The sequence below is a fragment of the Pipistrellus hanaki genome, assembly GCF_964339955.1.
Source record: "Pipistrellus hanaki genome assembly, chromosome: 3".
Lineage (NCBI taxonomy): Eukaryota > Metazoa > Chordata > Mammalia > Chiroptera > Vespertilionidae > Pipistrellus > Pipistrellus hanaki.
In genome coordinates, this window is record NC_140505.1 from 72,800,546 (window position 1) to 72,872,634 (window position 72,089).

Genomic DNA, 72,089 nt, shown 5'->3' on the forward strand with positions numbered 1-72,089 from the left:
GCAGTTCCTGACCCTGTTCAGCCCTCCTAAGGCCCACACTCCTTAGGTGGTTCTACCAGAAACACAAACCCCAAGACCCTCAGGGAGAGGGGGCTTGGTGGGGCAAGAAGCCACAGTAGGAACTGGAACATCCAGGTTTGGGGTGTGGCTCTACCTTTGGTTGGGTTAGAGATTGGAATCTGTTCCTGGACCTCTCAGAACCTCAGTTTCATCATCAATTACATGGTGACAGTAATGCTTACCTCAAAAGGTAATTGTGAGATAAGTGTTCTTGCCACAAATAATAATAAACTAATAATACAAGGGATGAAAGAAAACTTCAGGAAGTGATGGCTAATTGATGGTGATGGTTTCATAGATGTATATGTGTCCCTAAGTTTATTAAATATGTACAGCTTTTTATTGTCCGTATGCCTCAATAAAGTGTTGCATTTAAAAAAAAGAAAAACTTGGTAAATATTCACTCAACTTAGGTCTTAATCATTACCTTCCCCTTCTATGTAGTCTTTTCCTAATGAAATTAAGAATTAAAATGATTGATTAACCATCTTTTTTTAAAATACATTTTATTGATTTTTTTTTTTTTTTTTTTTTTTTTTTTAAGAGAGGAAGGGAGAGGGATAGAGTTAGAAACATAGATGAGAGAGAAACATTGATTAGCTGCCTCCTGCACACCTCCTACTAGGGATGTGTCTGCAACCAAGGTACATGCCCTTGACCGGAATAGAATCTAGGACCCTTCAGTCCACAGGCCAACACTCTATCCGCTGAGCCAAACCGGTTAGGGCTGATTAACCATCTTAGCAATAGTGTCCAGCAAAATTCTGGAAAAGCTGAAGCTATTAGTAGAAGAATGAAAGGCTGCCTACAGAGAATTAGAATTCAGCTTACCTAGAGGGGAAATCCACACACGATGAGGGAAGCCTGGGCCCTGAAGTGAGCCTGGGGGTCTTAGGATGCTGTCCACAGCCAGTCTCACTGTTCTCGCCGGCTAGTACTTCTTCTTACACCAGCCCAGGCATGTGTCCTCCACCTTGTGACCAAGCAGAGACTCAGCCACATTTTGGAAGATTACACCAATGGTTAAGGGGTCAAAAACAATACTTTTTAAAAAATAGGCAACCAGATCATGTTTACACATGTAGTTTATTCATATTTAGCACATGACCCATATGGGGAGGCCTCCCTGACTGACTGTCCTGCTACCTCCAAGTGCTGGAGGTCACGTTCAGTCCCTGCCATCCTGGCAGGGTCTTGTGACTCTCTGCACCAGAGATGACCAATTTGTAGCCTACAGGCTGTGTGGTTTCCGGGCTGCTGCTGGCAGATCACCAATCAACCACAGCACTCTTCCTCGTGGAGTGCAGACTTGGACTCAGTTCTCTAGGCAGCAATTACCCGTCAAAGTTAAACCCACTCCTCAAAGTCCTTATCAAAGAGGCCAGAGCCCTGAGAAAACCAGAAAATTCCTTCCCCTGCCCGAATAAGGCCCACCTTCTCAATTCTGGTTTCCTGTCTGAAGACCACCTTGTCTCCAAGTGAATAATCTTCCAGGAATGACTTCACACCAGAGAAGCCCACACCTGCCTGCAAAGAGAGGTACCTCAAAACCACACATTCATGTGGAAGTCACTGAGAGAAGGGTCTTCACAGGAGTCCCCTCTTATACTTTACAGCTAACTCCTAGGTTCAGAATCAAAATACCAGATGCCACGATATTGGCTAATGATGGGTATCTTCATCATGTTGTCATTATTCATCCTGAGGTTATCCTTACTGGGGACAGAGAAAAGTACAAGCCACTCACTGGTTGAAAGGGTTACTTTGCACCCCATATTTCACCTCCTTGGGCCTAATATGACACAAAGGAGCAAGTGGTCTGCTCCATCTGCTGTTCAGAGTAGAGACCACGCTTGAGCTGGGCTTTGATGGTGGGCAGGACTTCCCCTGACAGTAGGTGACAGCAGTGCAGGGAGCATGTGCCAAGGCATCCAGAGGACAAAAAGGGGCTCTAAATGGCTGGGTATGAAGAGTCCAGAGGGGCACAGGTAGAAAATGGGGTTGGGTAGGAAGGCTCAAGCATGGAGCATGGAACTTCCAGGCCAGGCTAAGGAGTTTAAATGTGACCCTGTAGGAGAAGGGTTTTAAGCAGAAGCGTGACCTAACTGTGTATTTTAGAAAGATTATTCTGACAGCAGCCGGGAGGGTGGATTAAGAGGAAAGCACAGTCAGAACAGGGACTGCGGAGAGCAAGCTGTGGTAGAAATCCAGGCACACAGGCTGCCCTAAAGTGTCAGAATTAGAGAAGAGGTGTGAACATTGGGAAAGCACAAGTCCCTACAGCCTAGGAGAGCAGAAAGCTCCAGGCTTGGGTGATGAGTTAATGCCATTTTCCTAAACAGGGCTCAAAGGAGGAGGGGCAGGTTTAGGAAGAAATATACCAAGTTCTTTTTTGAACATGTGAGTCCACTCCCACAGAAGCACCTCAGGGCAGGAAGTGGTGGCCAGCGCTCTTATTTTCCAGTGGCAGGAGCTGGACTCTTCAACCAAGTCACTATATGATCCACGCTTCATCTCCTCTCAGGCTGGAGGAAAGCAAGTTAGGATCGCCTCTTTCCTCGTGGGGGTGTAGTGAGGCTTTGCTTAGTTATTTCAAGAGCTGGGCCACTTCCAGATGAAAGGAACTCTGTGAGTGAGGAGCATAAGGAGACAGAGCACAAAGAAATGTTTAAAAGGCTGCCTGAAGAGTAGGAGGCAGGCTGGCAGGGGTTCGTTCTGGCTTCATAATGAGATTTAAAAATCCAGAGATGAAAAACAAAAGATATGGCTGCAGGAGACATGGATTCATTTTTCTCTCTGGATGGATTAACGCTTGGATTGTTTTTTCCAGATGTAACTGGCCAGGATAAAAAACCCATGCTTCTCCCACGGGCGGACAGGCACGGAGGCAATGGAGACCCGAGGGGCTCCTAAAGAGACAGCTGTCGCTCATCAGCTCACCATGGGGACCTCTCTCTGCAGAGGTGCAGTCAGGCTTCAGGCGTGGATGCAGCCCTTCGCCAGCCCAGAGAGCCATGGGTCCCTCCATACTCACAAAGCCCAAGGGGACAGCACACCAGACACCAGAGCCCAGAAGCCTGGAACAAAATAAAAACAAGTTTGCTTAGTACTAAGCACCAGATGGCTTCCTTTCATGTAAGATTTTTGAAGGGTCCATGGTGTCTTTCTTCTCAGCTCGCCAGAGAGGCAGCCCCTCGGACTGCACCTGCCTTCTGCAAGTCACTCCTCCTCAGGGCCTCTGCTAACATAGATCAGACTTTGTGAGTTCTGGAAAAACAACTTCTTCAGCCTTCTAGTTTCTGGGAGAAATAGCACCTTTTTCTGCCTGCATGACTTGGCTCCTTCACACTCACCGTTTCCCTCCACTCCCTTCACTGCCCCGAGTCTAGCACTTGAGCCTTAGCCATCCTTCAAGGCTGTGACCATCACACTTCTCCCCCCCTCAGAACCTTCCCATTTTCCTGGATTCATTCTCTCTCTCTCTCTCTCTCTCTCTCTCTCTCTCTCTCTCTCTCTCTCTCTCTCTCTTTCTCATCTCTCTCCTCTGTCTCTTTGTTCTCCTATTACCCTGAGCTAAGTCAACTTGCATTACAGTTTGTGGTTCTAAGCTTCTCTCACACTCTTGTTCAGCCACTGCAGAGCAGGGCTGCTAGCCGCCTGGGCCTGCCACATGGAAGCTGTTCAATCAATGTTTGCTGAATTCATTAAAATAGGTGAGTAAAAGCTGCAAGTTATACCGCTGTGGTGTGAAGAGGCAGGTGTTTCCCAAATGAGTCTGTTTCTGCTAAAGCTGCCTGGATTTCATAAGCTGGCATTATTGCAGCGGGATTTGGGGATGTCTGGCAGGAGCCATGGCTATAGGTCTGGGAGCGTCCACGGACCAGGCCTGCCAGCAGCTAGGAGGGGCAGCATCAAGCCCCTGGGAAGAATTCTGGCTCAACATAGTGGGTTGAGTCCTGGTTTCTTCTACCAATTTTTATTCCTAGAATAACAGGAAAGTCTCCTATGATCTTCAATTTGCAGATAATTATAGAAAGGTAATTGTAGGTGCACAGTGTTTGGCACCAAAAAAAAAGGTGTGCAATAAGTTCTCTGAATAATTTGTTCATTAATGGAGAATATCAACTAAGAGAAGGTGCTGCCTGGAGATGGAGAATCCACAGCTTGTGAACAAGAATGGTTCTTGTGATGCAGGTTAGTGAAAATGTCCAGGTGTCAGTGCATCTATCATATGGGTTATCTGAATTCTGAGACTTACCTGGATTCTGTCTTAGCAACTCCAGAGCCCTCAGAATATGCCAAATGACTTTTCTGAGCCTTGTCCACATTGTCTCTGGTCTGTGGTCTTCATTACCTCTGCAGAGTTATCATAAGCAATAAACCACCAAAGGGCTGTTGAGCCTTTTATGAAATGCAAATATATTGCATAGCCCTGCACCCAGCCCCTAGTAAGCAAGCCATAAAAAAAAAGTTAGCTTTTATGATGATCTTTTTTTCCCCTGTAGACTCTAAGCTCCATGAAGTCAGTAACTGTGTCTCTTTTGCTTTTCACTGTATATTCAGATCCTCAAAAAAGAACCTGACAGATAGAGGAGTTCAATGCATATTTATAGAAAAAATTAATTAAGACCCATATGGCATTAAAAAAATCAACTCTAAAGCATGGAGGCCATGATGATCCATAATCTTTATTTCATTCTACAACATTCAGTGTAGTTTCTAGTCAAATAGGGGGACGAGTTTAAGTCAGAAAGTATTCTTGCTATTGAATCTGTGGTTGCATTGTATCATGAGTAAAAATCAAAATTTTTCTTCTCTTTCTCAATCTAGTTATTATCTCAATTAGTGCAATCATTGGGAATTGGGAGAAATTATATGTTCCTCCTTTTAAATGTTGACCAACAAAATCGTAGATTTGAATATATGTTAGTAATAACTATTGATTAATTTCATGTACAAGCTTGGACACAACTTTATGTTGGGGAATCTGCACATTTTCTTGACCACAGCCATGGATAGCCAGAAAAACATATGAATCCGTGACCACTGTGAATTTCTTCTAAACCAAAGACCCACACTTCTGAGTCTGCCCAAACTACACCAGGAGTGGTAAAGAAAATTTTCCATTTTGAATGTGCCAGGCCTTATGCAAAGACTTCGGGTTTGTGTAGTAGTATTTTGTGCTGCCTACCCAATAAATACTTTTGGTTCTTCTTCTGGGCATACTTCTCTTCCCCCTCAAGTTAGGTTAAACCTAGCTTGTTTAGGACAGTGCATGTGAGCAGAAGTGATGTATGTTGCTTCTGAGATAGAGTTTTAGGAGCCAGAATGTTATGTGACACACTTTCCCTCTGCCATGGCAATGTGCCACATCATGAGACCTCCTTCACCCTGGGACCAAGAATGAGCATAACTTAGAACAGAGTTCCCAGCCTGTTTTCCACTAGTGAGTGACATTAGCAAGAAATACTTCTTTGGAAGTTTAGGTTAAAGAAATTTGTTACTGAAGCATAACCTGAATTATCCTAATTAACACAGAATGATAGATCATTTAATCATTTTTTAAAAGATCCACAAGGTTTTTGAGGGACACAATTCTTCATGGGTCTCATGGATTCCTGTATGTCCTACAAGCAAAGCAATAGCTCCCTTTGTTCCAGAATGTCTTCTGGAGGACATTAGCAAACAGCCTGCAAAGATAGGGATAGCATGCTTGCTGCCCTTTATAAATTTAGGACTCTAAGAGTGGAGTTTCTTTCCTATTACACAGCTGGCTATGTGTATAGCCATCCATCTGAGCACGGCCAGGGGAACTTATACAAATATTATGTTCATGTTTTGCTGTTCCATGAGTAATGAAGTCGTGTATCTGACCCAAAAGTCCACGTCCTCTCCCAGCAACTTTGAAACTGTGGCAGGCTAACAAGGAAGCTGAAAGTCAAGTAAAATTTAAGTCATTTCACAGTTCTTGACAACAGGTATTAGCATCACCATTTTACACTTGGCAAAATTGAGCCTCAGAATAAGTTACCCAAAGTCATGCTGCTAATAATTGGAAGATACCATTTTTGCCTATTGCTTGCCATAAAAATAACATTCATTCATTCCTATATTCCTGAATTCATTCATTTACTTATCTAATTAATGCCTATTAAATAGCTATTTTATTTCAAGCATTATGTTAGTATGCTGTTTTCTAGAGTTCTTTAAAAAATAACATTGAATTATGCCAACACACCCAGTTTTGATGCCTAAAGTAAATACATTTGATATTATTTTAATCTTGGCATATACAACACCGTTTTCAACTGCCTTCCCCTGAGCAAGCAGATGACTTGCTCAGGGGAAGAGTGTAGCAAGGAATCGGGTTTCCCAAAATGTAATGTCAAAGAGAATACTTTGCCTCTTGATTCAGTAATAGATCTAGAAGCTCTAGAGAGCTCTGGGAGAAGCCTGAGTATGTATAGAGTCAAAGATCTCACTCAAGAGCAGCACACAGGAGAGGCTTCACCTTTTCCTGTCCTCTCCTAGGCTAGGCGCTGCCACAGGATGAAGAGGAACTAGGGGCTTAGCATAATTAAGCTGCAATAGAAGTATGCACTCCCCCCACTGAAAACCTCAGGGTGTTAGATCTCAGGAAAAGTGAGCCAGAGGCTGACATCCAGCCCATCCTTACGTCATCCTTTTCTGGTAGAACATACTTACTGAAAACAATTTAAACCAATAGATCTTGGTTCAACTCTTGCTCCAACTCTAATCTACTATTAAGATATGATTCACCAAAGTGCTTTGTTCTTTTGGCATTGTATACACATAAGATGCTTCCTGGTGATCACAGGCCTTATGTTATGCTTTGGGTATATTTTTAACCTCTCTGAGCTGCAATTTTCTCATTCACAAAGTAGGATAACAATATCTGGTTTATCAGGTTTTTATGAACATTAATAAGTGAGATCCACAGTGTCTAGCACAGTGAAAAGCACAGTGTCTAGCACGTAGTAGGCTTTTGATAAGTAGCAGCAATTTTCCTTACCATCATTATTTTGCTTTGACTGAGTGGACAGAACATCCCTTTAAACAAAAGAAAATTAAAGACTAGATATAGAGCCACTGGCTGAAAGCCAAAGAGGGAAGATAAAGCATTATAATTGCCTCTCCTGGGAAAAGCAGTAAATCCAGGCAGCTGTGCTGCTCCCACTCCATGGCAGCGTGAGAGGAGGGCTGTATCTGAGAACATCTGTCTCAGAACGAGTGTCCGCCATGTACAAGGCCCACTCATGGTGATGTAAGGGATACAGTGCTAGGAGGCAAGCACTGTCCTGCCTTCCAGGAGTTTATTACCTACAGAGATTGGGACAAAGCGAAGATGAAATAATAAGAGATAATAAAGGTAGGTAATCTTTATTATCTACCACGAACGAGACAAAGGGAAGATTAGAAAATCATTTATGAGGGAAACTGAGAAAAGGGAACTAATGTGCCTTATTTTTATGGTGGGCGAGCTTTCATTCCAGTGAAGAGGCATTAAGACAAGCTTTACATATGGGTATTTGGGATTAGCACTGATAGATGAAATTTCAAGAGAGACATACGGGTAGGGAGACAATTAAGACAGTGGGAAACAATGACTGGCTAGGATTGGGACCATTTAGGAAACAGCAAGTAATATGGTTTCGCTGGAAAGTGACATGGGCCAATCAGGAGACAGTCTACACAATAGGTGGCCTTGAGAGTGTACTTAAACTGGTCATCAGTGAAGAGCGGCAGCCCCAGAACTATGTTTAAGGAGCGTTAATCTGGCATCTAGGACAGGTTGTAGGAGGAAGAGGTTGACAACAAAGAGACCAATTAATAAGTAGGCGGCACTTGAGGCAGAAAGAACAGGAGCCCTGATATTGATATCGGGGAAGGGAGGAGGTGGTGGTGGCAGGGCAATGAGACTAGAAAGGGTGAAGATTCCAGCAAAGGTGAAGATTCTAGATCTAACATAGAGTAGCTTGAGAAGAAGCTTAATATTTGTGCCATGTAGCAAACATTTCCTGTGCTGAACCCAGAGAAATACAGTCAGGGCACCCCTCTGACATTATGGCCCACACAGTGTGGAGAGAAGACATGCCCCTGGAGAGCACTGTTTAACAAGACCAAATTGGCTGAGGATTTGGGGGTTAAACTTAAGCAGTAATTTTGAGCAAATGAGAGGCATTACCCATACAGCAATACACTGAGCAAAGAACCCATGGGCCCAGCTGTTCTGAAAGCTTTTTAAGATGAGTATGATGGAGGGTGCCATTTCACTGGTCAGAAGACTGAATTAGATAAGCTGAGATCATGAGGTCAGGTCAGGTTTGGGTAACTCTCCAAAAGGACTCTCAAATCAGGGACATTCCCAAGGCAGCCTAGGAGTAGAAGCAGAAGGAAATCAACTCTTGATTGAACAAGAATATTAGTTAACTATTTGTCTACCCTTTTTAACACACACACACACACACATACACACACATACAAAAAAACACAAAACAAAACAGACTATTGGGAAATGTTGATGTGTGCAGCTTTGAAGAATGAGCTTTAAAAGTAAGCACTGCATCTTTTTGTAAAGCAGCTTGCCAGTTTGAATCAAGATTCTGTCATGTTTTGACCCAATAATTTTACTTCTAGAAATCTATCCCAAGAAAGTGATGAAAAGTGCAGACAAAGATTTATATGCCAGGATGTTTATAAAAAAAAAAGGGGGGGGGGTGGGAAAGAAAACTAACTTGCAATAATGGGTAGTTAAATAAATTATGGTATGTCTATTTATGAAATATTTTGTAGACATTAAAAATCATGTGTTCAAAAAAGAAGGGAAGATATTCACAAAAGAATGCTAACTGAATAAAAGCAGCCTCCTAAATTATGTACCCATTCTATTATGATGATTCCACAATGGAAAGAGTAGCAAATTCAGAGGAATGAAATTGAGGCAACATTTCTTCATACTTTTACAAACTTTCATATTTTTCCATAAGTCCGTATGAACAACAATAATAACAATTATCAAGGACTTACTATGTGCCATATACACTATTTAGAACTTTGAATGTGGCAATCCACTTATCCCTCATAACAACTCTACAAAATAAAATGTTGCAGCTGAGAAAACAGAGGTTCAGAGGCAGGTTCTTTGCGCAAAGTCCTTCTTCTTAGATAGTGGGGAGGCAAGACTTGAAGTCAGGCCCCTGAAGCTCCAGTCTCCCTACACTTACTTACCAGGTTAACTCCCCACTGCGCTCAGTGAATATATAGGTGTGTGTAATGCTTTCAATCCCAAAACGTCCTTTTCCTTCTATATTTTGCTTTATAAAGGAATGCTGGATGTTTAGTAGAGAAAAGCATGACCTTCCAGAATTGGACTCTGGTTTTCTGCCAAGTAATTTACCTTTTATGCCAATGTCACCAAATCGCTGATGATTGGGACTTCTTTTCTGTGTGGGAGGAACATGGAGTATAAAAGGTCAAAGAAAACTACTTTTCATTATTGGCAATTAGCTAGTTAAGTAAATTATGTCAAGGACTTAATACTAGAACTAGTCATTAGAGTTTACAAATAGATTAAGAACAAATAGGAATGTGTTTTTCACTCTGGAAGAAAATGAAATGGGGACATATGCCCATTTTCCCCCTCAGGAGCCCTAAGTCTGTTTCTTCAATAGGCAAAGCAATGAAACAGAAGCACAGTCATACTCACCTGAGTGAGGACCTTGGGCGAGTCACTTACTTTCTCTGGGTCTCAGTTTCCTTATCTCTGGGATAAAAAATAAAAATAAAAAAGTCAGTTGGGGGATGCTTTGGTTCATTTATTTCCTGCTCTGATGATCAATGCTTCTATGACAAAGTCATATAAAGTATAAACCTGTTTCTGAAAAGTCTGGTAGACCAGCAAGCACAGAAATCCAACATTTTGTGTGACTTTCCTCCTCTAGAAAGGAGGGACCCTCTTCTTCCCTCTAGCCAGGCAGCCCCAAAAGAGATTACGAGGCTTAGTACAAGCTTTTCATGATAAAGCAGCCAAAGTAGGGGTGATGCTAAGGAGAAAAGGTGGGGTCAGGGAGAGGGGAGAATTCAGAGTGCCCTAAGGATTGTCAGATTGTGTTCCTACCCATGCTTGCTCTTTGGAGCTGCTAAGAGAGCTGCATTCTGATTCCTTTGTTGTTGGTGGTTTTACTTGTTCCTTTAAAAGCACTATCTATGGGAATAGGGGCTCATAATCCCAGGGATCCTGAGCTAATTTACAAATGGAGAAAAGGAAGTTATTTTCCGTGCATGTAGCATGACTTCCCCTGATGGTGCGCACACTGCGCTGACAGGACCTGGCTTGCTGCTTCCCCTGACCAATTGATATTCTGCTCACAGCACAGAACACAGGAGAGTCAAGGCCAAACGCGGAGAATGCACAACAGAAACGGGCCAAGAGCAGGCCATTTTCCAGGGGACAGATCTTATTGTCCTCTTATTGTTTGGGGACAGCAGGGAACAGAAAGAGAAGCAGGCCCTCAGCAGCGTCTTTGAGAGACAAACTCTTATGATAAATCTCTACAGGATTTGCCTGCAGGAACCTCAAAGAACCAAAACATCCCTCGGAGCTCCATGGCCCCTGGCAAACGGAGCACTCGCCCTGCTCCCCACCAACGTCACTTCTTCATTCAGCAGCAGTAGCAGTGATTATCCGTATGCCAGTCAGAGGCCAGGCATAGGCTGGGCCCCGATGGCATATATGGAGTGGGGTGAGTCGGGTCAGGCCTGGGTGCTGCCAGTAAGGAATATGAAATCTGTAACTAAATAAAAGGTGGACTGCGGGCATGCTCCCATGGCCGGAAGAGAGTACATTTTCCTCTTCTGGGAGCCTCCTCCTGCTCAACTTAAAGGTTCTTAAAACTAGAGCTGAAGCAAGAATGAGGAAATGTTGGTGACTGCCATTTATGGAATGATCATATGGGTCTCCCCTGAAGCTCAGGACTGGGAGATGTTTTATCAGTTCATCCTCACAATGACCATACTTCATAGTTGAGGAGACTGAGACTCAGAAAGTTTAAGAAATTTGAGGAAACACAGCCAGTAAATCATAGAGCTGGGAGGATTTGAAAACCAAGTTGGATTGCCCCCCAAACCAGATCTGTTTCCATGATGCCACACTAACACCTCCCATCTATATGCCATACGTTGAGTGCCTACTATTTAGTAAATACTGTGGGTGAAAGAGGGTGTGTGTGTGTGTGTGTGTGTGTGTGTATGTGTGCGTGCGTGCGTGTACAGATCTCCAAACAACCTGGGATTGGGACACAGATCAGTCCATCAGAGCAAGCTTCCCAAGCCCATGCTCAGCCCATCCTCCCTAATTCCAAGAAGCCTTCTTCCCAGTGGAGGCAGCCAGGTGGAGTGCCAGCCTTTGCTTTACTGCTGGGCTGGCAGCAAAAGAGACTGTGACCTACCTCAGTGAGTCCCTCTGTCACATGCTGCCCCCACCACATAGCCACATCATTAGCATGCTGTACCCTAAAAGTTCTATTCATACCACCGGGTCATCAAGAGCCCAGCCCCGCACGCCAGCTTCCCAAAGCTTCTCCCCGAGGAGGCAGCGATGGTGCTGAATGGCCAGTGAGCACTGGGGCCTGAGGAGGAACCTGGGAACGATGGCCCACTGCAATCTGCATCTTTGTGCAGCTGGATTTCTTTTAGGCTTGCCTTGATGTTTTTCCCAATCGACTCACGTTTCTCCTTGTCACTGAATTGCTGTGTGAAAGTAGAAGCATGTGTCTTTTTGCTGCTCCCCCAAAACAAGAAAAAACTTAAGAGATTAAACAAAAGAGACAAAACAAATGGCATTTTCCTATGAGGTGCCTACAAATAGGGTGACTACATGAACACAATTCAAAGCAGGGGGCCGGGGCGGGGGGTGCACTATGAATAATTACACCAGGACAGCAAAGCATAACCCAGACTGGCCCAACAAGATGTCACCTTGGGGCAGTATGTAGCATATTAGGACATGGTGGTAGAGGTGGTGGCTGTTTTTAATAATACCTAAGAAGAAGAAGAATTAAAGTGCAAGAGCTTTTTTTAGGGGCAGGAGGTGGAAGTGGGTCAGCAAAGGTAGATAAAGTGTGTCTTCTTGCCATTGTTCCACTTTTCCTGTCCTATAAACTGTCAAAGATGTCCCTCATCTACACTCAGCTCCCCTTCCTCAGAATCTCTAAACTCTCTATTATTCTAACTTCTCAGGCAAGGTGGAAAAAAAAAAAAAAGAAGCAAAAACACCAATGCTGAATAAATACCTTGGCCAAAGATATTTGCATTTTAACTGTAAACAAATCTCTAAGGCAATGGAGTGGCTCTCAGCAACCAACAGGGATCCTCGGATCTTACAAGAGGTTGGCAAGGTTGACAGAGCCAGCTCAGTTCTCTGAACAGGTGAGGCCTCAGAAGGAAAAAGCACCTCCCCTCTACACTTTGCCAGAGGTTTGAAAGGAATAGCCTGGCACGCAAGAATGTTGAATCACTAGGATTAACAGGCTCTAGGTTTTGTTGATTCGGGGTTAATGAGAGCCAGACACTAGAAATGGATGGTATGCCAGACTGGCATTCTCCACCCCACAGGAGAGGGCCAAGGTACATATCAGCTCTGAGAAGTCTCACCTCTGAGATGCCCCACTGGTGCAGGGCCCACTTTAAAACCTCTCTCCAGCTGATAAAATGAACTTTCTCTCTCCCTCAGGCAATGGTGACAGCCATGCAAATGCGCGCTCTGCTGCTGGCCGGATCTGCAGCCAAATGAGAGCAGAGCAGCACTGAGAGAGCTTCCAGGGTACTTAATTGTGTGCACAGAATCCGGAGTCTACTAATGGCCACTTAAATACCAGCACCATTAGCTGCACCACTGAGGAACTGCCTACCAGATGTGTAGCAACCATATTTACTGGTCTGTTTGCAGCTGGTTGTACCTTTTCTGGGCTCATGCCCCATTCACTCAAATGACTGTTTCTCCATCTGCTTAATTGAGAGAGCCTGGTGCAGCCCCAGGACATGATGTCCCACGTGTGCCTATAGGATGCCAGGTACAAGATCAAGAGGGAGAGCAGTGTAGAGGTCAAATGACTGCAATCATCTGATTTTTATTAAACACAACATTTAAAAAGAGCAATCATTCTATTGCCACTGGAGTATTTTATTTTTCTGCTGGGAAAAGAAAAGCTCTCCAAATGTTTTATTCAGCAGGAACTAGAACACTGTTATTATAAAGTTTCTTTCCCAAACTAATTCCCTGAACTGATGCTGCCAGAATTCCTCCTCTCCGGGGCAGTTCTGTCTTCACTCAGTGACTTCTGAGATTTTGCTAGAAAACCTGTCACCAGGACTCCAGCAAGCAGCAGATGGTCTTTGTGGGGCCTTGCGGTGCAGCCCTGCCCAGGATAGTTCTGAGAAAACCAACACACTGTGTGGTGTCATTGGGAAGGAAGCCCACACTCCCATTCTAACCCAGATTTTCCTCAGTAGAAGATCAGAGCTGGTTGACGGCCCTGTGGTGTCTCTCTGCACAATCACCCCTGGGGTTCCGGGTAGAACATCACCTCCCAAACACAGCCTGTCAGCCAGAGGACCTCTAAGACTGCTGGGGGGAAATATCAGCCAATATTTCAGGGATGATGAACAGAGAGAAAAATGAGAGACCTGGCATACTCCAACTTCTGGAAGTTTCTGGATCATTCCACAAATAGAAGAGATTTGTATTCTATCCTCAAAAAGGAATTGAGGAGCCCAGGCCTGTCCTAGTGGATTCCTGTGATGCATTCACCATCGAAATACATTCCAACAACTCTGATGGAGTTGTCAGAGGAACTACAAAACTGCAAAAACCAACTCCCCTTTAGAAGTTTATTCAGAGTGGCCACTGTTAGAGGAGAAATTCTCTCCCCCCACCCTCATCCCCCTCTGGTGGCATCAGGCAAAGCCACCAATCGGTGTGAACATTGAAAAAAAAGAAAAAAGTGACATGTCATGAGGGGATGAAGGAGGTGCTAACAGAAGAGTCACCAGACACACAATGAGCAAGATACAAAGCAGTAGAGATAGTGAGAGCAGTAGCCACCAAATGAGGCTGCTGCCAGACATTGTCTATTGTCACTGGCATCAATTTTCAACCTCTCTCCTTATATTGCAGGGCAGGGAAACATCAAATTACATTTTCCAGTCTCCTGGACAGATCCAGTTTTTTGGCTTATTTTAGGTTTATTCAGTGAGATCCACTTTACAGTATAAACCTTGAAAAGTGGAAGGCTTACCAGGTGTGCTAGTGGGTAAGGGGGCACCAGCAGTGTCCCGGCCTGCGGGACAACAACGGGGGCCCGCAGGAACCACCTAAGAGAATGAGGCAAACAAGGAACGCGAAAGAATGGGAGCAAGACAAGGTTCTGATCAAGCTCCGATTTTATTCTCTGAAATGGCTGTATTTATACAGCAGAGACAAAGGGGGGCAGGGCCGCCCATGCAGAGGGGTCTTTGGTACCTGGCAACACAGGATTGGCTAACTGCCAGGGGGCAGTGTGACATTCCAAGGTGCAACATTCCAAGGCTGGGCCATCTAGGGGGGAGGATCAGGAAGGGGAAGAGGCAGGAAGACAGGAGATGCTAAGCTGCAGGTTATCTTATCTTCTGGCCAAGCCCTCAGGGCACCACATAACTTCTGCTAGAAGGAACTTAATTCTATTTCCTTAAGACTGAGTTGCTTGCCTCAACTCTGCTGGCTCCCAACACAGCAGAGGTGAGTGATGGCAGCAGATGGACTCCGTGTTCCAATGTCTTGGAACCAGTTTGGAGGGTGTGGCGATGATACCAGTGGCAGACGCAGTTTCTTGACTTCTGGGTTGATGGCAGGGGTGTGACCTCAAAGATAAATGTTACATGGCAACCTTTGGCTGCCATTCCTCCAGCCTTTCCATGATTTGTAAGCACTTAATGCTCTGCATTAAATCCTTTCTCCTTACAACCCATTTCTTTTCTTCTGTGTACCCAGCTAACTAAATGTTTCCCAGGTTCTTTTGCAGCTGAGTGTGGACCTATATTAGCGAATAGTGAGTGGGTGTGTCGGACACCCCCTTCAGACCTGTACTAAACAATCTCCACCTAAGACCCTCCATGCTCTTCTCCCTTCTATTTGTCTGATGCAGGCAAGCACAATGACCTTGGGAGTTATGGGTCATAATGGTGGGGCCACAAGATGAAATGAAATGAGCCTGGGTACCTGAGTCGCCATTTAGAAGAGAGTCGTCTTGGAAGAGTAGCTCTCTCCCATCAGAGTGATCCCAGACCAAACCACAGCTGGCATGTGATGGGGAAGAAAGGTGTTGGGGATGAGGCAGATATTATAGAAGCAGCAACCAAGGGCAAAATGGTGAAAGCAGTGGTCACTGAAGTGAAGGGGAAAACCTGCTATTTACAAAGTCACTGGGATAGTGATGTTTCTCTTATGTGGCAGCTAGCAACAGCACCCCAGTTCAAAGCAGGTATTTCTGTTCCTACATTGAATTTTGATGGATGACAGCCACAGGTGAAAGAGTAGGTCACTGGTAATACTGACATAAGCACAATATAGGCCACAACCAAAAGGAGCACATGAGCTGGTAGAAACTAACTAAAAGAGAGGGGATTGGAAAACCTTGGGGTTCGGCATACATTTCCTGTGTGGCGGCTAAAGGACCAAACTCCTTTGATGTCATATAAACCCTGGCCCCTGTTCATCATTCCATCCTCATCCTTCCCATACACAAAACTCCAGAAAAACCACTTAGAAGTCCCCAAACACACCAAAGGTTTTTGTTTGTTAGTTTTCAATATTCCAATGTCTGGTCTAGGAAACCAGGCTCACAGGTTCCAGGATGTCCAGGGGTGGCATCCAAAGAGAAGCCTCCCTTCTGGACAGGCTGGAAGCCATCTTTCTCCTCCACGGACCTTGATTCCAAGGGCTGTTCCCTTTGAATGGATTCCAGGAGCAGATGCAGATCTCAGGGACAAGTGGGCACATCCTGAGGTACAGATGTGAGGCCTGGCAACTGAACTGACAGCTCAAATAGCATCGCTCATCGATGAGCCAGGCCAGCTGGTCTGTTCCACTGGCTGGGAGCATTCCTGAGAAATGTGTCTGCCTTTTATATTTCTGTGTGTCACGATTCACCCTATTGTTGTTCCAGAACATTCTGGGGCGCAGGAGGCTAATCATCCTTAATGGAGCGGCATCTGTTTGAGTTGACTGGGGACTCACACCCAGAACCTCCCTCCATCATCCTGAAGGTGGCCACACAGTCACCCTCTCTCCAAGCATTGTCATTTCCCTTTCAGTAGCTCACAAATCAAGAAGAGAAGGAAAGCACAGTCCTATGGCAGGCAGTGCAAACTAGCTTTATAAGATAAATATATGTTACTAAAAGTAGAGTACAGAAAATATGCCAATGCCTGTTTAGAGAAGATTGATGTTCCATTGACCACAGCAAAGCACGTAGGAGAGCACGTGCACGCGTGTAGTTCCCGGATGAGGCTTAATGAGAGTTGGCCTCTGTTTAGGTTTTCAGTGGCTCAAAGGAAAGGTAAAGCACCTCCGTTTCTGCTGCTCATGTTGCTCTGTCCCTTGGAGTCACAACATGAAAAACATAAGCTCTAAGGATCAATTGTGGAGTTGAAGACAGAGAGAAGGCGTTCCAGCCTTTGGAAGGCTTTCATACCAGAGGGGCACCTGCTTAAAGACTCAGTAATTGCAACAAGTCTTAAAGGGGAGGGGGGTGGAAATGTAAACTCTGATCACAGTTAGCTTTGTATCTTGCCACAGGGATGAGAAACAGGGATAATAACTCCTATTCAGAACAGAGCATGTGCCAAAGACTGTGCTAAACACTTTATATACTTAATTAGGGGCCTAGTGCAAGAATTCAGGCACACTGAAAGGAACTGTGGGCTGTGAGACTGTGGTGGGCACAGAGGCGGGTCTTGGTCCATCCTCCATGCCCCCACCTGGCCCCTGCCACCGAGGCTCCTGGTCCCTGTCTGCTAGCAGCCCCACTCCTGCCCCCACTGCTCCCACACACTGATGGTACAGAGTGATTGGGGTCAGGGTCAGTGCCACGAGTGATGTAAGTGGGGCTAGCACCGTCAGTGAGTGCAAGTTGTGGCTGCTGCCTGAATAGCCCCTCAGAAGCAGGGGGAGGTGAAGGAGCCCTCAGGGGCGATTGGGGCTGGTAGTGGCCACTCGCACCTGCTGACAGCACCGAGCAGGGGGTGCAAGCGGGGCCAACGCTGACAGGAGGTGTGAGCACTGGGTGGGACTAGGTCATGTGGGAGCAAAGAATTTTCAGTAACCACCAGAGGCTCGCCCCGATGACAGTGACTGGCGCCCCTTCTTGGTCTGGCGCCCCCACTCACCTGCTTCACCATCCTGCCACGGCCAACACCCACCATGTTTGGAGCTCTGCTGCCTGCTGCTGTCGTCCACCATGTTCCGTGCACACCCCCTGGTGGTCAGTGCACATTATAGTGACTGTTTGTTTGCATATTAGGGTTTTATATATAAAGATACTATTTAATTTACCCAATAGGACTCTGAGGTAGGTGGTTTTATCCCATTACCCAGAAAACAGAGTACCAGAAAAATTAAAGAACCTGCCCAACACCATGTTGCTTGTAAACAGTTGAACCAAGAGTCAAATCCAATATGGCTTGACTCCAAATCCTAAACTCTTACCTCTTCACATCATTAATTAGTATCAAGACTCACCTAGGCAGAGATGCTTGTGGCACTGAGGTAGAGATTGGAGAAGAAACATTGAACCAGTGGCAGGGAGACTTTCAAGGTTTGGAAAGTCTTGCCAGGTAGGCTTGGCTGATGCCCAGAGCTAGACAACTCCTTCCCCTGGCAATTCCAAGGGAACACTTATAGAGGCAAGCAGGTCACCACAGCTCTTCAAAATTCCCAATGGTTCCCCAAATTATAAAAATGTAGGAAACCCTCACAGCCACTGGTAATGATGCTCAGTGGGTAATTTGAGCCCACAGTTCCCTTTTTCAAGAGGAGATCTGAAGAAGTCATGTTCAAAGGCTACATATTATATGATTCCACAGAGATAGAAAATAGATCAGCGGTTGCTAGGGGCTAGGACATGAGTTAGGAGTTGACCACAAAAAGGCACAAGAAACATTTTGGATGGGAGGGGGGGCAATAATGAAAATGTTTTATAGACTAATTATGGTAGCCTTGAGACAATTGTACACATTTGTCAAATTCATTTGATCACTCACTTAAAATTGGCAGATTTTTACCACTTCTCAATAAAGCTGATTTAACTATGTGTACATGGCTGTTGTTTTTTATTCCCAAAAGAAAGCTAGCTGATGAATCTGAGCTAAATTTGTATTGTATAACTTTTTGTAGGAAACTATGGAACTTGAATCCATTCAGTTGTTCAACCTTCCCAGCAGGGAGGTTTTCTGCAGGTGGCCACTGCAGCTGATGCACTGTGTCCAAGGGGAAGGTCCTGAAGGGAATTTTCAGGCAAATGCTTCTGTGGCCCTTTAAATAAGAAGCTGATTGCTAGTTACCTTGGCTTCCTGCCTCCTTTCCCGAATCTTCAGAGGTCATACTGTGTATTCAGTAGAAACATTCATCTGGAAAATTGCCTAGGGCCAGATTAAATATAACATTCCTGTTTTTAACTTGTATCTCACATGACATACCTGTCTTTATCCTCATATCTTGCTGCATTTTGAAGGCCATACCTGGTCTCTATGTTTAGCTTAGAATGACTGAAAAATCCTGCTAAAAATACTAAATATCACAGCTACCACCTGCCTCAAAAGGTTCAGCATAGATTAAAAATTAGCGTTTCAGTAAAACTAACTACACCAGCCTTGTTGGTCTGTCCTTCCAGCTCTAGGTCACCTGTCCCCTCCACCTTCTCTTTGATAAAGGTACTCTCTCCCTAGTATGGCCAGTAAGTCCCTTTGCTTGCTGTGCAAGACCTCCTGTTTGGGAAAGATCTGGAGGTTCCTGACCCATGTTAATACTCATTTGGAAAAGGAACATAAGCCACACAAAAATAGTCTAACATTGGAAATAATCAGATCAGTCATGCAAATTAATAAGAACATAAGGTCATATCCCAACAGAAAAGAGTGCAGTCTCAGACAACAAAAGCTGCCAGAAAGAATGGATTTTAAAGGGAAATGAAAAGACCAGCCTGACTATGGACTCCTTTAAAAGCTATTAATGTGATTTGCCGTCATGTATGGATCTCCCGGGCTTTGTTGTTTGGGAGGTAGCCATTCTCTGTACCTCACAGCAAAGTATGAGCTTTCCTATTGAGTTTTCTTCTAATTAAATTAGAAGAGTAAATAAAACAAAAGACAGCAATTTTTTTCAAAGCACATGCTAATCATTTATTTAAAAAAGAAGAGTACAGCATTGAAGGAGCCAGTTCTATAGTGCAGAACTCATGAACATTAGGGGCAAATATACCAACACCAGATGATAAAGCCTCCGAAAGCACAGAAGCACATATACCCACAAGGTTTTCAAACTACATTGATTGAAGATGTACTTGCAGCTGGTTTTCTATATTTCTTCTCCCCCCCCCCCAAAAAAAAAAAATACTTTCTTACAAGTTTCAGTCTTGAACAAAGACAAAAATTGCATGAAACAATTGATATGACTTCATACACATCTCACATATGCTCCATGGGCTTTGTTATATTACCAGACATGCTGCCATTTTATCTCTGCCATCTGGTTTTCTTACAGCCTTAGAGTCATGTAAGTAAACATTCATGATGAGGGGGAAAAGGGTAATTTTATCTCATATCTGATATATGAAGAAAAAACTGATTAATTTTTATTTTAAAAATAAGATGTAGAAAGATGGGATGGGGGACAATAATTAGTTGGCAAATCTATTTCCAGTCTTTGGGTTCTACTTCATATAAGTAGACAATGGGGGGAAATAACCCAGAGCCTTTCTGCAGATCCACGCGGGGTTGGTTTTCAGTATATGCTTCAATATGCAAAAAGCCTTTTCTCCAGAAAACTCAGAGGGTTTTATGGATAAAATATAAGCACACTAAACTTACTTATCCTCTACATACAAAACACCCTTTCAGGTTCAAGCAGGAAAACAAAGTTAGAGATTTGGTTCTGCAAGGAGCTTCAGGTATTATTCTGCATAGTTAGGCCCAGGTTTTTGTCAGGTATGGAAGAATTATTTGGGCTACATGGAGGAGACTGGTCACTGAGCCTCTCTGCTGTTCCAAGAACCCCCAAAAACCATGCAGAGTCCTCTTTAAGTTCTATCATTTCCAGATGTCACCTAACTGAAGGCTTTATTGGGTGTCCATACTGTCCCTAGACCCCTGACAACCCCACCCTGGAAGAGCCTTATTTCAGGAGGGAAATGCATCCTATGAGGCAGACAAATCAGGGCAAATATATTAAGTCTCTAGTGTGGTAGAACTATGAGAATACTACTACTAAGCAAATATACTTTTGATCCCCTTGCAGGTATCTAAACAAGTAGAAAATAGCATTTTTTCAACTAATATTTTACTTCTCTCTTGCCCTAATACCTAAATACAATAGTTTAGCGGGGTACCTGGTCAAAGATAAGATCATAATTCAGAAGGTAACCATCATTATAGACAAAAAGTTTCTGTTCGAAAGGGTGATAATTAATGCTCTGCACATTTTCCTGCATCTTGTGCATGACAATGTTCAGGTTGCCCTCCCTGCCTGTGTTTGTGTCAAAGTAGTAGAAAATCTCCTCTGTTTTCGTGTTCAGAGTACGGGTGGCATACAGAACCCCACAAACCATGAAGGCGTTAGAAACAGATGGCTTATACTGCTTGGTCTGCCAAGTTTCTAGCACCGTAAGTGTGGTGTCATTGAGCTTACTAATCACGATGTTACCAGTGCTGGCTTCCGTTGAATAGATCACCCACAACCCATTCTCATCTACAGCCAGATCAATATCTTGCCAACCAACATTAGCATATGAAAAGCGGTTATTAAAAGCAGCATTAGGGAGAGCTTGAGTCACAGCAACCGTGTTGGTGGTCAGGTTAACTTTGGCAATGTTGCGGGTGTTGTACCAGTTGATATACATGTTGTTTTTGTAAACTGCTGTCCCACTACCTTGACCATACAGAATCCGGTACTCTCGGGGGTTTGTATACAATAGCAGATCATCCAGTGTGTTATGGAGTCTGTAATATTCTAAGATTCTCCCATCTGGATTCAAAGGTGCCACCCAATACAGCCCTTTGTCTGGATTCTCAGGAGAATAATCCCGACCCCAGGCACCATACTTGTAAGCAAACCCTCTCCAGTTGAGCTGAACTATAACAGGTTTGCTGATGTTCACCACACCACCGTGATCACATGTCCCTAAACAAACAAGAAAACAAAAGGGCATTCTTAGAGAAAATGAATGACAAGATACAAACAGTTCATTATCCTAAGAACTAAAGGAAGGCGTAAATAGTTGTCTTGTTGGAATTAATGAGAACAGTGGTTCTAATGGAGAAGAGCCAAACCGTTCTCTTGGTTTCAGGCTCAGTGCAAACCTGCTATCAGCTCCACAGAGAACTTACCTTTGTTTCCATGGATTGGCTCTCAATCTGGAAAATAGAAATATTGAAACTGCCCAAGATTAGAGGGGCTGCCCAAAGACAGAAACTGGGGGTTTGGGGAATTTAATATATTTTCTTCTATCAGAGAGTATTTTGTAAGTAGTATTTTATTTCCTTTTTCTTACAGAGAAATCAAGAAAGCAGGATCATCCTAGAATCTTACCCTGTTCTTATAAAGTCAGAAGGTGCCAGGGTCAGGAAGAATATGATGAAGGAGAAGATTGTCCCAGGCAAGTCTCCTTTCCCTTCCCCTTTCTCCCTTTACCTGGGACTCCAAATGCATATCCATACCCAGTACAAGACTGCCCCAAGCTAATCTTAATGGAAGAAGTTTTAAATGTTTTAAATGTGATATTTTAAAGATACAGAAAGATGGTTCTATAACAGTAGGATTTCAGCCTTTAGAAGCCATGGGTATTATTTTAGGGAACATTGCCTGCTCTGTGCCCAAAGCATAGCCCATCACATAGAGCACTTGGTAATTTTCTTGCTGCAGAGTTATCACCTGTGTTCTACTACACCAACGGTCGCCAGCCGGTGGTCTGCAGATCACTGGTGGTCTGTAAGGTCAGAAAGGCTGGTAACCGTTGTACTACACCACGGAATGACAGGCAAGTGCCTCATCATTCCCGTTCTATTCTGTCGTTGTCACAAAGTGTACAATCAAGTGGGACCAGACTCTCTATCCCCTGTAACACTTGGGTGAATGACTCAAGTCAGGCTGGATAAATGGCCCTTTACCTTGCATTTCCTTTAAAATGCCTGTGAGCCCAAACTGTTTTTGAGCTATAAAATCTATATGCAACACTTATGACTTAACCAGAATGACCTGTCTATGGGTCCTATGATGCTCAACGCAGGAGCTGCCCCCTGGTGGTCAGTGTGCTCCCACAGAGGAAGTGCTGCTCATCTGAGCTAGCGGAGTGGTGTGGCTGCTTTGGCACTGCTACATCCCTCAGGGTGATGTCAGACTGCCAGGTTCCGGCCCTATTGGGCCAAAACCTGGCAGTCTGACATCCCCCTGATGGACTTTGGATTGAGAGAAGACGCAGGCCAGGCTGAGGGACCCCACCTGTTCACAAATCCGACCGTATTTTTAAAATAATTATTCAAGAGTTGAACACATATTTTCTGGGCTCTTAATAAATACCCTTAAAAATGGGTGAGATTGTTTCTTGGATAACACAAAAAACACAAACTTCAAGTACATTTTAGGACATTTTGCCTCATCCTGCTGCCTGGAACAGAACAGGTGGGGAGGAGGGAGCAGAACCTGAATTGCTGGCTCTGGCTTTAAATGCTTGGAGGAATGGGGGAGCTTTGGAGAACATATGAAGTGATCTGAGCTCCAAAGAATTGCCTGTGGTTAGCATTGGGGGAAGGGGGGGGAAGATCAGCAAAACTTTGCCTCTGCTTCTGAGTCTCTGCTTCTGACCCATTCTCCTCCTTGTGAAATGTGTCTCACCTCACTCAAGGACAGATCAGAGGTGAAACCATTACTAGAAATCCTGCTTTTGTTTTTCCAATGTGCTGGTGCTTTTTGGTCCCAGAATTAAATATGTGCTCCTTAAATGCTCTCATAAATCTGCAGTTGGTGGGAAAGCCAGCCAACCATACAACAGGTAGAGAAATAAAACCACTCTGTACCCAACCTCAAATAATTTTGCATATCATTAAGCAGAACACAGTCGTTGGTTTATTTTAATAATGCATGCACCATTTCATAAATAAAAAAGCAACATGTGTTCAGCCAAGAGACTGCTCCCACTAAAGAAACAATAAATAAAATTATGAATTATTATTTCTTCTCCTAAAAGTGATCTCTCAGATGAATGCTTGTTTGCTTTTGTTTATGAAACAATGCATAATTATTAAAATAAAGTTAGTGGTGTGTTCAGTTTAATGATAACAAAAGTATTCGAGTTTCCATATGCTACAAACTAGATTTTCTAGTTAAAATACCTTCCTGAGAACGTATTTATTTAACTACCTTTCACTCTAAGGAAATGAAAGAAAGCTGCTTTTTTCTTGCAGGTTAGAAGACTTGGGAATTGTTTGCTTAATTGAATCATGCCTTCCTGGAAAGGAAATATCCCAAACCAATAGCCACAAAATATTTTTTAAAAATTTATGATGCATATAACTAATTCAATCATCACCATGGGGTTAACGATAATAAACTACTCTGTCCTAGATGTGGAAATCCTTATATATGAAGGAACCAAAATAATATTTTCTTTAAAATCACTACCACAACTAGCAATAATAATAGTAATGTCTTATCACTTCATATGTTGGCCAGGAAATTAAAATTATACCTGGTATAAATATTAAAACTGTATGAACTTAAATCTCTTTTTCTCACCTCCTAACCATTCCTAAATAATCTCCTGTTTGTTGTTTTTGTTTTGTTTTGTTTTGTTTTGTTTGCTATCTTTACTTTATCCTCTTCTCCTTTGGGCCATTTTTAGGATGCTAGCTCTGGTGATAAGTGAATGCAGGGGAAAAACTAGGCATTGTTGCCAATACTACAGATGTGATTATAGCCGTGCAAAGTTATGGTGGACTTCCCTGGTTCCTGGCAGCAAACACTCTTGGAAACAATGCTGAAACTGACAGTCAGTACCCACTGCTCATCCAGCCAAGCCAGAGTCCCAACCCTTTCCCTACCTACTCACCTACCCTAAGCTTCTCCTCATCCCTCCTATATTGACACCCCTCCTGGTCTCTTCCTTCATTTCAGGAGTATGTTAGAGATACTCCATTCCCTTCGTTACCCCTCCATCCCAACTTTACCCTGCTACTGGCATAACAACCCATAGCCCAGCCATGTCACAAGAACTATGAAAAAACAATGGATCATTTTTCATTTTCTACTATAAGAGAACACAGCATAGAACTGAGAGCAAAAGTGCCCCTTTAGCTCCTCCACAAGTAGGAAGAGAAGGTAATTTGGTATTAATCTGGTTGATGAGTTGCTGGAACTTTCTTGTCATTCCAGGAGTCACCTCTCTCCTAGAGCATCTGTGGAAGGCAGCCTGGCACAATGAAAATATTACCAGGCAGATTTCAATTCAGTCCTGACCCCAGTACTTACTAGCTGGGTGTCCTTGAGCAAGTTACTTAACCTCTAAGAAAATACTAATACCAACTCTGCAGGACTGTTTGGAGAAATAGAGAAAAGGTAGGTATGTGTAACTCAGTGAATGGTAACTATCACGTTACCAGTGAAGGTCTACATGACTATCTCCCTTTGTATCCCCCTTCTTGGACAGTGGTTTTATACCCATCCTGGTAACCCCAGTATTCAGTACTCAGAATAGGACCAGCCCTACAGTGTTTGTGGAATAAGGGAATAAAACACCAATCAAATCTCTCAAAACCAGTTTATCTACTCTTATTGATAAAATATCAGCTCTCTTTCTTGCTATATATCTGAATTTTTTAAAGACCCTGGTGTTCACTTCCTATCACATCATACAAGGAACCTCTACACAATGGTAGCCTTGACTGGTAATCTCTTCACCATGTAATTCATTAACTATTGCCATGACATTCTGAAAATATCCTGGGAAGCCACATGATGAAACTTTAAATTCTGTAACTTGGCTTTTTTAAAGTATCATGGTTAGCACTTTTATTTAAAGCCAAAGATTATATACCTGCAGAAGAAACTTAATCTTAGTTTCAATGTGCTCTCTCACCTGGACAAGTGAACTCTGAGCCAAAAGGAAGATACAATTGACTTGTGAAAATAAGGCAATTAAAATGGTAATAATTATAACATAATTAAAACTAAATTGACTCTGAATTATTGGGTATATGCTACCCAACACTGCTCTTCCCCTAAGCTTGTGATTTTGGCAGGTCACCCCAAATCTTTCACACCCTAGTCAGTCATCAACCATTAACTGAGCGCCTTCCTGTGTCAGCACAGAGCCTAGCATTTCTGAGCACAATGGTACTCAACCCCTGAACATTTCCATCACATTTTGCCTACACAGTCATTTAGATTCAGGGGGAAACAGAGAGACAGAGTCAGTTCTTTTCAGGAAGAAAAAGTTAATGAGCAGAAGGCCAATTATTTTAGATTAGGAAGTTCTATGAAATGAAGCAGAAAAAGATGCCATTTGCAGCATAAAGCAAATGTAAAGTGCACTTTATTGAACCCTCACTGCATGTCCTGGTTCTAAGACCAAGCTAACCTCGGGGATAGCAAACCCACAGCTGCAAGGGAGGGGCCAAAAGGCACAGAATGACTTCAGAGCTGAGACTTGCATGCATGCTCTTTTGTTCAGTGCAGCTCTGCAGTCCTAACAGCGGAGAGGCCAGATTTTAGAGTCCCATAATAGTGAGGAACTTTAATTAAAGTCTCCACAGGCTCACAACTTGGTGGAGCCTGGGGATTTTTCAATTCGGCATTATCAACCAATCCAAACAGAAAGAGAGCAAGTGAAAGAAATTGATTTAAAAGCATGACAAAAAGTCGGTTTAATATAAACATCATAAATATAATATGAACAGAGCTGAAGGAGGGCCAAGTGGCTTGGCTCGGATCCAGGTTCAGCCAAAGTTGTAGGAAAGTGAGAGGAAATCTGGGTCCAATTTGTTTGAACAACACAGCTGGGCTGGGATGGCTGACAAAAAGTCTAAATGTGAGGACCTAGGGGAAAGTTCTGGGAGAAAATATTCTAACGAAAATAATCCAACAGACTCACTTGTTTCCTCTTAGATACTAGACAGTGTTCTTTCCCCCACAATCATTGCCCTTGAGTTATTGATGCCTGACACTGTCGGTCCTGAGAGGACCAGGAAGGGAAGGGCCTTGCATTTCAGCCTTAGCTCTGTCACTACCTATGTGTCCTCACCATCTAAAGCCCCCTCCTCTGAGAACGGATGGGCCTGGGCTAAGTGGCCTTGAATGCTCATTGCTACTCCCAAATGTCCTCAATCTAAGGGATGCATAGGAGACTGTGCCAGAAAAATCTATCCCTTTGGGAAAATTTGCTGAGGTTAAAAAAAGAAAGAGAAGAAAAAGGAAGAAAGACTTGCTCAGGTATTATCAGGGGGTATCAGTGCTTCGACTCTTGCTCTCAAGGAGCCCTTGGTGGCCTAACACAACGAGCGCTCATTTACAATGTACGTTGACATCACTGCTTCCAGACCCAACTGAGCCTCACTTTGTTACGAAGGCCAGACAAGGCCTTTGTCCTAAACCCCCTCTGTATGTCAGACTGCCACAGATTCCCAACAGCAGAAGGAGCAGGACCAAGAGGCTTAAAACCATGGCAGCATCTAATTAAAGCCTTAAAGAAGCCAGCCACACAGTCAAGGACCCGGAAACTCGGGGCCTAAAAGGAAACAGGCTTGACAATAGGAATTAATGAAAATAGCAAAAGCTGACCGTTTGATGCAAAGATCCAGTCCTCATTCAGACAGAGATGCTCGAGGCCTGTAGCCATTGTTTCCCTGTGACAAGGTGTCTCTAAAGGACAGGGCTGACTGCCGCAGCACAGGCTGGCTTCGGTTCACCCGGAGGGATGTGCTGACGCACACAAGGATGGCACTGCCTTTGTTCGCAGCAAGGTTTTCATTTCGATGATCCTCGTTAGTAATAATAACACCCGCCAGTGTTTAAGTGCCGATCACAGAGCCCTGAGCCCCTCAAGCGTTGTTTCATTAACCCTCACAGCAACCCTGCAAGGCAGGCACTACTATTCTCCCATCTTATAGTGAGGAGATTAAGGATCTTTTCACTGTGGTCACATAACTGGGAAGTTCAGGTCTTTGGAGACCCAAAACCATGCTCCTGCCCCCTACACTCCACTGCTTCCATTCACATTCACGGGGTACTTTCGGAGCACCCATCTCTATGCTATACTTGATCCCAAGTGTGATTCATTAGAGATGCCACCTCTGCTCTCCAGGAACTCAGTCCAGGATGGACAACAGGAGACACGCACAAGTACAGGACTTGTGGGGCCTCTGGTTAAATCCTCACTGAATCCCAAGAGACACTATACAGCAGGTGCTCAATATGCACTTAAGAGCACAGAGAGCCCTCGCCAGATGGCTCGGGTGGTTGGAGAGTCATTCTGTGCACTGAGAGGTCTGAGTTTGATTTCCCATCAGGATACATACCCAGGTTGCAGGTTTGATCCAGCAACGGATGAATGTTGTTCTCTCTCCCTCTCCCTTCCTCTCACTCTAGATTCAACTCATAATCCCAGCTCATCAGCTAAAGGAGCTAATCAGCCTTTACAACCCACAGAGCGAGGAGGCCATGCAGATTCCAGACCCTCTCACAGGCCCCTGATAGCAGCTCTGTCACCGAGGGATGTTTGTCCTATTAGTAAATGCAGAGGGGATATATGTAACATGTGAACTTTGCTTTAAATCAACTCGTTGTTTGTGCTTTTCCTCTATGAGCTCCAGAGTGTGATAGTTTGTAAAGCTACTAGGGAAGGAGATCTAAGACATGGAAGGGTAAACTCAGGATGGCAAATGCCTTCCTTGCTTAGGGTTACAATCCAAATCCCTTCCCCACTCCACTCTAGGCTCCTGGGGGCCTGGCTCAAGGGGTAGAAATGTGGCATGCTTACCTGGAGCGGGAGGAGGGGGGGCAACAGGGATGTGTACATCTTTAGAGTCTTCACATTCCTTCAGCTTGTTCTTCAGCACCGCGATTTCCCGGCGAATGCTAAGGACATTGTTTTTGTCCAGTGTCTCCAGCTTCTCTACCAGGAGAGTCATATTCCTTATCTAAGAAAATAAAAATTCAGAGCGACTTTATATTATTGTGCAATTTCTTTCATAAACATTCCGAGGCTGAATTTGTCATTTAGTGAAACATTGCTAGAGAATACACCCGAGATTCTCCTGAATGGTTTCATTTGGAAGAATACATTTTATGGTTTTGTGTGAATGCCTGTCAGATCTCAGGCAGATGTGTGTGACAAGGAGAAAATGGCAACGATTTTAACAGCTTCAATAATAGAGCACAGGCTCAGTCTAAGCACCCACAAATGTCCATTATTGTTCATTTCTAATAACCTCCTCCTATAAATTTGTGTTTACTTCTGTTGTATCATAATCAAGTTTTTAATGAGTGGTGAGAGCCACAAAGAAAAACAACTTAAATTCTAAAATATGTAACTAGAATTCTCAGTTATAGCCTATGTCATGACTGTGCTAGTAAATTCTCATTGATATAAATTACTCAACCATGGTCTTTATCCAGAGAGTTTAAAAGGCTTCACTAAAACATATTCAGAAGAGCCTCCCTTCAAAAGGGTTGCCAGTATGTAGAAATTCCAAGAGGGATCAAGGACTACATGATCACCTAAAAGGAGAAACAGATCTAGTAAGTCCAAAATCAGGTAAATTGTGGCTTCTAGTCCCATGAGGATAAAACCAGAACAGAGAAGACACTTGGTCTATGTTGTCCATAAAGTTGTTTCATGTCATCTCCTTTCTAGAGACATGTAAATGCCATTGGCTCTGGCGCAGGACCCTGATCATTAGTTGACACCTGCTCCTCAGTTAATATGTCCCCCTTGTGTTTAACTTACCATCTAAGCAGAACACCGTATATCACCTGATCCTGAGAGAGTGCAGAATTAGAAGTCGGGAGAAAGAAATCTGTACATCTACCACTCATAACTGAGAACATTTATTACTAATACACTGAGAGTGAGTTCACCCCTTACCTCTATTGCTAGCTGGTCAACAATTACTGAGCTTCCACCAAAAGTTTCCTTCAGCCGGATGATCAGCTTCTCCATCTCCTTCACTTCTATCTTGATCAGTTCAAAGTCCAATTCAGTGTAAGAAATAGAATCCTTTTCCATGATCTCTACTCGGACAGTTAGGTTTGAGAGTTTCCTTTCATAAATACTGATTAACTGGACATACTCCTTGACCTAAAATGGAATAAAATAAAAAAAATCCCAAGTCAGTTCTCAGAGTGGGATCATACAGTCTTCCTCTACTACCACACCCTTGGGGGCAATTTGGTTGCTGTTAATCATTAAAGAAATGGATCAAAAATATATCTCACAATATATTTTTTCATCTAGCCAAATCAAAACTATAAAAAAAAATATTACTACAATTGGGGAGGTGGATTTTGCACTTTTATAGACTAACAATAATTTTGTTTCAGAATCATCATTTGCAAGTATATTTTCATCTTTGAATTAATATTTGAAGATATCAGCTCTCCAAACCAAACTGTTTGAATCAACTCTCCCTTCAAAGCACATGCTCTAACTCAGGGTTTCCTAACCTCAGCACTATTGACTTTTGGGACTAGATCTTTCTTGTGTGTTACAGGATGTTGAGCAGCACCCCTGGTCTCTAAATGCCAACGGCACCCACCCATCACCCAGGTCTGACAATCAGAAATGTCCCAGAGATTGCTAAGTATTCCCTGGGGGCAAATTCACCTTCACCACCACTACCACCATCTTTCTCCATTTAGACCCACTGCTCTAGAAGAAGAAATGCACTAAGTACAATTCTTTCCTTGGTCACCATATGCAATGAGTTTTGAGCCACTCTGCCTTTTATAAAATGGCATAAAGACTTAACTTACTACATAGAATATGAATGTACATGCACATTTCATTAAGTGTATCCATATTTATTCCAAGAACTTATAATTGCAATCAGACCTTAAAATTACACATTTGTTGCATATGTTTAAATGTCTGATCATTAAAATACTTTCAAAAATTCCCTTGGTATTTTAATGTATAATAGGAATCGCCAAATGGATATTTCAATAAACACAGTTGGTTTTTTCTGTTTGATCTCTAAAAGAAATGCCATGGTTTGGGGTTTTTTTTTAATTTGTTTTTTTTTTTTTCTCAAGAATCTGCTCATTATAAGTTTCTGGTTTTACATTCTTTTTAAAAATTTGAACGTAAGTGATACTTTTCCCCAAACCATGCTAATGTCAAGTAGCTGATCCACAGTGCCTGGATAAATTCAGGGCCAGCTGTTGGCCTCTAATCCTTGTAATGCTAAAGGCAGCCCTAATTTCTGTCATTTTAGCCCTTCCACTTAACCCCGCTGTGCAAATTAGTATAGACTCATAGGCCGCAGACCTAAAGAGCCAGGGCTTCAGGCGGAGAGGATTTTAATGAAAGTTGAAAATGCAGCCGTTGGCACTGCTCATGTATCTCCTCGGGCAACTGATGCTCACGGCCATCAGATGTGCCATCACCCAGAGGATGATCAGGCTGGTGATATTTTGGCAGATAAGGAGGTTAAATATATACACATATATATGTATGAAACCTAATAAGCGAGCCTCCAAAGTGCAAACGCAGATATACGGTAACCAGGTTTCAATTTCTAAAATAAAATAAAATAAAATAAAATAAAATAAATTCTACATAAAACCTTGCCTATAATAAAATAATAATAATAATAATAATAATAATAATAATAAAGTGCCAATCCATTGCAGAAATGAAAGTTTGTGAAATGAGTAGTCCTGCTGGCATTTGGCCTTGCCAACTCTTAGAACAAATGAAACACCCTCTGCTTTCCTGGAACATTTTGGTGGCACGTCGCAGCTGTTGTTCCACAAAAAATGAATGACTCAACTGTCATCTGTGCTGAATAAAATGCGGCTCTCTCTGAAAATCAAGGCATAACTTGGAGTTTGTTTGCTATGAGAATGTGTGGTGTGCCGGCACTTGTTCGGCCGCTAAATGAAAGGTCTCTGGAGATCTGTTTGGGGAAAGTTTAAGTTCTTTCAGCAGAGACTGTGTTCAGGAAAACTGAAATCACCCATGGAGCTCTGGAAGACAGGGCAGAATTTGAAGATGAGCCAGAAAAACTTCACAGTCTGAACTTTACTAGTCCAAGTGGGTTGTTAGTATAAACCTCTCACACATACAAATCCTTAATACTGAGATGGCATGGAAAATTCTGAGAATATCCAAGCTCTCTGGAAGCTACAGTCTTAGCTGAGGCAGCCCAACTTGCCCTAGGATGTGCAGAAAAATATGGGTCTAGCCTTAAGGAGATATATCCCTATGTCAATATCTCTACCCAAGGCTCCTCCTCATCACTGCAAGTTTGAAGATTCATCTATGCTGGCCTTCAATTCAGAGCGTCCATTCTTATATTTATTGTACACATATTATGTCATTGATGGATTCTAAGAATCAAAGTTGATGTTCTTGCACTGTCATGGAGGCGGTAGAGGCTCCTGCTACCTCAGCTTTGCTCACCAGCTATGCGCCCAGCTTCTGGTTGAGTGGCACTCCTCTCTGTGGGAATGCACTGACCACTAGGGGGCAGCTCCTGCATTGAGTGTCTGCCCCCTGGTGATCAGTGCATATCAGCGACCAGTTCTGTGGTTTGGTTGATTTGCATATTAGGGTTTTATTATAATAGATACTAGAGGCCTGGTGCATGAAATTAGTGCATGAGGGCACAGGGGTGTTGTCCCTCAGTCCAGCCTGCACTCTCTCCAATCTGGGACATCCCTCTCACAATCCAGGATTGCTGGCTCCCAACTGCTCACCTACCTGCCTTCCTGATTGCCCCTGACCGCTTCTGCCTGCCAAACTGATCACCCCCTAACCACTCCCATGCCAGCCCGTTTGCCCCCAACTTCTCTCCTCTGCCGACCTGATCATCCCTAACTGCCCTCCCCTGCAGAGTTGATTGCCTTCAACTTCCCTCCCTTGCAGGCCTGGTGCCTCCCAACTGCCCTCCCCTGCTGGCCATCTTGTGGTGGCCATTTTGTGTCCACATACAGGCAGGGTCTTTGACCACATGGGGGCAGCCATATTGTGTGTTGGAGTGATGGTCAATCTGCATATAACTCTTTTATTAGATAAGATAGAGGCCTGGTGCATGAGTGGGGGCCAGCTTGTTTGCCCTGAAGGGTATCCCAGGTCAGGATGGGGGTTCCCTTGGGGCATGGGGAGGCCTGAGCAAGGGGCTAGTGGTGGTTTGCAGGCCAGCCATACACCCTGGTGACCCAACCCAAGCGAGGCCCTGTTATCTGGGATATATTTTCTTTCTACAATTGAAATATTGTAGCCTAGAGCTGAGCCAAGCTTCCTGCTCACTCAGTGGTGGTAGCAGTTTCTGTTTGGATTTGTTTACCTTTTATAATTGAAACTTTGTAGCCTTGAGTGGAGGCTTAGGCTGGCAAGGGCAGGAGGAAAGCTTGGCTTCCTGTGTTGCCAGGGAAACGCCTCCCTCCTGCTCTCTGTGGCTGTAGCCATCTTGGTTGGGTTTATTTGCAAACTCCCTCTGATTGGCTGGTGGGCATGGCTGGTGGGTGTGGCTTGTGGAGCTGAGTGATGGTTAATTTTAATATTACTCTTTTTATTAGGTAGGATGATGATATCTTTCAAAATAATGCAATGAGATTAAATGAGCTTGAATTGACCATCACAACATATGAAGCACCTCAGAGTTACACCCACATGAACTCTAATCTGACCAAATCACTTAATTTCTTTAAGTTTTAGTTTCTTCCTATAAATTGGGGATAAAGGTATCAAGATGCAAGATTATTGTGAAGACTACAGATAATATGTATTAAGTGGCTAGCATAATGGATACCCAATAAATTACAGCAATTATTAAAGAAATGATGATTTTGTGTGTTTTTTTTTTCAAATCTGACCTTTTAATTTATTATATTTCACTGCACCAAACATTGCTCAATCAATGTTGCTTGTTTATGAGTTGCCTAAATGTCTTGCAGGCTGCCTCAACCTTATCATGCATGAAGAGCTATTAGCAAATGCTTGATATTAAATAACTTGTCCCCAAAGAACATAGCGTTCTAGAGAAATAAAATCCTAAGCTACCCTTTGTGTCATCCCCTTCCTAAGTATAGTCACAAGAGGACAAATTATAAACAGCAGAGAAGTATAAAACGCTTTCAGCATCTTAGACAGAGACATAAGTCTTCTCTGTGTTCTGGCAGATAATGAATCAATGTAAGGCAGTGAAAACCCTTTTCTACTGGTCTGCCCAAATGGGCATTCCCCCAGGCCTCTAGATAAACGGTGATTTCCAAGGCAACCTAGGGACAGCTATAATAATTCACCTGGAAACTCAAAAGCTCTCAGCTGAAGAGATAACTTTGGGTTTGAAGGCATTAGTGACCTACTGCCTCTCTTCTTGGGACTGCACTGGAGGATGGTAGCAGGATAGCAGAGAGGAAATAGAACTGGGATTAACCAGCCAGAGAGCAATGACCTTTATTTTTATGTCTCTTTACCTTTATGAACCTGTTTCTCCCTCCCTAAAATGGGAATGAAAACATGGGCCTCTCTGCCTTGAGAGTAAAATAGAAATGGGAGCATTTAGAAAAGCACAAACATAACATTAACATTATTTTTATTATCAACTATCACACCTATCTAATATGCAAATCTCAACAGGAAGGACTATTTCTTTCTTAGGCCTTAATCACAAATATCTTTAGGACAACTTACTGACATTTTCAGAACTAAAAGTTTCCCCGTCTACTCTGAACCCCCTCCCTGCCAATTATTAGCAAGGCAGATGCCACCTGCCCTCGCGCAGAATTGGAATTAAATGCCCGGTATTCACAAACTGGCAGGCTCCGTGCTCCCGGAGCAGCATGGGCTTCACACTGCCCTTCACACTCCTGCCAGCAGAAAACATGCAAATCAGGAGCTTGCACTATTTCAAAGCAAATGACTCTTACTGAAGAGATCTTTACCTAGGATTTTCCTCCACTTGTTATGTTTTTATGCATAACTTCTTATCTGTACTTGATTATGCTGGAATAAGGCTATGAATATTAATGGTTGGAATTTATAATTTAGTGCTATGCCTTTTCTGCTGATTAATTCAAGGACATTTTATTTCTTAAAAAGCTAGGTTTCTGGAGTTGTCAAAGACATTTTCCTGGACATTCATTTAAATTTAGAATATTTATCTACCAATTCAGGCTGAAAGCAGGATGCCAGCCTCACCATAATTTCTGTCTTAAAGGATAACTATGCTGGATATTGTGGTAGCTAAACTGAAATGTCCCAGGGAAACTTATTTTGAATCTTGCAGGTAGGCCAGAGCTCCTTGTAAATTAATGGATTTGTAATTAATAATGTATAATGTGATAATAGCCTAGCGTGAACTTCACCTGTGCAGAAAATGGGAGCCTTTCTAACTGATTTTTAAATTGGCTAAAAAGGCAGAAAGGGTCAAAACTAGAATGCCAAAAGGTAGAAAGGGTCAAAACTGGAGTCCCATTGCTCCAGCCAGTTCGGAGGAAGGCAGGCCCCGCAGGACACCCTCCTCCACTCGAGGAAAGGGCTAATCAGGGGTGGAGTCAAGGTCTCTACCCGCTGAGTGACCTTTTAGTCTTGATTCAGATTCCCAGGAAGCCTTAAGTTTTGGTCTGGACACATCTCATGTCTGTTCCCACTGCGACAACAGACGATAACCACCAAAAGGGGGAGAGGAAAAAAAAAAAGTAAATTGAAAAGAGGAAATAAGAAAATAAATAAAAAGCTTAAGAAAGGAAGGAGTATAAGAGGCAGAAGATTTGGGGGAGTGGAGGAGGAGAAGGAAGAGGAAGAGAAAGAGAGGGGGCCTTCCAAAAAGTAAGAGAAAACCAAAAAGAATTTAAAAAAAAAAAAAAATAAGGAAAGGGAAAGAAAGATGAGGAGGAATGGACAAGGGAAAGGGCTGAGGCAGAGAGAAAAATGTATAAAAATAAAGGGTGGGAGGGGGTAAAGGAATAGGAATAAAAAGTGAAAGAAAAGGAAGATAAAACAAAACATGAAAAGAATAGAGGAGAGGAAAGAAAAGAAAGCAAAGCTGGAGGGAAGACCAAGAAGAAGACCAAAAGGAATTAAAAGCAATGGAAAAACAATTATAGACTTGGGGTTTGCAGGGAGAGCCAGGCCTCTTTCCAGCTGCATGAGCACTGCAATACTGCTGTGAGTGTAGCCATGGAGTGAAGAAGCCCCAGCCCATGTCTCCCCTCTTTCCTCCTCCTGTAAAGAACACCACAGGCGTGCTGTAAATAAACGCTAAAGCCTCCAGAGGAGGCAAACATGCTCTCTGTGATGCCGTGAAGAACAGCTGCTTAGAAAGTCCTAAATAAAAGTGTTCTGTGAACTAACAACAAAAGCAAACTCAAAGATACAGACAATAGAATGGTGGTTCCAGAAGAGAAAGAGGGGGGGGGGGGTAAAGTGGGTAAAGGGGATCAAATATATGGCAATGGAAGCAAACTATACTTCAGGTAGTGAGCATGCCATAGAGTGCACACATGTTGAATTATAATGTACACCTGAAAATTACCTAAGGGTGTAAACCAATGTTATCCCAATACATTCAATTTTTAAAGTATTCTGTTTTGGTTGTTTGTTCTTATTAAGATATTGTTGGGAGAGGGGGAAGTGCTTACTTTAGAAAGCTCTCTCTCAAACCTCTGGGAGAGGATGCGTGCTGTGAGTTCCAGGTGTTCCATTCTGTCCACAGGAAATGTGGTGTCTGGCAGGGCAACCGAGCACACGCAGGTCCCACGATCATCCTTGGAGCCGGTGAAATTGGAAAACTATAAACAAAAATAAGTTCGACATCAGTAATAAGCTGAGAAATGAGCTTTTTGGCAACTGGAGTGACAGAAATTGGCTTGTCAAAAGACTGCTTAGAGGCAAGCAAGTGAAGTCCAATACATAAATGAATAGGATCATAGAAACAAGCTAAAACTACCATGAGTCACGGGCAGTAACTACTCTTAGCATTTTTGCCACATTCCCACCTGTTGGGCTAAAGCACTGTGTTAGCCACCTTTATCTAAAAGAAGATTCTCCTTTCTGGAGGAGCCTTACCGAAAATTATTACTGCCCTTATGTAAGGAAAGGGAAATAATGAATGAGAGTCCTAAATTTAAATTCAAATTCCACCACTTATCTGACAGGACTGTGAGGGGCAATAGATTCCTTAATGGTCATTGTAAGCCTCCCTACACACGAGAGCAAAGGACCAGAAAAAAAGCTTGCAGGATACCAGGAGTCAGACCAGACAAGGAATGGACACTGTCCTGAAGGCACCTGATCACACATCTGCACTCCATCCGCATTCCAAACCACCACCCCGCATTCAGCCCCCAAACCCACTGAGTGCAAAAGTTTCCCGCCAATGACTGCATATAAGGATGAAACGCCAGCTCCTGGGCGCTGCCACCAGTACCCAGTGTCCCCCTGGCTCGGTGCTGGGCAGCCCTTCCCTTGGATATCCCATTCCCTAACCCCTTTCCCTAAATAAAGTCAGTTTTTCTTTAGTCGCCATCTGAGATGGCTATTTAGCCTACCGCACCTGTCACTTTCCTTTTTAAGTCTCAGTTTCCTCTTCTGTCAAATAGAGATAACCTACTTCCCAGGTTGTCCTGCAAATTAACTGCTTGTGTAAACCAAGTCCGGGGCACACAATAGGTGACCAGTACATGTTACTTTCCTTTTCCTTCTACTAACTCATTTTCTTTTCCTCACCTTCACCCAAACCCCAACCCGACCCTTCTCCCCGCTCCCCATAGGAATGAGAAAAACATCAAGGATATGGGTTACAGTGAAAATATACAATGCAAATTCATATCCTCTCTTCACCTGGGAAATGGTATAATTAACATCCTTTAAAGTGAAAAGAAACCAGCCATTTGTTAAAAACTGAACAATGTATGAGTTTGAAGGTCTTGTGCAAATTTTTTAAGTTTTCCAGCTTATCACTTTCAGAAAAGCCATTTTAAAATATTTGATGTTTCTTTAAAATATTCAGGCTCACACTCTGTTGCCACTGCATATTTTAAAATGACAGGTTTGAAAGATGTGGTTTTCCTTTTGTCCCCTTTGAACTTCCCCAATGGGATCCTGCCACAATTAACATTTTTTATCGCTGCTACTGCTTCACAGAGTAACTCTTGGCAGCCACCTGGCTGTGCCTTCCAGTGATCTCATCTGCCCGCGGGCCCACAGCTCACCTGTGGACCTCAACCCAAAGTATCTGCTTCTAAAACTATCAAGAGGAGAGCAATGGTTGCAGAGTGTGAAATATACCCAGGCTACTCCTCGCAAAGTTTAGGAGGTCATTTGGCTGCAGCTAAGGTTGTGAGTTCTATGCATTTAATGCCCACCAACCTCCATGATTCCTAAGCAAGCTGAACCTAGATGCTTCTGTAATCAAGAGTTATTCCATCAGTGATCTCTGTCTTTTGCATATATATATATATATATATATATATATATATATATATATCCCAAACTCCCTATGCCAAGTAAATTCCTGATAATTCCTCAATTTCTTTTTTCCAATCACACCCACACTTATAAAAACCGAAGAATAAGGAGGAAGGATGAGCAAGTTTATGCTGAACACCAGCGCTCGGAGGCAGGGAATTGAAGGGTCTTTGCCAGGATGAATAAGGACTGGACAAGCCATACTGGGAGCCTGTCACAGAAGCCAGCTTCCCTGGGAACCAGCTTTGTAATTCCCTCTGAAATAGAAAGATTCCAGCTCAAGCATGCCAAGCCTTTTACAGAAGGACCAATATATCATGGGCTTTTGAAGAAATAGCTTATTATAATAACCATGCCAATAAAAAAAAAAAAAAAAAGTCTTACTTTGCATTTTGACAAGGGAAGGTTAATTAGCGGCCCAAGGCAGGGTTGGACCATTTTTCGAGCTCTGTGAAAAGCTCTGTCAACCCAAAAAACACTGCAGGTCATCAAGCAGTCTCAAACAATCAACTAGAAACCACGAGCTAACAACTTTTCATCCTGAAGTTCACCTGAAAGGCAGGCAAATAATTATGAGCCCTGCTGACAGTCATTCCACCAGCTTCTATGGAACATCTCTGTCCCAGCGCTGCGGACTCCCCCGCTGCCATCCTGCTTATCATCAGCCCGGCGTGCTCAGCTGACATCAAAATGGTCCATAAGTTTGATCAGTGTCTCCCATTAGAGATATTTTTGCTCCTCGCATTCAAAGACAATGAAGCTAATGGTGATGGGTCTCTCTCTGTGGTGAATGCTTAAACTCTCTCTGTGTGTGTAATATGGAGAATGGGAGACAAAGGCAAGTGCTTGTCCCTTTAGTTATTGGGAAGGTCTGTGATTCCCCTTGTGGAGGGCAAATAGGACCCTGACACCTTATATTGGAAGGCCCTAACTCAGCATGTGTTCGGTTCCCATTTACTGGTGTCTACACGGTGCCAGGCTCTGTGTTAGAGGGAGAGACAAGGGAATCAGGCTCATTTTCATGGTGAAAGCCTCCGTTTTTTTCAACAACCTCTTATCCTGATGACAAAAGTACATGACTCATTCCCGTTCCGACGCTGCCAGTTACTGTGTGGAGCAAAGCACGGAGCTTTTTCTCATCTGTGGAATGAGGACCCTGATGGCGGCCCCTTCATTGGAGGGCGGCACCGGAGGCATGTGGAGTGCTCTGAGCACTACAGCGGAAGGTGCGCCTCACATTTGTGATTCGAGGATGCAATTGGCTCTAATTAGCAGCCAAGTCTAAGTGCCTGTGAAGATTCAAGGCATAAGATAATGGCACTCCACATTTTCAAAGTACAGAAAATGATACATTTGGAATTTGCTCAATGACAGTCATGAAGGGGTTTTCCACCATTTTCCAAAGAGCTCATCAAGCTGACAGCCGGCCCTAGAACACTGGGCTTACCGTGGGAGAAACACCTTGCTGTCCGCTGTGAAAAAGAAGCTGGCTCTGTAATACTGACTCACCAGAGGGAGAAAAGCAAACCAGGAAAGAAATTAAAACCTCTAACCACAATTTAACTACCATTTCTTATCTATTTTTAAACATCCATCTCCTTATCAGATAATAGGCATTTTAGATTTCTCTGTTTCTTGACCTACATTTTATTTTTTCTTATTTTGGCTAATCACCTTACTCACATGTTGATTTCTGATTGGTGGTGAAGTTTCCAAATAAATTGTTATTGTTGTCTCATTTAAAAAATGTTGAGTTATAATTATCTCCATGAAAATCATTTAATTAAATGAAATAAAATGATGCATCTGGTTTCTGGCTACAAAGAGTATTTGTGCATAATCTGGATTCCCAGAGCACTCTCCCCTTAAAAATAAGCAGTTTTCATCTATCTGCCTTGAAAAGACAGAAAGCTGCATAGAGAGAGATGGTGAGGAGCATGGGCAGACAGTTTGAGCTACAGAACTTGATTGCTTGGTGACCTTAGCCAATGGCTTCACCTCTGTAAGGCTTGTTTTCACATCTCTACAATGGGAACATTGATTTTATATACCTCTTAGGGTTAAATAAGATAATATATAATATGCACTTAACATAGTCTTGGGATTTTTTAGGCACCCAATGAACACCATTGCTGCCATTTCTATCTGGGTCCTATTTTAACAATAAATCTGTACTGCCTATATTAGCCCTGGCAGTAAAACAAAAACAACAAGCAAAAGTCTTTTCCTCCCCTTTTCCCATTGGCCCTTCCATTCAGACATGATCGCATAGGACCTGACCTGTGAGTAAAGACCGCAGAAATGCAGAAAACGGCACCCCAATTCACACCGGAGCATGGAAAGCCTAGGTTTGGCAAGGCAAAGCTCCTACCGAGAGGCTCAGAGCTGATGTGGGCAGAGAAGTGAGGAACTGCTTCTTGCCCTCTCATCTCTCACCCCACCTGGCCTCTTTCTACTTCTTTAAAGAAGGTCCATAGGCCTCGTTCCCCAAAGAACTGGGCTCACTATGCGTTCTGTGATGTAGCCTCCAGCTGGACCGGATTCTAGTGCATGGTTTGCTTTGTTGCTACTTGTGTTATTTTCAACTAAAAATGGCTCTAGAAATTCCCTGTAAGGAAGATTGAAAGAGAACTATTACTCCTCTGGGGAAATATCGATGTGTAATAAGACTTTCCTAGAGGCCAGCGTCTCCTCCCCCGACTTCTGTTGCCCATCTCCTTTACAAACCAGGCTCAGAGAGACCGTCGGGGCTCCATGAGAGAGCACCGTGGCTCGCTCTCCCTCCAGGGCTCTCCTTCACCGTCCGCAGGGGCCCTGCTGGGCAGGACATTAATCGGACAAGCTTCTTTGGAGCCAGCACAGGCGGGGCCCTTTCCCTGGCAGTTCTCACAGAGGAGAGAACCTGGGCATCTCTTTTGCGTTTGGAGCGCCCCTCCCATCCCTCCTCCCGCTCTAGAGTGCAGCCAGGTCAGAGACCCTCTTTAAAGCTTAGATTGTTTCCTGAAACTCGCCTGCTGGAGAAGCCAGGTGTCATCTCTCTCGCTAACAATTTAATTATTTCACCCGGGTTTTAATTCATTTCCATGGCGCCTAACAGTTAACAAAGGGAGTCGTAAATCTTTGAGAGTGCTCAGGTCTAGCCATCCATGAAATTATATACAGGTCCCCAAAAAGCGAGAGGAAGGGAATGAATGCAGCTCCCAGACTCTGGAGCCTGCTCACCTGGGACCCAGAGCCAGAGCGAGAGCCTCTGCCTCCGCTGGAGCCTCCGCCTCCGCTGGAGCTTCCCCATCCGAAGCCTCCTCCTGAGCTGAAGCCTCCGACGCCTCCGCTCTGCCTGGAGCTGGAGACACCTGCACCGAAGCCAGTGTCAGTGACCGGCAAGGGGCTGGGGGTGGGACTAGTGGTCACCAAAGCCTCTGCAGCTGGGCCGACGAGGAACAGAAGTGCTCCTAGGAAGGGGAGGCCGGGCTTCATCTTGTGCTGTTGGCTGGGGCAGCTGGCTTCTGCGCGGAGTCCAGGGCCTTCTTATAGTGCCCCGTGGGGACTTCCCCAGGGCCAGCCTGTGGGGAAAGAGGAAGCCACCAGGGAGCACGTGACAGCCCTGGGAGGGTCAGGACATCCAGGAACCTGAGTCGCCTCCACACCTTGTCTCTGAGCCCAGCTCTGGCAGCTGTGCCCCTTGATCTGGGTATCTCCTTCCAAATATTAATTCAAATGTGCTTTTGCAAGCCTCGTATCTCATTTCCAACATGCTACTTCCTTGAAAGAGGCCATATCAAAGTAATCTTTGTGGATAAGACAAAGCTGGAAGGTCCCAGGAAGGAAAGGCAACCCTCAGTCCTCGGCCCAGAAGCCACGTTAGGGGCCCCTTTCCCTGAATGCTGCTCTCCAGAGACAGGCGGGGAACTCGGTGAGAAACTGTGACTCTCCCCGGGGTGTGATTCCCTCTTCAGCTGCTACTGCCCGGGTTCTCTGACCTCTCCTTTGCAATGTTCGCTTCTACAATAGATCACTTGGTCAGCAACCCACACCGAGGGAGGGACCAGCAATGTTGTGCTCCCCGGAGGCTCCGCTGGGGCTCTGCACATGAAGCCCTCACCACTGTGGCTCCATGCAGGAGAACGAACCCCAAGAGGAGGCTGCCCCAAACCCAGCAGTTACTCTCTCCAGAGCACTCTGCCTGAGCTCTGTTGTCCTAGGCTCTCCTGTGAGCTGGCCTGGTGGTCAAGGGCTCAGTGCTTATTCACCATGAAACAGAGGGACAGGAATGGTCTTTAGGCTCCATTTGTACCTCTCCAACATTCCACACATCTCTGTGCCCTCTGCCTTCCTCCCTGCAGAGAAGGGTGTCGGCTGGAATACTAAAAACTAGCTCTGTCACTCAGTGGCCTTTGCAAGACCTTTAGCCCCTTTAGTGTTGCAACAATTTTAAATGGTTAGAATTAAATAAAATGGTATAATGGGGAGTTGTTCAGAAGCTTTTAAGTGTGATGCAAATGTCAGATTTTTGTGCTCCTTTGTTGTTGTTTGTTTTTAATTCTCTAAAGCCTGATTTGGTATGTGAGGTTATTGGGTTCAAAAAAGAGAAAGAAGGTCGCTGCCCACTTCATCTTCGCCCCCCCAGGAGTATTTGGAAGACCTGGTTTGAAGGATTCTTTCCCCTCATGGGCTCTACAAGCTCTCACGATAAACATTGCTAATGTGAAAAACAGTCTTAAATCCTTGGTAAGCTTTTCAGATACGGAGGGAAGGGAACAAGCAGGAAAATAAGAATGAATGAAACCGTGAGAAAAGAGATAGAGAGGAAAGGGGTGGGAAGACAGACAAGTATCTCTTTTGAGTGTACCCCACGTGCATTTGGGCTGCATTCCTCTTTATGTGCCCCCCACCCACCCACCTAAATCATTTCCCTAACCTTTTTTCTTTTTTCTTTTTCTTTTTTTATATATATTTTATTGATTTTTTTACAGAAAGGAAGGGAGAGGGGGAGAGAGTTAGAAACATCAATGAGAGAGAAACATAGATCAGCTGCATCCTGCACATCTCCTACTGGGGATGTGCCTACAACCAAGGTACTTGCTCTCGACCAGAACCCTTCAGTCCGCAGGCTGACGCTCTGTCCACTGAGCCAAACCGGTTAGGGCAATTCTCCCCAACTTTAAGGTCCACACTTTCCCAACCATCGAAGCTGTTATTGTTGCCTCCACATTAAAACATACCTCCAAACCCCACAAAATATCTTCTCATACCAATCTTACACCCATTTTCAGCTGGGTGTGGTCATTAGAGGTGGTAAGAGGAAACCCAAGAAAGACAGGAGCACTCTCCCAGAAGCTTTCTGGAAACAATAGGGTCTGCCTACATGTCTGCTCCAAACTTAATCTGTGGTGAAGACTGAGGTCAATCAAGGACAGGTAATCCATGGCCAGCTCTTATAAGGTAGGAGGAGTATTTTGAAGCCCATCTCTCATATTCTACCCTAAGTAGGGTACCAGATTTAGCAAATAAAAATACAGGACAACCAGTCCAATTTGAATTTCAGATAAATTACAAATCATCTTTTTAGTATATGTTCCATGCAATATTTGTAATATATTTGCTATACTTGGGCAGGCCTCCTGGGGGAGAATGTGAGCCTTGAAATGTACTGTTCCCTATGGGAACAGATTCAGCCTTGGGCTCTTTGGTTAAACGTTCTAGCCACTTAGACAGCCAGTCCAAGACAAGAAAAGCTTGTGTGAGAATGAAATATGGGTATACTGCATCTGTCATCCTGCAATTGAATGCTCTGAATATGGATACAGGGAGGAAAGCGCTTCTCTCCCTCCCATCAAAGTTCCCCTTCTTCTTCTTGATTCTCAGCAAAGGACAAAATCTCACCTCATCTGTTAGTAGCCTCTGTCTGTGCTATAACGAATTTTCCTTGTCCATTTTTCAAGGAGCATGGCAGTGCCCTTTTCAGAAAAAAAAAAATCTCATTAACAATGATAGCCCACAGTTACCTTTAAGAGAACCCTAAAGGGGCTGCATCCCTGCAGGAATGAGGCAGCAGTTCTTCCAAACACAGTGTGCCCTAGCGAAGAAAGAACTAGTCTCCCACCCCTTGCTCATAAGCTTCTTTGTTCCTGTATGCCTCCATTATTTTCAGAATAAAACTTTAATCTATTTGGTAACCTCAAATACACAAAAGCATTGGTGATGCCTCAGTAATGAGATGATTAATAATAATAGTTTGATCAGTTTCTCTGCAAATACCTTTGTCCTAAGAAACAATAAGCTTCCTGGTTATTTGACAGCCTCAAAGACAGGAGGAAATTATCAGCATGGCAAAACAAACAGTGTATTCTCCACAAAAATTTGTTCCCGCACTGGGCTCCCTCTAGAGTAAGGAGGTCACTGAAATTCACTTGAGTAACAGCATTTCACTGACAGCTTGAAGGAAAGTTACTGTTTATGCACTTCATTAGGGGAATCCCCTAATGCTGTACTTCTTGAAAAGTTGCAACACAGAGAAGTGATACCCAGATAGATGGAGCCTTCATTTAACTCTGCTGTTATTAGAAACCAATGCCAAACATTCTGTGGTACTTTGAGAAGGGAGTGTCTTGAGGTATCTGTTAAGTAAGTGGACAATAGAGGCTGTGTTTAGTCTATAGATGACTTAAAGAAGCTATGTTGGGTGACCCTTTTCATGTCTCTTGAGCCTGTCCCCCAAACGCTTCCAATGACTATTAACAATACCAATAACCATGTGTAAAAAATAATTATCAATTAACAACGTTCACGCACCCTGGAAGGAAAAAACATTAGCAAAGTGTTATTGGACTCCATTCTCTGCAAAATATCAGAATCTACAAAGAGTTATACGAGGAAAGAGAGAAAGAAGAAAGCATAATTTTTACTAATAAAAATATCTAGTCACTCAGGGAAAGCAAACCACTTCAGAAAATATACTAGGAATAAAAACAACAAATTGATTACAAACCAATTACATGAATATTAAAGAATGATTGGACAGACTGAGCTGGTCCAATCTGGGTAGGTTGATATGAGAATTCTCTAAGTAATGAGCTTCTTGAGGATGGAGATGAAGACCTTACTGGTTTTGAATCTCCAGCACTTAGCTCACTGCTTGGCACTTGGTACCCAATAAATATTTGCATGCTGAAGAAATATCCTATCTAATAAAAGAGTAATATACAAATTGACCATCACTCCAACACACAAGATGGCTGCCCCCATGTGGGCACAAGAAGGCCACCACAAGATGGCCAGCAGGGGAGGAAATTTGGGAGGGACCAGGCCTGCAAAGGAGGGCAGTTGAGAGAGATCAAGCCTGCAAGGGGGAAGTAAGGGGTGACTAGGCTGGCAGAGGAGGGAAGTTGGAGGCAATCGGGCCTTCAGGGAAGGGTAGTTAGGGGTGACCAGGCCTGCAGAGAAGGACAGTTAGGGGCAACAAGGCCTTCAGGGGAGAGGCAGTTCAGGTGACCAGGCCTGTGGGAGAGGGCAGTTATGAGCAATCAGGCTGGAAAGGGACGGTTAGGCATCAATCAGGCTGGCAGGGGAGTGGTTGGGGGTGATCAGGTTGTCAAGCAGAAGCGGTTAGGGATAATCAGGAAGGCAGGCAGGTGAGCAGTTGTGAGCCATCAGTCCTGGGTTGTAAGAGGGATGTCCCAGATTGGAGAGGGTGCAGACTGGGCTGAGGGACACACACCCCCATGCACGAATTTCATACACCAGGCTTCTAGTATTTAATAAATGTATAAATGAATGAATGAGTTGATTAAATAAGAATTATTAAGAAAATTCTTAAACTAGTTTTGGAGAAAATACTAATGTTTTAAATTAGCATTGCATGAAAAAGAGTAAGTTCAAAGCAAGAGAAATTACATGAGTAAAAGCCCTCAAGCAACCTGAATTTTCTCCAGGGTCATGATGCTGTCCATGCTCCTGAAGTGTCATGTAGCCAACACTAGCAACTCATCCTTGGATCAGAGTTCCTAAGGTTGTCCCTCAGCCTGACCCAACCCCAAATCAACATTCCAATTCCCTAGGCATATTCTATTGTATATCCAGAGTTACCTAGACTTGGCCATCACATTATGGTTTAGCAGATTTAAACCCCAAAACACAGAATTTTCTACCAAATACTTTTGTTCTTAAACCTTCAGCAAAATCATCAACACTGTCAAGATGCAGAACCAAGCTAGTGAAGAGCACAAAAACAGTGAAAAGTTCTGAGCAAATGCTGAAAAAACAACGACAAAAAAGTGTTGAATGGTAACATACTGGTTTTTTTAGGATAAAATTTGGACTAATGAAACACAGAGGGCTCAGAAGTATTTCCTTTATGGATTTCACTGTGGCTGGAGAGACTGCCACCACCAGAGACAGAGGGACTCAGGAGTTACCAAACTGCAGGCTTATCTTGACCCTACCAGAGAGAGTCTTTCCAGAGACCTAACAACACAGGTTGCCCCTAAATTTCTCTTGTTCTCTCCTGACCACTACATTGAGCCACACCCTCACTGCATCCCCACCACAATACTTGAGTTTTCCACATCTACTGGATGTTGTAAATCAAACAGTCCCCCCTCAAAACCCAGTTGAGTTGTTTTCTTCAACCAGAGGTGAAGAGGCTTCTTCCTCATTCTTACCTGCCCCATTGCAGAAGCTCTGCCAGCTATCAGTGTTCTCAGCTGGGCCTGTTTTCCCTTAGTTACTTGTACATGGCTAGCCTCATACATCTCTCATTGTGAAAAAGAGGCAAACCTTTTCTGCATCTGTGAGAAGTTGTCACCTGAAAATTCTAAATATGATCACTGTAACTATTGTAGCATTTTCAGATTTAGTTGCATCTTTTATCTTTCTGTTTCCATTACTTCTCAGCATGAATCTTCTCAAACCTTGCAAATGCCAAGTTCAAGCTAGGTGTCAAAATTCTGGAGTGAGAAGGGCAAAGAGGCCAAAATACTGAGAAAAACTATTGGATCTACCAAATTCCTGTGTGACATTAGGAATATAAGCACAGCAGAGCATATCAAACCTGAGCTTTCCAATACGGTAGCTACTAGCCATGTGTGTCTATTGAGTAGTTGAAGTGTGACTTTGACTTGTTCACACCAAAATGTGCTATAAGATACATAGCAGATTTCAAAGAGTTAGTATGAAAGAAAAAAATGTATTAATACTTTTTAGATTGATAGTTTGTTAGAATTATAATATTTTAGACTTACTGAAATAAAATATTTTATTAGAATTAATTTCACCTATCTTTTTATTTATTTTTAGAGAGAGAGAAACATCAATGTAGAAGTGAAATGTTGGTCAGCTGCCTCCATGCCCCCTACTGGGGATTGAGCCCACAATTCAGGCATGTACCCCTACCAGGAATCTAACCAGTGACCTCTAAGTCCATGGGATGACACTCAAACAATTGATCCAGAGCTGTCTTTTTTTTTTTTTTTTAATGTAGCTTCTAGAAAAATTTTAATTACATATGTGGCTTACATTATATTTTTATTTCACAATGCTATGGTGAAGCATGCAGCATTATTAGCTATGAAGCAGACGATTCTTGAGATTACTGGCACGGGAAATTGTATAATATTGTTCTTCCCACTGACAGGAGATTAGCTAACCAGGTGGGTTGCTGTCAATGGATTTCAAATTTAACATTTCTTCATACATGTTATTGTTAAATGTTACAGAAATTCTCTCTGTGAAATTATAGATAACTTTTTCCTTTATCTTAAAAAGCTTATCATATAAGAGAAAGAAAAACTATTTCAGAGCTATATGGAACCAAGTTAAGGGATCATGGTAAAAATTACCCCTTCAAAAGCGATCACACAATGTTTTATTTGAGCCTACATTTTTAAAAATCAAGAGATTTCACACAAAAAATTCTGTTTGGAATTCCTTTGGAGACAAAAAAAAAAAAAAAATATCTGATAACAACAGACCTACATTCCCATATCAATGAGCTAGACCTGGGAAGCAGCTGCCCTTTTAAACCACCTACCTACTCCCTAGTCAGCCTCATCTCTATCATTCACACCTAGTCTCTTTTCTTTATGTTTATGACCTGTCTTGTCTTTATAGACCTTTTGGGTGTACAATTACTGTTCTAAAGATTTAAAATTCAAAAAGCCAGCTTTTCAGAGGCAAGAAAAGTTGCCATATATATATATATATATATATATATATATATATATATAGCAATTTGATATTGCATTTCACCTATTGTGTGTTCCCTATTTCATCAGAAGAATAATATAGTGGTAACACCTATTTCCAAGAATTACATGCCATATCACTAAACTTATGAGTTTTAGAAAACAATCAGAACACAATAAAACAAATTTTAAAACTGCTATTTAAATAGAACAGAATTTACTTATTTTTAAAATTTTAAATCTTTATTGTTGAAAGTATTACATATGTCCCCTTTCCTTCCCCCCACCCCCACCCCATTGACCCCTTCTAGCCTGCCCCTGCCCACCTCCTTAGGCCTTCACTATCCTGTGACCATGGGTTATGCGTAGATGTATACAAGTTCTTTGGTGTATCATAAAACGAAACAATAGCCAAATATGTGCAGGAAACTTATGCAAATATGATCACAAAAGTAGCAAATAACTCAACCTTATCTATGATCATTTAAATATAATTGAAGTTGGATTGCTATTCAAGATAGCAGCAGAGTAAGTGGGTGTTACACTCACCTCCTCATTTTTGTGAAATTACAACTAAAATATAGAGTAAGCAACCTGAATAACCCACAGAAGTCTAACTGATCAGGAGTCTTATTAACAAGGAGTTTTAGAAGCAGCCACATTGAATCTGGTAGGAAGGACAAAGACAGAAAAAGAGATTGGCCCCTCTTCCAAGACAGGTGGGGTCTCAATTTATGTCAGGTTCCTGAGCCTAGAGCACCAGAGCCTCCAGCTAGAGCACCAGAGCTAGAAAGAGGAGAACAAATAACATCTGGCTATGAATATCAATAGGAATTCTGTCTGCCAGATAGACACAAATCTCCTAGATTCACAGGCATCCTCTTACAGGTGTAACTCACAAACTCTCATTCACAGACACTTACCTGGGCTCTGGCAGAGGGAGGGCAGAGTGGACTAGTGTCACATGAGGACAGACTGGAGTCTATGGTTCTGGGGATAGAGAGATGAAAGGATAGCCATGAGTATCCCTGTGCTGAGTCCCATTCCCTCACTCAGATGTCATCTTTCCTAGGTAGAGTACTCCTCTACATATGGCATCAGGCTGGGGGAAAGCAATAGCCCCACCCTCTACATTGCTTTTCACACCACCCTGCAGAACTTTCTCCTCTGCCTCTACATGGGTATAGAGATCTGGGCAGGCTCAGGGGGTATCAGTGACTGAATTGTGTGGCTTTGGAGAAGGGCCATTTCCTTTGCTTTCTCTCATGGGAGATTTGGTAGCCCTCCCAGTTGCTTCACATCCTGACTCCTGGTGGATACACTCTGCTAAGATCTAGGCAGATTCTGGAACAGTTGCATGGCTCTGGGGCAGAAGCCATCCCCCCACCTTCTCCCAAGCCTGACTGGAAGCTTCCCCTCATGGAAGATCCACTAGCCCCATCATCCTGACTCCCAGCAGCCCTGCTCTGCTGAGATCAGGCTCCCGACAAAATCTGGGACAGATTGAAAGTGTATTTTTAGGACATATTTTCCTCACACACCTGACCAGTGCAGAACACCTTCCTTCATAAAGCCAAATCTTTATCTATTTAAGCCTAATAACCTCTGCTGGCAAATCCCTGAGATCCTATACAATTACAAGCACCCACGAGTGGCAGCTATTCTTGGTATACCCTCAGATGCAGCATTGGTACCAAGTTTGAAACTACATCAATCTGTGGAACACCACTCATCCCCACCTGGTGACTCACTGAGAGCCTACCTCATGCAACTCGAGTACTGCCAGAGGCTCTTTGAGCAACTGAAACTAACAGGCAGCCAGCAGGCAGATGCAAGAAGACGTGGATATCAGGGTACCTTGGAACTTTTGCTAACCTGACACCAAGCTTGGTGCTAGTAAAAGCCAGCCTTTGTGTGTAGCTTGGTCCTTCCCAACAGAGGCCCAAGAGAGGCAGCCACACACTGTGAACCGCTTATACCTCCAAACAGGTTGCTAAGTACTAGCCATAGGCAACGTCTTACATTGCCCAGCACCAGAGTCCCTCCCAGAACCAACACAGACAGTGTGTTTCAGGAAACATCAGAGTAAGATCCAATAAGCTACACAGGCAGCATATCTAAAGGGAATTCTTGTCAGGCATGAGATTCTGCTGAGGAAAATTCCACTTCATGTGGTCAGCACCTGCACAGCAGCTTGCATGCCATAGTCAGGGTTTAGCCTCACATTCAACCAGCCTAAGGGTTGATTCCACCCACAAGTGAGCCAATGGCAATCAAGAATCAACTATACAGGAGTGCCCACATAATTCACACAAGGTACATTATTGGAGTACCCAGCTCAGGTGATCAAGGAAATTGCACCACTGGATCCCACAGACCACTTCATGAAGACTGAGAGTCATAGAAAATCTAAGAGTTAAATGAAATTGAGACAAGCAATTAATTAATCAGATACACAGTTCAAATGAATGGTTACAACAAGTTCACCAGCATGTAAAAGGACATAGAAACCATAAAGAGGACTGATCAGAAATACACTGAAAGGAATAACACAATATGTTAGATAAAGTAGAGTAACAAATCAGCAATGTGGAAAACAAGGTACAAAAGAATACCTGGGTGAATAACTGGACAACCTGGGTGAAATGGACAAATTCCTAGAAACATACATTCTTCCAAAAGTCAATCAGTAAGAACCAGAAAACCCAAACAGTTCAATGACAATTGATAAAATTGAAGAAGTAATTTAAAAACTCCCAGCAAACAAAAGTCCTGGACCAAATGCATTTATGGGAAAATTTTGTCAAACATTCAAAGAAGAACTAACACTTATCCTCCTCAAAGTATTTTAAAAAATCCAAGAGGAAGGAACACTTCCAAACTCCTTTTACAAAGCCAGCATTCATAATTCCAAAACCAGATAAAAATACTACAAAGAAAGAAAACTACAAGTCAATATCTCTGATGAACATAGATGCTAAAATCCTCAACAAAATATTAGCAAATAAGATCCAGCAATATATTTTAAAAAATCATACACCTTGATCAAGGGGGTTTTATTCCAGGGATGCAAGACTGGTACAATATTTGTAAATCAATAAATGTGATACATCACATAAACAAACTGAAGATTAAAACCACATGATCATATCAATAAATGCAGGGGGAGTGGGGAAACATTTGACAAAATCCAGCATCCTTTTTTGATAAAAACTCTCAGCAAAGTGGGAATAGAGGGATCATGCCTCAACATAATAAAAATTATATATGACAAATCTTTAGCCAACATCTTACTCAGTAGGCAAAAACTAACACAATTTCCCTTAAGAATAGAAATGTACAAGGATGTCCGCTTTCACCACTCTTATTCAACATAATACTGGAAGTCCTAGCCACAGAAATCACACAAGAAGCAGAGATCAAAGGCATCTAAATTGAAAAGGAGGAAGTAAAACTGTAGTTATTTGCAGATGACATAATTTTGTACACAGAAAATTCTAAAGACTCTACTAGAAAACTACTAGACTTAATAAATGAATTTGGCAAAATAGCAGGATACAACATTAACATCCAGGATTTGCTGCAATTTTTATACACCAATAATGAACTCTCAGAAAGAGAAAATTAATAATTCCATTTACCATTGTAACAACAAAAAATAAGATACCTAGGAGTAAACGTAATTAAGGAGGTAAAAGATATGTACTTAGAAAACTATAGGACATTTGGAAAAAAAATCGAAGATACAAACAAATGGAAGAATATACCATGTTCATGGATTGGAAGAATTAACCTCATTAAAATGTCTATACTACCCAAAGCAATCTACAGATAGAATGCAATCTTCATTAAAATACAAACAGCATACTTTACAGAACTTGAACATATATTTCAAAAATTTATATGGGACCATAAAAGACCCCAAAGAGCTGCAGCAATCCTGAGAAAGAAGAACAAAGTTAGAGGGATCAGAATACCAGATTTCAAAATATACTAAAAGCCAATATAATCAAAACAGCCTGGCACAAGAACAGACATATAGATCAGTGGAACAGAACAGAGATCAACCTAAAACATCACACTCAATATTTTACAAAGGAGGCAAGAACATACAATGGAGTATAAACAGTCTCTTCAACAAATGGTGTTGGGAAAACTGGACAGACACATAAAAAGATAAAACTAGATCACCAATTTACACCATAAACAAGAAAAAACTCAAAATGGATAAAAGACTTAAATGTAAAGTCATGAAACCATAAGAATCTTAGAAGAAAACATACGCAGTAAAATCTCAGACATCTCACATAGTAGAATTTTTGCAGATCTATCTCCTATGGCAAGAGAAACAAAGAAAAAAAATCAACAAATTAGAATATATTAAAATAAAAAACTTCTTTACAGCAAAAGAAATCACAATCAAAATGAAAAGGGACCCACTATATAGAACATATCTGCAAATGATACACCTGATAAAGGGTTAATCTCCAAAATATATATAAAGTATTCATACAACTAAACAAAAGGAAGACCACCAATCCAATTTAAAAATGGGCAGAGGACCTAAATAGACACTTCTCCAAAGAGGACATACCAATGTCCACGAGACATATTAAAAAATGCTCAGTCACTGATCATCAAAGAGATGCAAATGAAAACAACAATGAGGTATCACCTCCGATCTTTCAGAATGGCTACCATCAACAAATGGCAATTGCTGTTGAGGTGTTTAGGATGTGGAGAAAAAGGAACACTAATTCACTGATGGTGGGAATGCAGATTGGTGCAGCCACTGTGGAAAAGAGTATAGTTTCCTCAAAAAATTAAAAATGTAGCCGCCATTTTACCTAGTGATCCCACTTCTGGGAATATATCCTAAAAATAAAAAAAAAATTTTAAAAAATCATAGAAGTGCTATTTACAATAGCCAAGATCTGGAAAGAGCACAAGTGCCCATTGGTAGATGAGTGGATAAAAAAAAACCTGTGAGACATTAACACACTGGAATACATTGCAGCTATAAAAAGGAAAGATTTCTTACCCTTTGGGACAGCCTGTATGAACCTGGAGACTATTATGCTAAGTGAAATAAGCCAATCTGAGAAAGACAAATAGCATATCATCTCACTTATTTGTGGACTCTAATGCAGAAAACAAATTGACCAACAAAACGCAAAGCATGGAGGCATGGAACAGACTCATACCTTCATGTGGGGGTGGGGGGAACTAGAAGAGATAAACCAAAGAAGTTATCATATATGCATAGCCCATGGACACAAATAACAGAGTAGTGAAGACCTATGATGATTGGTAGGGGCTGAGTAGAGCGGGGTAAAGGAGGAGGATGGGAGACATCTGAAATACTATCAACAAAATATTTTTTAATATACCAAATAAACATAAAGATCAAATGAGACACTGTGTCTGGCTGACTTTGAAAATTATGAAAGCACTATGTAAATGAGAACCTTTATCTGTTGTGGTCTAAGAAAATGGCTTTCAAAATGTCAGCCAGACTCAAGAATTTCTGTGCCCAACTAAAGCTTTTGCATCTTAGGAAACTGTGTTCTCACTACACTGATATCTGTTCCAAGCAAAGAGTAAATCTTCAAAAAATTAAAGATCAAAGACTAATCAGTGATAAGCATGTTCTATTGAACCACCCTTCCTAACTTGGTTTTACAATCAGTCCACAAAGTATAGGATGAGGAGAAAAGTCCAAGTTATACACACAAAGGAAAGCTAGTTACTCTTTAAAAAATGGGTTCTTTGTTCTTCAGGGTTATAGAGCCTTGGGAAATTCCCAAGTCAATCAATATTTCTTGCTTGTTTATAGTATCAAGATACAGTAAAATGAGAAATTTCCAGTAAAAGTGTTTTCAGCAACTGTTACCGAGAATGAATGCCCCAGTGGTATCAAAGACTGTTATAGTTGTTCAAAATGAGTATCTGTCCTGTCCCCAATTCAGGATGTCAAGTTAATAATTTCTTCCTAGAGTATGCACAATGTGCCTTGCAGGACTGGCTCCATGGGCTTAAGGCAGGGTTCTCCACCCCAAATTACTCCATCCCTTGAGGACCCAGGCCCACAGATCACTGAGAGCAAGGCTAACCAGCACAGGGTTCTCAGCATGAAAGGGCCATGCGGTCATACCTTGAGCAAGACTGTCACCTAAAGCAACATTAGCTGAGGCTGAGGTGGGAAACTGGCCCACATACCCTATACTACACATCTATCTACCAGTTCATTTGTTCAATAGATGTGCCAGGCAAATGCACTCTCGGCCAACACACTCCAATAAAGATATGATGTGAGCCACAAGTGCTTTAATTTTTTTGTTACCACATTAAAAAGAGTAAAAAGAAATAGGTGCAATTAATATCATTAATATATTTTGCTTATCCAAGTATAAGACTAAAACTTATCATTCCAACACTTATTCCAACAGGCAATCAATATAAAAATTATTAATGAAAATATAAAATTAGTTTGCATTTTTTGTTTTAAGTCTTTGAAATGCAGTGTGTATTTGACACTTCCAGCACATCTCAATTCAGAGCAGCCACATTTCAAGTACTCAGTTGCCGTTTATGGCTAGTGACTACCATTGTGGTCAGTACAGCTCTGAGGATTTCACAGAAAACAAATCATTTGATTTCACAGAAAACAAATCATGTGTTGCCTTTAAAATGCCTATGGACTATTAGGGATAGACTGGACTCAGACAAGTAGAAGGCTCTTAGATTCATGCCAAAATAGGGATAAAAGCAGTGTGATAGTGGCCTGTAAGAAAGGAGCACCTAATCAGATCTGAGGGGGCAGGGTCAGAAAAATTACTTCAGGGAGGGAAGTTTTAGCTGTGCCCCCAAAGTAAGAATTAAGGAGAGAGGGGGGCAGAAAAGGACACAGGAAATGTGGTGAAGACTGAGGAGCATCATCAGCAAAGTCCTGAGAATAAGAGAGAATGTGGCATGTTCTGGGAGCCTCCAGTCATTCATTATTGCCAAGTCTGAGGAGGAGAGTGAGAACAGAGCCCTCGAAGTAAAGAACCAGATCATGAAAGGCTTTGTGGGCCATAGTGAGGAGGGTGGGTTTCCTTCTGGAGGTGACAGGAGTCCTTAAAAACTTCTAAGTGGGGATTCTTGGTGGCCCCAATTTCTAGGTCCATCTCCTTTAAGCCCCTCTTTTTAATTAAGGGATGAATTATCCATAGAGGTGAGGGAAGCTGCTTAGAGCTCCCAGATGGTTGGTAGCAGAACCCTGATTGTGACCCCAATCCCACTCCCACTGCTCAGATGTGTCTGAGCAGAAGGATACATGTCATTGTTCCACACAACAGGCAGGTAGCACTGCGGAACACACCAGAGGTGGGGCAAGAAGGCCAGGAACTAACCCCAGGGGAAGAAAAGGGAGAAGGGTGATTTCCAGGAAGGAAAGTGATGACCAGTTCCAGTTCTGCTCGCCTGCCTGAGCCTGGTGTCTAGGTGAAGGAAGCATTCCCATCTAATGAGAAGGGAAAGGGCAAGTGAGAGGAAGGCCAGCAGCCTTGGAACCTGCTGTCAGTAACTTCCAGGCCGTCCAAGTAACAGGGATGAGAGCTAACCTGGCCCAGAAATTCAGCAAGTGAGACAGTGAGTATATGCATATGAATGGGCACATTCTAGATAAATATATACAACATTTTAAAGGGGCACTGAGTAGCACCTCAACTGGGGAATCCTTACCCTCAGGGTGGCAGGAGTGTGGCAAGCCACAGGGTTAATGTAGCACATCTACCAGTGGTGTTTATTTTAAATATTATTCTTATATAAAACAAAAATACATTCTTTTCTGGCTTCTAAAGGCTACCTGCATTCCTTGGCTTGTGGCCACTTGCTCCAGCTTCAAAGCCAACAATGTCTCGTCAAGTCTTTCCCTCTTTACCGCATTCAGACACTGACTCTTTTCTTACCTCCTTCTTCCAGTTTTAGCCAGCCTTGTGATTACATGGATCCATGTGGGTAATCCCAGATCATTTCCTCATCTAAGGTCAGCTAATTAGCAAGCTTAATTCCCCTTTGCATGGAACATAAAAGATTCATAGGTTCCAGGGGATTAGGACACGGACATCATTGGAGGGGAGAGGGGCATTATTCTATCAACCACATGGAGGTTAAACACTCAGATATAAAATTAATTCTGACACAAGACAAGAGCCACGCAGATCTTAAGTGCAGCGAAGTTCAGGAAGGGAAAGATCACTTTCTGTTGGGATCTTCGGGAAAGGCTTAGAAAGGGACTGTGCAGCGTGCAGGAGGTGCCTGGGTAGCCTGGGAGATCGGGGGCTTGATCTCTATGATCCTGCCCAGCCATCCAGTGCTAATGTAGTATGTCCACATCAGCAGCAGCAGCAAGAGCAGCAGGAGTGGGAAGGGCTGAGCTGTGGCTGAAGGCACCTGGGGAAATCACAGGGTCTCTGCTGAGATGAGTTTCTGAGCACAGGTCACGGAAGACTGGGATGCCCAACCAACGAGTGGGGCTTTGTCCCAGAGGCACTGAGCAGCTATCAAAGTCTGACTGCAAAACACACCTGATGATGATCCAGGGAATAGAGGGATAGAGAGTGATGAGGCGGGAAGGGCAGCATTTTAAATAAGCCACACATAAGTAAAAAGGGAAAGAATGAGGGTGGTGACAAGGGAACTGAAAAAGCGTCACAGGCACATGGGCACCTTGCAGGCAGAATGAGGAGGATCAGTGAGCAGTGGAGAACTGGGCAAGGAGAATAGCACGGTAATGTTAGGGGAGAGAAAGGGGCCTTTTAGGAGCAGGAGTCTGAGGCATGGGCAGGGTCCCCAGGAGGAAATGGTTCGGTGGGCAGTGGAAATGCAGGCTGGGGTCTGGGAAGATGCCAAGAGTGCTTAGAGGTGTGGCAGGAACTGGTAACTATGATTGAAAGCCAAGGTAATATAAAGAGAGGGGCGTGAGGGTACAACCTTGGGTAACATCCTATTTAAGGGTCTCTAGGAGGAAAGAAGCCACTGAAGAAGATGGGAGCAAATAACCCCCATGGGTTTCCCCACTGAGGCACAACTGGTTGGTGCTTTATGGCATTATTAAGATATGAACACCTTATCAGAGGGGTAGTGCAATAAATTCTTATCAACCACAGGGCTTATCAGCAATTAGTCCATCAGAAAAATCACAGAGAACAGGTGGATCCTGAATGACAGAATGTTCCACCCTGGGCTCTGCCAGGAAGGAACATTTCAAAAAAGTAGCATTTCTCCAAGGGACAAATCAGAAGTGCTGCCCTCACAGGTCCCACGGAGAGGACCACTCAGGGGCTCAAGCCAGTTCTGAGATTGCTGGACCCCTTCCTGGTTTCCCCACAGAAGCCCCAGGTTGCTGTTCTGTAACGTCTCTTGGGCAGCTGTGTGTGCCCACAGTCTCTGGCACAATGTCCCATGTGTAATGAACCAGCCATGCTTGTGATTGCAAGGATAGTGGGAGGGAGGGGACAGAGCCACTCTAAGTATTTCCCATCATGTTCTTTTTCCACACAAATCTATGCTATGATGAAAGAAGACACTGGGTTGTCCCAGTACATAAAGGAAAAACTAACATGTGGTGCTGGAGATCAGGATAGAGGCAACCTGGGAGCTGGGGAGTAGTGACATGGGTGGCAACTTGAGGCAAGCTCTCAGGCCCATTACACAATAAGGCTCACTTGGTGAATATCCTTCAAGCTGTCATCTTATGATATGTGCATTTTTCTGTATGTACATTACATGTTTATGAAATAGTTTGCTTTTCAAAAATTACATTGTGGAAGAGGGCACTGTGCGCCTGAGAGGGAATTAGGAGACCTGGGACAGGAAAGAGGGGAAGTGATGCCAAGGAGATAAGGAGAAGGAGGAGCACAGAAAGAAACCATGGCCATTCTGCAAGGACCACACTTAGCTTTTCTCCAAAACGGGGACTCTGGTGGACAGAGGAAGCTGCCAACTGGGCAAGCCCACCAGGCATGGTCAGGGCGAGAGGTAGCTCTAGAGTTCACTGTTTGTCATGTGAAGAAGACACTATAGACTACACTGTCAACATGACCCTTGGTTTCTGTGATGGTCAACTTTACATGTCAACTTAACTAGGCTATAGTGCCTAGTCATCGGCTCAAACACTAGTCTAACTGTTACTGGGAAGGTATTTTTTTAAGAGGTAACATTTACAATCAGTTGACTCAGGTAAAGCAGATTACTCTCCAATGTGGGTGGGCCTTGTCCAATATATTGAAGGGCTTAAGAGCAAAGACTTAAGGCTTTCCAAAGAAGAAGGAATTCTGCCTCTAGACTACAACATAGAAATTCTGCCTGAGTTTTCAATCTTCAGACTCAAGACTACAACATCAACTCGTACCTGAATTTCCTGCCTGCCCTACAGATTTTGGACTCAACAGCCCAATAATCATGTAAGCCAATATGTAGAAGTAGGTCATATCGGCTTATTGTATTGGTTCAGTTTCTCTGGAAAATCCTGACTAATACAGTTTCCAATAGGCTGTTCTCTAGGATCCAAAAGCATCTTTCTCAGGCCACCCCTAAGGACAGACAAGGCAAGGGCAGCACTGCTAATGAGAAAAATAAATAAATAAATAAATAAATAAATAAATAGGAAAAAAAAAAAAGAAATCCACGGTCAGAACGAGGATCTGAATGCTAGCTTTGTCCTCTTTACTCTTAAATCGGCGAATGTCACCAGGCACATTCATTCTGCTAGCACTGAAAAAAGAGGAAATGCTGTGAGAAGGAAATATTGAGTGAAACCTGCATGCTTTCAGCTTTTCCTGTGAGGGTTACTTATGTGACTTTTTCAGAGGGTGGCCAGAAACTCCAAATAAACAGCCACCTTCCGGAAGGTGTTTCCAAATCCACCCAAACTCTGACCCAATTAGATACAATGCAGAAGCTGGGTGAAACAAACACAAAATCTTTGCAGGGATTTAATCTTCTCCAAACACTGAAATATTGTTAAAATGTTTTATCTTCTATTGCACATGGAGGAGATTAAAAAGCCATGATAAATGGTGTGCTCTCCGGGAGGGAATGCCATATATAGGGCAATACATAATTTCCTGCTTCTGGTTTCTTTCAGGATAATTGTCCTGGTAACATGAAAAACAGGAGGGATATTAATTTAAGATTAAAGCACAATTATAAGCCCTGTCATGCTGTTAATTTCTTTTAAATGTTCTTCTGAATAATTCTACCTTTGCAAGATGGAATAAGCACACAATTAAAAATTGCATTAAATAAATTAATAACTAATTAATGAATAAAAAGAACTCTGAAAATAAAATAGGCCATGTAAATTCTAAACAATAATTTTAACAGCGAGCCAGATCTTAATCCTTCAGATCTTTGAAGGAACAGCATTTGGGTGCACATACTATTAGATAGCATCTCCCTCTAGATTTAGCTCTCAAATAGCTGTGATCTTGGTTCATGCACTGCCAAGTGATAGCTTTAGGTGAAGGCACTTCAGGCAAGGGGCATAATTGACCAATCTCAGCACCATCCTACTTTTCCAACCTTAACACCATTGCCTCCTTTATAATGCTTGAAATTCTATACTTTCCTGTGCCCTCTAGCCAGAAATTCTACCTGGGTGATTCTGCCATTGATTAGGAATTCTGTTAGAAAATGCAAATGATTTCTGTAAAGCTTAATAATGAATCATTCATTAGCACATTTATATGAATCAATTTAATCAGATTGCTTTCTCCCAATACCTAATTGAGGCCAACCTTTTGGGGAAGTGGGATGAAGGAGAAGAAGTGGTATTTTGCACCAAAGGGTAATAATATAAGAGCAGGCTGACAAAGGTAGAACTGTCCAGTGGAGGAGTGTTCTGGAAGCCCAGGGAAGGTGAAAGAATAAGACTCCATAATGAGTCTTCATTATATGCCTGCAAAGAAGCTAAAACTTTAAGGACAAGCCTTATGGATAAGGCAGGAAAGGAAGGAGGGTTCTACCATGTAAGCTTGCCTTCTGTGTGCTTAATGAAGGTCAGTTTGATTACTAGTATATGCATTTTACCAATTGAGGAAACTGAGACAAATAACCCAAGACCACACAGTAATGTGGTAAATGGGGGAGAATAAATTAAAACCTTCCTCCATCTGAATCCAAAATCTACACTCTTTCAACTACACATTTCTTTACAGCAATTCATGAGTTAGATATGATTTCCCCCATCTTTAAAATGAGCAAATCAAAGCTTTTGGAGACTAAAGAAGAAGTGGAATCCTTCAGTAGTTCCAGGTATAAAAACATCAGGCATGTTCAGTAACTTCAAATACTCTGAGTGTTGTACTGCATGTTGGAATGACAGAAGGCAACGCTGAAAAGTTGCAGGTCAGATTGTGGAAACCAGGAAAAACCACTAAAGGTGCCAATGAATATGAATCAAGTTAAATCCTAGCATCCAGGCTCCAACAGGATGTTCTGACCTTGAACTAAGTCAAGTTGCCAAACAAGGGAAAGAATCCAAGTTACACATGAAAGCATTGTTTCCACTTCAAACTATCTTGCCCTAAACTGCCATTGATACGAACTGCAATTAGCAGCTCTGTTATCAGAAGTAAACTACCAACATAAAACCTGCAATTATCAAAATTATCACTTAGCCTTTGAAAAGATTGTGAGAAAGCCCCTTTCACCTGGTGCCAGGAAAGAATGAGAGAACTGTGGAATTAGGAAAAGGCCTGTAACTCATGCACAGGAATGTTTTCATGAGGCCCGCTATAGGCATCAGAGTCCAGTACCGCCTGGGTCTCCTGGCCTCTCTGGCTCTTTGCTTGCCTAGAAGGAACCCTTGGGAAGCTCTCCTAGGCTAGGAGCCTGCTAGCAGCCCATCTCCGTGCCCACCTGGCAGACACTTCTCAGTTGGCTGCCATCAGCCCCACCAGGCCCCAAAGCTATCCTAACACTCTCTTTGACCTAGTTTGTTTTCCCTGTTCCAGCTCTCTCCCAGCTCCCCCTGCTCACTGACATCCTCCTCCCCTGGGGATTCTACCACCCAAGCTTCCCAAACCCAACAGATCTTCTCTTTCTTCATCAACCCCTAACTCCTCATTCTCCCTTCATCGGTATCCATCTCCCCAATCTCTTCTCCCTTCCAGAGCTAAGTTGATAAACTCATTCATAGTCCGGCTACACCTTACTTTAAGCATTTGTCATGCATGCCAGGGGTTGTGGTGGTGCCTGTCTCCCACCTGTTTATTAAGTTCCCTCTATGCCACTGGCACTGTGAGGTGCCGGATATCCAGTGGTGAACAAAAAGGCACCACCTTGGCCCTTATAGTCAAACACCCCTGAAGACAAGGTCAAGTTGTATTTATCTATGTATTTATCTATACATAGTAGGTAGTCAAATAGCAATATTAATGCTAAAAGGTATAATTATAGTTTACCAAGTTTTTTGCTACTATTAACACTTAAATGCTTAAATGTTAATAGCCAAAACAGAATCAATAGGTTTTCCATAACAGATAACATATTTACATCTTAATAAAAACCATTAATCCCTTAATCATCACTGTTCCTCCCCTCCCCAACTTCCCATACCCCAATTATTAGGGTTTTAGTTTCTGGAAGTCCAGTAGGGAGATATTTGAAGAAGAAGCCCATTCAAACTACACTAAATCATCACTATACTGGAAACAAAAATACTAGTAGGCCTTGGTTATCCCATCTGGACTTCCTACACAACAGCTGATAAATTGCCCTACCTTACATTTTTCAGAAATCTAAAACTTGTGGCTACAGTCAAATCTAGCCCACAGATATTTTGTCAGGCTCTACATGGTTGCATAAAATTTGAATTTTATAGAATGCATGTCTCAATGTGCCAGAGGCCTCACCACCCTCTATTATTTTACATCTGGCCTTAATCAACAGATTTATGTAATTTGCCTAGTCCCCAGCCAAGCCCAGATGCATTTGGATGCTTGATTCTTCGGTAATATATAACACTGTAAAAATAATTTGATGCTCACAATAACCCTTTAGCTAACTAGGGGGTGTTATTATTATTCCCATTTTCTGGTTGAGGAACCTGAAGTTTGAGGAAGAAGTAAATGACTTTTCCATTTTTAATTGTTTCTTTCTTTCTTTCTTTTTATTTATTTATTTATTTTTTATTTTGTGGTCAATGTCAGTTTGGTTTGTGAGGTTTTGATAGGCTATCAACAGCAATCACCAGTGGCTGCCTCTAAGGACCAACTTCCTTCAGGGATTTTTAACCTGGCTTCCAAGTATCCCTGGAGGTTCTAGAGATGGGATATAAGGGTTCAATCACATCTTTAAAATAGTACACAATTTGGGTGGACATGCAGACATTGAGGGAAATACCTGTAGCTTTCATCAGCTCTCACAGAATGTGTCACAGGAGTGTGAGGCGACCACCTGGTTGGCAATCATTTCCTGGAGAAGAACTGTCTCCTACTCATAAAGCCATCTGGCAGGGCCTGAGATGTCCCTGGAGGTTTACAGTGAACCATGTAAAAGAATCATTATTTGCTCTTGCCATTGGTACCCTGGATTATCTCGATAGCTGAAGGGTAAGAGGGTAGCAGAATGGAGGGGTCTAGCTGGCCCTTATGAATGTCAGACCTGGAAAGAGTCCAGGCCTTTCTGGATGATCTGCCACTAACAGCAACATAAAATATTGCCCAGGAACAGAGGAAGGAAGATATAATGTCTCAGCAAAATTTACCAAAACCAACAGGAAGTTAAGGTAAAAATTGTCCTGAATATGATGAGGTGGGCAAAGCTACCAAGCAAAAATGATGATGCAATTCAAATCCAACAGGCATCAGCAAGACTGCCATCCAAGGCCCTCCCCTCCTGCTAAAGCTTTTCCCTAGAATTTGTTCCATTTCCCACACTCAGGATCTAGCCTCTTTTCCTCCACCCATCCAAATGTGGGGCTTAATAATGTCCTACTGTGCTTAGCTCCGATTTTATAGGTAATGAAATATTAAGTCAATTGAGTGAATCTATACCTGAGCAATTTCTGATACCAATCCCTCAGTGGGTTGGAGTGAGACGTAGTTGTTGCCTGTGTGCACACATCAGGAAGGCATGACAAAGGGCAGGCAAATATAGAAGACCTGGGCCTGGGATCAAGAGAACAATTAAATTTCTTACATATTGGGCTTTTTATAAGTTTACACTTAAAGAAAATATCCCTTGTCTTTTAAAAGCAGAGAAAGTTAAACCCTTTGGTTTATATATCTCTAAGATCCTTTAAATATAAAAATTTCTAAGGAAAAAAAAATGAATGAAACTAAGAGCTTGTTTTTGGAAATATAAGCAAAATAGATAAACATTTTCTTGTAATTACCAAGAAAAAAGAAAGTGGATTTAATGAATAAAATTAAATTGAAAGAGGAGACAGTACAACTGATACCACACAAATCTATAATAATGAAAGCATACATGCTAATTAGACCAGACAACTGAATGAGTTTCTGGAAGATCTTCCAGACAAAGCCAGGACTTCGAGGGCCAAGTCCCTTGCATGAATTTCATGCACCCTAATATGCAAATCGACCAAATGGCAGAATGACTGCTCCCTATGATGTGCACTGACCACCAGGGGCTACACTCAAAACAGGAGCTGCCCCCTGGTGGTCAGTGCACTCCCACAGGGGGAGCGCCACTCAGCCAGAAGCCGGGCTCACAGCTGGCAAATGCAGTGGAAGTGGCTGGAGCCTCTCCTGCCTCCGCTGTGAGCAGGCAGTAAGGAGCAAGGGGTCTGGGACTGCAAGAGGGCACAGGTCATGTTGAGGATCCCTCCCACACACACTGCATGATTTTCATGCACCAGGCCTCTAGTACAGTCATAAGGAATCTCAAAAGAAACTACCATGAATCAAATAAACTGGACAACCTCGAAGAATAGATAAATTCCTCAAAACATACAAGTTACCAAAACAGAATCATGAAGAAATAGAAAATCTGAATAGACCAATTACTTGTAAGGAGATTGAATCAGTAACTGAAAACCTCCCAACAAAGAAAAGTCCAGGTCCAAATGGTAAATTCTAACAAACATTTCAAGAAGAATTAATTCCTATCTTTCCTAAACTATTCCAAAAAAAATAGAAAAGGAAGGAACATTTCCAAAATCATTTTACAAAACCTCTATTACCCAGATAAGAAAACCAAAGCAGGACACCAGGAGAAAAAAATTAGAGACCAACATCCCTGATGAGCATAGATGCAAAAATCCTCAACAATATACTAGCAAAATGAATTCAACAGGGCTTAAAAGAATTATAGACCATGATTAAGTGGAATTTATTCCAGAGTGCAAGGATGTTTCAACATCTGTGAGTCAATTAATATAATACACTACATTAATAAAATGAAGGATACAAATAATATGTATAATGTGATGATTTAATATATGTATACATTGTGAAAGGATGCAGAAAAATTGTTTAACAAAATTAGAAATTCAGTGGTAATAACTTAACAAACTGAGTATAAAGAAAATGTTCCTCAATATAATAAAGGCCATATATGAGAAACCTTCAACTAAACTCAACATTGAAAAGCTGAAAGCTTTTCTCTAAGATCAAGAATAAGACAAGAATGTCCATTTTTGCTACTTTTATTCAACATAGTACTAGAAGTCCTATCCAAAGCAAGTTGGCAAAAAATATATATAAAAGGCATTCAATCTGAAAAATAAGTAAAATTGTCTCTATTTGCTGATGACATGGTATTATATATAGAATATTCTAAATATTCTAGCAAAATAATTATTAGAACTAATGAACAAATTCAATAAAGTTGCAAAATACAAAATTAACATATAAAAATTAGTTGCATTTCTTTACAATAATAATAAACTATCAGAAAAAGAAATTAGAAAACAATCCCACTAATAATTATAGCAAATATAATAAAATACCTAATAATAAATTTAACCAAGGAAGTGAAAGATTTTGACAATAAATTATAAGACATTGATAAAATAAATTGAAGAATTTACAAATAAATGAAAATATATGTCATGCTCATTGATTGAAATAATTAATATTGCTAAAATATCCATTATTACCCAAAGCAATCTACAGATTTGAGACAATCCCTATCAAAATTTTAATGGCATTTTTCACAGAAATTGAAAACACACACACACTTAAAATTTGTATAGAACCACAAAAGACCCCAAATAACCAAAGCAATCTTGAGAAAGAAGAACAAAGCAAGAGGCATCACACCTCCTGATTTCAAACTATATTACAAACCTATAGTAATGAGCAGAGTATATATTGGCATATAAATAGGCATATATGCCAAATAGAAAGCCCAGAAAGAAACTCATATATGTATAGTCAATAAATTGATGGCAAATGAGCCAAGAATATACAATGAAGAAAGTATAGTTTCTTTAATATACAGTTTTGAAAAACTGAGCAGTCATATACAAAAGAATGAAATTGGACCCCTTACAACATACACAAAAGTCAACTCAAAATAGATTAAAGAGTTGAATGAAACTATAGGATGTAGTCTCCTTGACATCAGTCTTGACATTGATTTTTTTGGATTTGACAAAAACAAAGACAACAGAAATAATAGCCAACAAGTGAAACTACATCAAACTAAAAATCTTCTGCACAGCAAAGGAAACCATCAACAAAATGAAATGGCAACCTACAAAATAAAATAAAATATTTTTAAGTTACATATCTAGTAAAGGTTAGTATCCAAAATATATAAAGAACTCATACTACTCAATAACAAAAACAAACCAAAGCCAATTAAAAACTGGAACAGCCATTATGGAAATGGAATTTCCTCAAAAAATTAACTATGGAAAATGCCATTTGGCCCAGTGATCTCGCTTCTAGGAATATATCCTAAGAAACCTGAAACACCAATCAGAAAGAATATATGCATCCCTATGTTCATAGCAGTACAATTTACAATAGCTAAGATCTGGAAACAGCCCAAGAGCCCATCAGTAGATGAGTGGGTAAAAAAAGCTGTGGTTCATTTACACCATGGAATACTAAGCAGTAGTAAAACCAAAGGATCTCTTAACCTTTGTGACAGCATGGAGGGCCCTGGAGATTATTATGCCAAGTGAAATGAGCCAGTAAGAGAAAGTCAAGTATCACATGATCTCATTCATGTGTGGAATCTAATGAATAAAATAAACTGATGAACAAAATAGATCCAGAGACATAGAAGCCTGGAACAGACTGAAAAATCTCAGAGGGAAGATACCAAACTGTTTGTTTGTATATATGCATAACCCAGGGACACAGACAATAGCGTGGTGAAGGCCTGGGGTGGGGGACAGGGTGGGGGAAGAAAGACAGGCTAGAAGGGGTCAATGGGGGAGGAAAGTGGACAAATGTAATATTTTCAACAATAAAGATTTTTTTTTTAAATGGACAGAGGAGCTGAACAGACATTTTCCCCAAGATGACATACAAATGGCCAATGGTACATGATAAAAAATGCTCAACATCACTAATCATTCAGAAATGTATAAATCAAACCCACAATGAGATAGCAGATATCACCTCACACCTGTTAGAATGGCGATTATCAATACAACAAGAGATAAGTGGAGAAAAGGTAACCCTTGTACACTGTTGGTGGAAATTAAATTGGTACAGCCACTATATAAAACAGTATGGTTGCTATGGCTGACTGGCTTAGTTGATTGGAGCATTGTCCCGTACACCTAAAGGTTGCAGGTTAGATTCTCAGTCAGGGCACATACCTAGGTTGTGGGTTTAATCACATGCAGGGTGCATGCAGGGAGGCAACCAGTAAATGTTTCTCTCTCACATTGATGTCTCTCTCTCTCTCTCTCTCCCCCCCCCTCTCGCTCTCGCTCTTGCTCTCGCTCTCTCCCCGCCTTCCCACTTCTGCTCTCTCTAAGATCAATAAAATATATACTTGAGTGAGAAAAAATAATGGTATGGTGGTTCTTCAAAAAATAAAAACTATCTACCTTATGATAGAACAATCCCACTTCTGAATATATATCCAAAGGAAATGAAAACAGAATCTGGAAGTAGCATCCATACTCCCTAGTTCAAAACAGGATTATTCATAATAGGCAAGATATGGAAACAACCTTAATGTCTATCAATAGGTAAATAGATTTAAAAAGCGAGATATAAATATGTGTGTGTGTGTGTGTGTGTGTGTGTGTGTATACAATTCAGCCATAAGAATGAAATCCTGTCATTTGCAACAACATGAATAAACCAGGAAAGTATTATGCTAAGTGAAATAAACCAGACACAGGAAGACAAATATCATATGGTATCACTTATATATGGAGTCTAATGAGAAGGAGAAGAAAAAAAAAAGTCAAACTCAGAGAAACAGAGTAGAAAAGTGGTTGCCAGGTACTGATGGTGGGGGAAATAGGAAGAGATTGGTAGACAGTACAAACTTTCAGCTATAAGATGAATAAGGTCTGAGGATCTAATGTAAAACATGGTGACTATAGTTGATAACACTGTATTGTATAATTGAAATTTTCTAAGAGAGTAGAACTTACTTTTCTTACAAAAAAATAAATAGCTGAAACTGGTTTGGCTCAGTGGTAGAGCGTCGGTCTGCGGACTGAAAGGTCCCAGGTTCAATTCCGGGCAGGGGCATGTACGTTGGTTGCGGGCACATCCCTGGTAGGGGGTGTGCAGGAGGCAGCTGGTCGATGTTTCTCTCTCATCGACGTTTCTAGCGCTCTCTCTCTCTCTCTCCCTTCCTCTCTGTAAAAAATCAATAAAAATATTTAAAATAAATAAATAAATAAATAAACAAGCAAACAAACAAAGTGATAGACGTGTCAGTGAATCAGATGAGAGGAATCCTTTCAAAGGGTACATCAACAAATGCCACTGGTTCTACCTCCAAAATGCCTCTGGAACCTGACCACTTCCCACCACATGCATGACTATCTGCCCAGGCAAGGCATCCCTGATCTGGAACCTGACCACTTCCCACCACATGCATGACTATCTGCCCAGGCAAGGCATACCTCTGATCTGGACCACCAAATCAGCTCCTAATTATTTTTCCTGACTCCAGTTTCTCCCCCTTACTATCTTTCTCCTCCAGCACTCCAGTGGTCTTCTGAAAATGTAAAGAAAATTGCATATTCCCTGTGCTTAAAAATCCATTGTTCTGATCCAAATTCTTACCGAAGCCTGAAAGACCTTACATCTTCCAACTCTTACTTACTTCTCCATCTTTACCTCCCACCGGTATACCAATTCATGTCCTTCATTGTACTTACCACTACCTGAAATTATCTTTTTCATTTTATTCAGCAGATTTTTATTGAGCACCTAAAATCTAGCTATCAGGGCCAAACCTAGTTGCTATGAATATAGCAATAAACAAAACAGATTTTAAAAGGAAACCCTGCCCTTGTAGAGCTTACATTCTGGTGGACACAAATAAGAGGATTTGTTTCACTGGTTTACTGACTATCTCTGCTGCTAGAATGCAAGTTCCTTGGGAACAGGGACCTTGACTATGTTGATCATAGCTGTATCCCTGGTACTTAGAACTATGACTAATAGTAGATGCCCAGTAAATATGTAAGTGAATAAATGAAATAAATATTCTTGATTCAAGACTTGGTCCTCTGTTCACAGCATATGCGATTATGCCTCACTCTGGAAGTGTGGGAGATCCTTTGAGGAAGATCTCATGCTAAGACACTTCTCACATGGCCTCACCACACACTGCGATACTATGAGTTACAGTTGCCTGGACAAGAAGGAGAGAGTTGACTTTTCCTGGTCAAGGTGTTCTGTCTGCTGCTCTTCTTTATAGAAGAAAGAGAGGTGGAATCTCCTATCTCCGGGTCTCTGGCTGCCAGGTCTCAGTCATGATGCCCCTTCTCTTTCACCTCCCCACTAGGACAGGAACTCTCAGTGGGGCCCTGCTGCTCTGGCCCAGGCCACATCTGCTCTCACTACTTCGGATTTGCTCAGCCAGCACCAAAGTTCATAAAAAAAAGGTTTCCCTTCAGAAATGAGTAGATTGAATTGATGACTGTTTCTATCATCAAGCCCCCACTACCACTACCACCCTATGAGCCATTTTGCTATGGAGAATAGGTGGCTTCTACTGGGACTCCAATTAATGGGTGGCGATCCCTATTTCATGAAATGGGTTAAAGAAGCTAACGTTAGAAATAATGCTTAGCACCTTATTCTTCCAGAGTTTAAAACACTTCATAGGTAGCATCTAATTAATCTTCACCCCAAGTCCCCAAGGGAAGAAAAAAAAAGAAACTTTGTATTATCCTCTTCTAGCAGCAGATAAAATATGGAGAATCAGCATTTTCCTCCACGGAGCAGATCTGGAGGAAAACCAAACCAAACCATAGGTCTGCTACCTCCACAAGCCAAATTCTGACCATTAGAGCATCCTGCCCACCCTTGGAAGCGGAGAAAGAGGGAGGGACACACAACAGAATTCTGAAGACCCCTCCAGCGGTATGGAAGAAGGTGCCCAAGTCATCCCGTGTCATGCAGTTCTTGTCATTCTACAGCCTTGCTCTGTCCTTGGGAAGCACCAGGTGCTTTCTTTGAGATGTAACAAGCTTTCATACTGAAAGATTCTTTTTCATCTCCCTGGGAAGTTGGGATACCTGGAGACTGTGTTTTGAAATACATATATTGGCATCCAATTATACAGCTCTGCCTCCATGGTGTAACTGCCTTTGTCAGATCACTCTCTAGTGCCTCCTCTGATCTGCTCAGACCTTCTTCGTTCTCAATAGGATGTCTCTCTCTCTCTCTCTCTCTCTCTCTCTCTCTCTCTCTCTCTCTCTCTCTCTCTCTCTCTTTTTCTCTGGGGGTTTCTCAGTATCTGGCTGCCCCCAGGGAGAAATGACTGAGCTTGGCAGGAGGCAGAAGGGGAGAGACTGTCAGGCTTACCCTGGATTGAAGGCAGGGAGGAGAGGTGCCCCAGGAGAGTGATTACACTAGGAAATCTCATCTCTGTTCCATTGTCTGTGTCTCCTCTATCTGCTTCAAGTTGCTCCTCACATATTTCTGCGGGGAGAGATACGCCAGTCTGCCCTTTCAATGCTGCATGTTCTAGATGGGACAGGTCAAACAACTCACACCAGCGTGGTCACAGGCATCAGGAACAGAATGTGCTGGTCAAACCAGAGACAATTTAATCTGAGCCTCTGGAAACACCACTACCCTAACTTAGAGATTCTGAATCTGGACTTCGGGAATTTATAAATTCCATGAAATTGTGGGTAAAATTGCGTGTACATGTGAATATGCCCACTGTTCTGGAGAAAGGGTCCACACTTTTCACCTGATTCCCAGAAGGTTCTGTTGCTTAACAATGTTAAAATCATATACCTGCCGAAACCGGTTTGGCTCAAAGGATAGCACGTCGCCTGCGGACTGAAAAGTCCCAGGTTCGATTCCGGTCAATGGCATGTACATTGCCTGCGGACACATCCCCAGTAGGGTGTGTGCAAGAGACAGCTGATCGATGATTCTCTCTCATCGATGTTTCTAACTCTCTATCCCTCTTTCTTCTTCTCTGTAAAAAAAATCAATAAAATATATTTTTTTAAAAATCATATACCTAATAGAGTGGCTCTGAGGAGAAATTCTCACTGACCAAAAACACTGAAGAAGAAATGAGAGACAAGCAGGTCCTTTTACCGTTTCTTAATACTAACAGCGGACATGCATGGGAGGCTCTCCACGTGCCAGGAATTGCTGTTAAGCACCCTCCATTTATAAATTTACTCAATTCTCATAGGAGCCCTATAGGAGCCACTATTACTGGCTCCATTCTACAGATGGTCAAACCGAGGCACCAAGAGTCACAGTAAGCTAGAAGCAAACCTACATTTCAAAGCAGGCAGCATGGTGGTGAAGTCTGTGCTCTCACTGCAGCACCAGGTGTGTGGCTGCCGGGCTGCCTGCCTCGCACTGTGGGCTCCTTCCTTCTGGGGGCTCCTCATCCACGCAGCGCGGAGCATTTGCCTCCGGGGCTGCAGAACAGGAATCCACATCCTGACTCTGCTGGGAGAGACAATGGCTTTGGCAAGCTTTTCCCAGAGACTATACACTTGAGATGATCTATTATAAGCAAGTGCTTTGTAGGCTGCACAGTGCCATACAAATGTGAATTAGGATGACAACTACGGTCTACTTTTGCCTGATAAAGTATAATTTAAAAAAAAAAAAAAAAACCCAAGTGCTGCAGAATGTTTCCGCCTGAACCAGTTTGCTTTCTTTGCTGTTGACCGCATTTTACACTCACTAGCCACTCCTCACAAAGTTCATTTAAATGCATGAATCTGACACCCTTTTGTAGAAGTGCTGGAAACATAAAATTATGTTATGGGAAATAACTGGGACATCTGGCCTCACAGCAGCACAGATGTGTGTGTGCCACATATTTAATGGGGCTTTTTTCCACTGCTCTGCACACAGTGGGCGCTCAAATACTTTGTCAGTGTCAATGGTGGCATTACAAGAAGGCGTGGTTTTCCTAACGCTGTTCCATTTAGTTTCAAATTTCAAAATTTCTAATATGATTCAATAATGCAAAACTGAACAATAATTACTCAAATAAAAATTCTCTGCATTTAATTGAAACTCTTTTGCACAAAATCTCTAAACTTCATAGACATAGAGAATATAGCTTCAATCCAATTCAATATATCTTACTTCCCAGAATAATAACAAAACACCCCAGGTACTGTCCTGGGCTCTTGGGCTACATCAGTAAAGAAACAAGCAGAATGCAGCCCTTTGCAGAGTTTACATTCAAATGAAGGAGCCAGAAAATAAACAAAAACGTAATTAGCATATCA

The 72,089-nt window shown here is 42.4% G+C and overlaps 1 protein-coding gene across 1 annotated transcript; it reads right to left on the minus strand.

The window, feature by feature from the left end:
* Positions 1-19,492: 19,492 nt before the first annotated feature.
* OLFM4 (olfactomedin 4) lies at positions 19,493-41,508 on the minus strand. Its single transcript, XM_084876559.1, has 5 exons — positions 41,235-41,508; positions 36,185-36,334; positions 29,463-29,675; positions 28,356-28,515; positions 19,493-21,508 (listed from the first exon to the last, which is right to left on the minus strand). The coding sequence occupies exons 1-5, from the start codon at positions 41,487-41,489 to the stop codon at positions 20,706-20,708; spliced, it is 1,581 nt and encodes a 526-aa protein (XP_084732685.1). The 5' UTR covers positions 41,490-41,508; the 3' UTR covers positions 19,493-20,705.
* Positions 41,509-72,089: the final 30,581 nt, after the last annotated feature.

Excerpts from the sequence above, each read along its gene's own strand:
- OLFM4 (XM_084876559.1), bottom strand. The coding sequence starts at position 41,489 with ATGAAGCCCGGCCTCCCCTTCCTAGGAGCACTTCTGTTCCTCGTCGGC. Across the intron at positions 28,516-29,462 it reads TTGACCAGCTAGCAATAGAG|ATAAGGAATATGACTCTCCT; the intron begins GTAAGGGGTGAA and ends TTATTTTCTTAG. Across the intron at positions 21,509-28,355 it reads CCCCCCTCCTCCCGCTCCAG|GGACATGTGATCACGGTGGT; the intron begins GTAAGCATGCCA and ends TTGTTTGTTTAG.